General features: G+C 46.6%; 2 protein-coding genes and 1 long non-coding RNA gene across 4 annotated transcripts; all 3 read right to left on the reverse strand.

Moving 5' to 3' along the window:
• Positions 1-7,417: 7,417 nt before the first annotated feature.
• Positions 7,418-19,932, reverse strand: LOC122749593 (zinc finger protein OZF-like). Of its 2 annotated transcripts, none has more exons than XM_043996030.1 (6): positions 19,838-19,932; positions 19,000-19,123; positions 18,498-18,598; positions 16,642-16,768; positions 16,204-16,296; positions 7,418-13,879 (listed from the first exon to the last, which is right to left on the reverse strand). In XM_043996030.1, exons 2-6 carry the CDS (start codon positions 19,013-19,015, stop codon positions 12,630-12,632), a joined length of 1,587 nt encoding a protein of 528 aa, XP_043851965.1. In that variant the 5' UTR covers positions 19,016-19,123; positions 19,838-19,932; the 3' UTR covers positions 7,418-12,629. The 2 variants fall into 2 exon arrangements, with proteins under 2 accessions (XP_043851965.1, XP_043851966.1); XM_043996031.1 differs by having other exon boundaries at positions 19,834-19,907.
• Positions 19,933-20,588: 656 nt separating this feature from the next.
• LOC122748467 (zinc finger protein 260-like) lies at positions 20,589-47,494 on the reverse strand. Its single transcript, XM_043994097.1, has 4 exons — positions 46,326-47,494; positions 27,492-28,414; positions 20,814-20,920; positions 20,589-20,618 (listed from the first exon to the last, which is right to left on the reverse strand). Exons 1-4 carry the CDS (start codon positions 47,492-47,494, stop codon positions 20,589-20,591), a joined length of 2,229 nt encoding a protein of 742 aa, XP_043850032.1.
• Positions 30,092-41,030, reverse strand: LOC122749614. The gene is made up of 3 exons (XR_006355691.1): positions 40,915-41,030; positions 39,494-39,619; positions 30,092-30,364 (listed from the first exon to the last, which is right to left on the reverse strand). It is a non-coding gene; the product is annotated as an uncharacterized LOC122749614 (long non-coding RNA).
• Positions 47,495-60,651: the final 13,157 nt, after the last annotated feature.

Below are 60,651 nucleotides of genomic sequence, written 5' to 3' on the forward strand. Positions count from 1 at the left end.
CTTTCTTTATCAGCTCATGGTATGTGCTAGGCTCATGCCCTGACTGTTTATCATTCCCCTCTCCTTCCAGATTTTTCCAAACACAAGTACTCTTCCAAAGGCTACTTTGAATCCGTATATATTGTTCCTAAGATTTTTAAGCTTGATTCAAGAATATAGTTCACAAGTTGGTGCTGACCAGTTGTTTGGCAGCCTTCCACTCTCTATGACCATAGCATGGTTCCCTTCAATTACAGCATAACCATTATGTCTCCTTCCCTCTACCACCCTGGAGGACCCATCTATGAACAAGTGTTTCCCTTGAGTAAGTGAAGATTCTTGTAAGGTCCCCCCAAACTTTCATTGATAATCTCTAAGGTTCAGACAATCATGCTCCAATGGATCATTGTTATCACTAACACCATGGCATAGAAAAGATGTGGGGTTCAGACAGTTTTCCACAGTGAGTACTGTCATCTTTTTCTTTCTTTCTTTTTTTTTTTTTGTGTGTGAGGCAATTGGAGTTAAGTGACTTGCCCAGGGTCACACAGCTAGTAAGTGTCAAGTGTCTGAGGCTGGATATTTGAACTCAGATACTCCTGACTCCAGGGTCGGTGCTCTATCTACTGTGCCACCTAGCTGGCATATTTCAAAATTCTAGAATCTGTAAGCCATCTCCCTGCTTTCTGATTGAGAATTGTTCTAACTTGATGAGGAGTGCCCACCACTAGGGCTCCTCCAAATGTCAGTTTCCTACTCTCTTTTACTAATAGGGCAATTGCAACTACTGCCTGGATGCATTCAGGCCATCCCCTTGCTACTGGATCTAGTAATTTTGACAGGAAGGCTATTGGTCTTGTTTGTCCTCCCCAGATTTGTACCAGAACCCCTAAAGCTGTTCCCCTAGCTGCATTCATGAATAAGTGAAAAAGTTTCTGTAGAGACGGAAGGGCTAGCACTGGGGATTTAATCGATAATTGCTTTATTTCTTCTCTCTGCTCTTCTCTTTCTGTCCACCTTATGACATTTGGCTCCTCCAACAACTTGGAATATAGTGATTTAGTGAGTTGGGCATAGGAGTCAATCCATAGCCTACAATATCCTCTGAAGCCCAAGAACTTTTGTAATTCTCTTTTTGTTTTAGGCGGGGGAGGTGGGGGATCCCCATAATCCTTTCAGGGTCTAGTCTTCTTCTTCCTGCACTTATTAAATGTTCTAAATATTTGACTTCCTTCTCAGCATATTGTAACTTGGATTTGGACACTCTTTTTTTTTTTTTTTTAGTGAGGCAATTGGGGTTAAGTGACTTGCCCAGGGTCACACAGCTAGTAGGTGTTAAGTGTCTGAGACCGGATTTGAACTCAGGTACTCCTGACTCCAGGGCCGGTGCTCTATCCACTCCCCGGATTTGGATACTCTTAACCCCTTAGCTCCTAAAAAATTTAGTAAGTCAATTGGTTGCTTGTGCTACCTCCATCCTTTCCTTCCCGGCATCAACATATTGGAGATGAGTTATGCCTCTGGATAAATTCAACTCCTGGAGTAACTCTTCTAAAATCTGACCAAACAAGCTTGGGGACTCAGTATAACCTTGTGGGAGTATAGTCCACCTGAGCTGCTCCTTCCTCCCAGTCTGGGGATTTTCCCATTCAAATGCAAATAGATCCCTGCTTTCAGGATCTAGAGGGCAAGCCCAGAATGCATCCTTCAGGTCCAGAATATTAAACCATTCACTCTCTCTGTCTCTGTCTCTGTCTCTTTTTTTTTTTTAGTGAGGCAATTGGGGTTAAGTGACTTGCCCAGGGTCACACAGCTAGTAAGTGTTGTAATGATTGGAATGACGCCACCTGCTGGAGACTTACTGTAGAAAAGCTCCACCATGAAGTGAAGGTCTTTGAGGGCAAGACCAGGAGTCTTTTCTTTGGCGTCAGGAAGTGACGTTTGCTTGTGGGAGGAAGAAGGGGGGAGCCTGGCGCTCTGACTGGGGCTCTTTTTGGAGGATTCCCGGTGGAGAAGGGAGCTAGAAATGAGCTCTCCCTTTAATAGATAGATGAATGTAGGCCTTTTCTTCTCTCTTTACCAAATTCTCATTCTCCTTAATAAATGCTTAAAAGTCTAACTCTTGCTAAAGCTTATAATTTATTGGCAACCATTCATTAGATATTTTAGATGGACTAGCTAGAATTTTAGCCCTTAACAGTGTTAAGTGTCTGAGGCCAGATTTGAACTCAGGTCCTCCTGACACTGCGCCACCTAACTGCTCCCTGTCTCTCTCTCTCTCTTTTTTTTTTTTTAGTGAACCATTCACTCTCAAAGGGGATTTTACTCAGTAGCATATAGGGTCCATCCAGGACTACAGGGATGTTGGTTTCCACTATTTTATTTATAGCTCTTAAGTCTTGTACCATGTAGGAGCCATCTGATTTTTGAACAGGCAATATTGGGGTATTGAATGAGGACATACATGGCTCCAACAGGCCATCTCGTATGAGTCCCTCTATTACAGGGGTCAACCCCTTCCTTCCCTCAAGTGAGATTGGATATTGCCGGATCCTCACTACTGTGGAGGGATCCTTTAGATTAATCTTAATGGGGGTAATCTGCAGCTTCCCCCGGTTACCCTCACTTGACCAAACAGAAGGTTGAATATCCTTCTCGTCTTCCTCCCTCAAAGTTAATAGCCTAGTCACAATTTTGTTTCCCTGTACCTCAAGATTTACTCCCATCTCTACTGTCAAATCTTTCCCAAACAGATTCACCCCTGCTTCAGCGATGTACAGAAGTCTCCCGTTGGTTCAAAATAAGGCACAGGGAAGGTTTCCCCTTTTACTCCCACTATCATTAATTTCTCTTGTGTCAGAGTCATTCCAGGTGGAATGACTGCCAAAGAGGATTGGGTGGCCCCTGCACCTATCAGAAAAATCACCTCCTTCCCTCTTGGCCCCACCCTTATGTTTATCAAGGGCAGGGGCTCAGAATAAAGAACCTCTGACTTCCCTAGTCATCAAATTCCATCAAGGAGAACACTTTGGCCTCCTCTTCACTACTTAGGCAGATCCTCTGCATGTGCCCAATTTTTCCACACTTGAAGCAGGTGAGGGGTTTTCTCTCAGTGCCCCTCCTCCATGGGCTTCCCTGCCCTGCCTCTCTTGAACTATTTCTACCATACTGGTCACAGTTCCTTTGATATCTCCTGGGAGATCCCCCGGGGGATGGTTAGCTTCCCTACTATTGCTCATTCCCTGCTTTCCCATGATTTCGGTCATGGTAGACACCATAATCCTAGCTTTTTGCTTCTGTTTCTCCTCTTCCCTCCTTACAAACACCTTTTGTACTACCCTCATTAATTCCTCCAATAGTTTCTCACTCCACCCCTCAACTTTTTGTAATTTCTTATTAATATTTGGCCAGGACTTGGTTACAAAGTTTAATTTAAGCATTCCTTGTGCTAGCTGACTTTCAGGGTCCACACCTCCATACCTCTTATCTGATCTCTCAGTCTCTCTGAAAACACAGAAGTGGACTCATCCCTCTCTTGCTGTATTTCAAAGGCTCTATTGAGATTCTGACTCTTAGGGACTGATTCTTTTATTCCCTGTATTATCAATTCCCTTAAGTCCCACATATGATTCTGGTGATTCTCATTATTATTATCCCACCCTGGATCTACATTTGGGAATTTCTGATCAGCTGGGGCTACCCCCCAGGCCAGGTGTATGGCACCTTTCCCAATTTTCCATTGCCGCCCTTCTGATTTGCTGTCTTTATTCCCCAGAAAATAGAATGCCCATGATTGCCATTAACTCCTTCCAGGTATATTACTGGGACCTAGAAATTGATCAAACTGCTCTGCTAATTCAAGGGGGTCTTCCAATAAGGGTCTCAATTCTTTCTTAAAGTTTCTTATATCTAGGCTGGTTAATGGAGCATCTACATAACCTATTTCACCCCCTCCTGATGGAACTTCCCTTAATGGAAACAATCTTTTTTGTTTACTGACACTGGGTTCCTCTACTTTTGATCCCAGAAGGAGATTCTGGATATCCTTATGAAGTTGGCAGAGCTCTCTCTGGAGAGTTCCATGTGGTTTAGGAAGGGCTCCGGAGGATAAGGGGGCCATAGAACTCAAGACCCCTTCCCCCTCTTGTATTCCAGGTGCTCCCACAACTGGGGGTGGGAGAGCATGGGGGGAGGGGGCAAGTACTCTGATGGATCCCACTTTGAGCTATTCTCCATGTCCTTAGTTTCTTTATTCCATAGGGGAAACAGGCTAGTGTCAGATAACCATAATTTAGCATATTCCCCTTCTTGATTTGGGGGGGTGGGTATTATTCACATATACATTTAAGGCTTGACATACTCGATTTTCACTAGACCCAAATTTAGGCCAAAGCACTGAACCCCAGCCCATATTAGGCAACAATATTTTATCATTCTCTTTGTGCATTTTCCTCTATACCTCTCAAGTTTATCCCAGCTTTCTAATCCCAAAGGGCTGTCTTTGGGAATTTCAGGAGATGTACTTTCTTCTTTTTCTGTATCACTAGAGGTGGCATTCCTCATCTTACTTAGTTCCTTCAACACAGTCTCTAATGAACCCTTTGAATTCTTGGGAACCACCTTCCCTGGCACACCGTTTGGCATGCCTGATGCCTATGGACTCAAACCACCTGACACACCACTTGGCATGCCCAATGCCTTTTTCCCCCCAGGGCAACCACCCAAGGAGTACTCGACAGCCCTTTCCTCCCCTTTGGGACCTAATGTTCTCCCCTGTTCTGATAAATTCTTACCCCCTTGGTGAGTGTGCTCCACCCTGCGTTTGTGACATCTCTGCTGAGTTCCTTGGGCTCAGGAGTGGGGGGGGGGAACCCTTTGAGCTCCGACAATTGATCAACCTCTGATTCTGTTGAAGAGTGCTGGAACACAGAGGGTCCCCTGCAGCTCCTTAAATCTCTGTGGGACCTCCAAATTGTGAGGGAAAATAATCCTCTTCTCAATAATTCTGAGGAACTCAGCAGCAATGTGACAAAGGGTCTTTTATTTCCTTCTCATGAGGAGGCACCCTAGTGTGCAGCTAGTGGGTGCAAAGAAAGGGGGCTCGCAGGCCCTGTTTTAAACCCTAGTCCCTAACGTGAATAGACCCTCCCCTTTTTCATCATTGGTTCGATTACTCAAGGGTTACAATCTACAGCAAAAACTAGCTAACTTGAACACAGTATTCCCATCCCTAATCAGTTCTTCCTTATATGGGCATAGCTCAGGAGTGGACCTTATTCTTCCTTATATGAACACAATCTGGAGTGGACCTTATTGAGACCAGGGCTCCTTGAACCATGTGATTTTGTTAGGCCAGAGGGAAGGAGGGATCTGAGACCTCTTGTCCTAAAAACAGGTCAGGAGTATGATTGACTGTTATATCATCATTGAGAGAGACACTACCCATTTTCTCACATCATGAAAAGAGAAAAGGGGGAAAATTGTACAAAAAATATTTATAGCCACTCTTTGTGGTGGCTAAGAATTGGGAATCAAGGGAATGTCCATCCATTGGGAAATGACTAAAGAAGCTGTGGTATGTGATTGTAGTGGAATGGTATTGTGCTATAGGAAATGACAAACAGGATGATCCCAGAAAAACCTGGAAAGACTCATATGAACTGATGTCTAGTGAAGTGAGCAGAACTGGGAGGACATTGTGCATAGTGACAGCAGTATTGTTCTATGAGCAATTGTGAATGACTTAACTACTCTCAGCAGTGCAATGATCCAAGACAATCCCAAGGAACTAATGATGAAACATACTATCCATCCCCACAGAAAGAACTGATCAAAAGAGCATCTGTGGATTGTACATATATAACCTATATCAGATTGGTTGCTGTCTTGTGGAGGGGGGAGGAAAGGGAGGGAGAAAAAATTGGAACTCTAAATCTTATGAAAACCCTTACATGTAACCAGAAAAAATAAAATAAATGTTTGTTGCACTGAAAAAACAAAACAAAAACAAAAATACAGAAGATCCAGATCATTCTGAAAAAAATTATAGTTTAAACAAACAAAAATTCCCAAACTCCAAAACGGAACAGATCCAGCATTTTTATTATTTTCATTGGCATTGATTTTGTAAGCCCATCACATTTGGAATCTACCATTTTTAAAAAATGTGCTATGTAAGAAAGTGGCAAAGAACCTTAAGATACTGCAATTTGAAATGGGAATAGTACTTGGGCACCCGACCAGAAATACACAAAATAAATTTATGCTGGAAGTAATGAATTTTAAAGGCAAGATATCTCAGGGATTGGAGGTTGCAAATGGATTTTTAGGCTAGATTTCATTGAGGAAGTGAACTCCCAAGAAGGAAGCTCCCTTTTACCAATGTAGAAAGGTGCCTGGCAGGCACTGAGGAATTAAGCAACTTGCCGTGGCCATGTGGTCAGTGTGTTATCAAAGGCAGGACCTTATTCCAAGGCAGGCTTTCCATTTACATTATTATTATGCCTCTTGGAAATTTTATGAAAGAAGTCAAACAAAAATGAATGGTGTTTTTCTGTAAGAGGAAAAATTAATCAACTGAAAAGACCATCACCAACTCCCATCTCATAGCTCTTCTTTTATATATTCTGCCAAAGTTTCTCCAACCTATTTGGAGAGTCAGAGGACCTGGGTTCAGATTCCAACTCTGATGTGTGTGATCTTGGGCAAGTCACAACCTTTCTTTGGGCCTCAAATTCCTCATCCATACAAATGAGGGAGTTAGACTAGATGGTGTCTGAGCTCTCTGCCCAGCTCCAGGTATATGAAGAAGGGAGGATTTTGCAGGGATGGTTCTACGGCCAGCCCACACCTTGACAATTACCCAACTGAGTGAAAGGTACAGAGAATTTAAGATCCCATAGTGTGTATTTTTCTTTTTAAAGTATTTAACTTAATAAAGGAAAATTCCAGCCTTGAAGGCTCCCTTGTGGGGTGGGGGGACAACTATATAATGTTGTTATTGTTACTTCTCATTGACCCCATGACCTCTGCTGTCACAGTGTGTTTACTCATCTTGTCTCATGAATTTGGGGAGCGGAGGCCAATGAGTTCAGTACCAGCTCACAGCCTTTCCCTCCTCCCCCCACCCCCACCAGGGGACTTCAGCAGCCACACTGACCCTCCCTCAGATGCCCAAACCTCTCCACTCCTCATCTCCACCCACCTCGACCACACACAAGGATGGTCACACCCTGGATCTTGCCATCACCCACAAATGTAGCACCTCCAGTTCCTCACCTCCATGTTCTAAATGCCGAAATCCCCTTATCCCACTCTAATCTATTGGCATCCCCCCTCCCATAACTGTACTCTCCTTTCACCCCTCAGTCCCCTCCCAGGTCCTCTCTCCTGCACCAGCCCCTCCCCTCCATTTCCCCCATCTGGACCCCCTTAGTGAACCACTTCATCTCTACACTGTCCTCCTCTCATGAATCCTTAATCTTTTTGTCACATCCCCGATTAAGCCCTGTTCTCAGTCCCTGGGTCATTCCCCACCATTCCTTACCTTCTTACCTGCTGCTGATTGTAGGGAAAAAATCACGTTCTAACTGGTCCTTGATCTTTGTGTGACACAATCCACTGGGCCCTCACTGCTGCCAGCAATCCTATTCTAGTTCCCTTATCAACCCCTCTCTCACACTCCACAGCAGCTCTTCCAAACTCCTCAGTCCTCCTAAAGCCTACTATGGCTCCCTCTCCCCCCAATCTCTCAGCTGAGACCCTGCCTCGTACTTGACGTAAAAATTGAGGTATTCGCTTGTGAGCTTCCTCTCCTCCCCTCTTCCCAATATCCCATTGTTGTCTGTTGTTCTGATTAATCCAAATCAAAGAATTGTTTTCATTTTTTTTTATATTTCATAATCTCACTTCCTTTCCAATACTATTGCTCTTATAATCCTGTACCTCTCTGCTTCTAAAGCCTATTGCAACCACTTTCCTTGTAATCCTTCGGATGATCACCCCAGGAAGGGAAAGTGAAAGTGTGTATCCCAGAGGGCAGCTAGGTGGTGCAGTGGATAAAAGCACCAGTCCTGGATTCAGGAAGACCCGAGTTCAAATTCAAACTCAGACACTTGACACTTACTAGCTGTGTGACCCTGGACAAGTCATTTAACCCTTGATTGCCCTGCCAAAAAAAAAAAAAAAGTGTGTATCCCCAGAGCTGCCAGACTATATGTAATCATGGGTTCCCCTTCTGCAGCAGGAGAGGTTGAGAACCATGCCTATTTGTGGAGCAGGATAGAGGCTTCTGAAAAATGAAGGGCAACATCTCTCCTGGCTTCTTAGCTCAGTTGTCTTCCCCTACATAAGGCAGAGCCAGAAGCCCCAAGGAGTGGAAAGCCCAACTCTGCCCTCCCTGTGAAGGGATTAAAGGGTATTTGGGAGAGGTGCTATACTTATCCCCATTTTATAGTTCAGGAAACTAAGAGACAGCAGTTAAGTGACTTGCCCAGGTCACATAGCTAGGAAGTATCTGAGGCTGGATTTGAACTCGGTCTTCCCTGAGTGTTCTCCAGCCCCAATGCTCTGTCCAATGCACCACCCAGCTGCCTAAAAGGGAGATGGTACATATAGGCAGTCAGTCAATAATATATCTACTATGTGAACCAATCCTTGGATGGGAATATATAGAAAATTAGTAATTGAGGGATGGGGATAAGGATATTGGGATAGGGCAGCTTCTCCCTGTGAAGTTAGGGTTGGAGGTGAATCTCGGAGGGAGCCAATGGGGACACTGGGTACAGCTAATACAAACCCCATAGGAGTGGGAGCTTTTAATATCAGGTAATAGAAAGGCCAACTTGACCAGACCATGGTCTGTAAAGGTGAAAAGCTCAAGGCTGGAAAGGCTGGAGCCAGGACACAAAGGATTTCAGGAACCAAATCAAGACTCCCTATTTGATCCTGGATGCCACAGGGAGCCACTGGAGTTTGCGAGGTAGGGAAGTGAAGGGGCAGGACTTGTGTCCCAGGAAAACCATTTTGGCAGCCTAGTGCAAGATGGAAAGGAGGAGTCTAAAGAACTCTCCACCCCACCCCCACCCCCCCAAGCCGCTATAGCAATGATCTAGGTGTGAGGTCAATTTGGTGACTGAGTGGGCATGGGGGACGATGACCTTTGTTGAGGATGCAGCACAGTGGGGCACAGTTTAAAGATGGACAGATTTCCTCCCCATCTCTCCCTCCCCCTCCCCCGTGTGTCCTCCCTTTAGGTGCATTGAGGTACAGCAGTTGGGGAGCCAGAGGGGCTGGCTTTTCTTATCTGGTGGCTTAGACAAGTCCCTTTCTCTACTTGCCCCAGTGACTTGTCTCCAGGGCTTCCAAAGCTGCTTCTACTTGGAAGACTATCACCGGGTCAACTACTCTTTATCTTTTATTTTAGTCTTTCCATTGCATGCTAGTGACAGCCTTATTATGCAAATGATCAACAACAGGGCCTCTGGTTTGTTTAGAAATGAGGAAGCTAGGGGCAACTAGGTGGCACAGTGGATAAATCACTGGCCCTGGATTCAGGGAGACCTGAGTTCAAATCCGGCCCCAGACACTTGACACTAGCTGTGTGACCCTGGGTAAGTCACTTAACCCTCATTGCCCTGGGGGAAAAATAAAAAGCCGGACATTTGAGGGGGGTGTGCATCACTTCATAATCTATATGGTCCCCCCTTATCCCCTCAACCTCCACTCCCTGCCCCAGGCAGCCTCTTTCCCAACAGGAGATGGCCTGGCTGGAGGAATGTTCCTCATTCACCTCTCTGTACCTTCAGTGGGCTTGGAGTTACCAGGTCCCAGGGACACGGTTCAGCCATGTCGCTGACTGGCTGAGGGAGCTGCCCAGCTCTCCCATTCGGGGCTCTCCAAGGGCCCACAGAATCCTAGATTTGGAGCTGGGAGACACCTTGGGGTCCAGTCCAGCAGCTCCGATGTCCTTCTGGCTTCAGCCTCTACCTCTTGAGAAAGACAGCAACACCTCCAGCCCACCCACTGCCCAGAGGACACTCCACAAAGATCCCTGGGGCTCAGTGAGCAGAAACAGGAAGCCAAGAATGGGAACTTCAGATGAAGCACATTTTGGAGCCATTTATGAACCCAGGTCCCCTGACTCCAAATGCTCTGCTCTTTCCACACTTCCACAGCAGCTTCCAAGGATCATGAACCTTCCTTTTACAGAAGAAACTGAGGTCCAGGGAGGTCCCAGACACTTCTAGTTTGTTCTAGAGGCAAAAGGGAGCTCCTGCAGACTCTTGAGCAGAGGAACAGCTGGGTAATATCCGTCTTAGAAATATTATGTTGGCCGTTGTGAGATTGTGAATGAATTGGGGGTGGGGAGCCAGAGTAGAGAGATCAAAGGAGAGGCCACTGCAATAGTCCAACTACGCTAAGGACAACCTCAGGAGTCTAGGTCAGTATTAGGCATGGAAGTAGAATGTTCCAAACTGGGAGATAAGGGAAAGTGAGGGGTCCCAGCGGATCCAAGGGTTCAAACTTGGGACTGAAGAATGGCGGTGTCAAGAGAAAGCCAGTCTTTGAGAAGGAGTGAGGGGTGGGTGTGGGGAAGGGTGGACGATGTCTGTGTTGGGCCCATCCTCCTGGGGTTATGATGTAGAATTCACCCAGAAGAAGACCATCTTCTTGTCACTCCCACTGCTTCCCAATCAAAAATTCTTCCCCTGGCAGAGGCTCAACAGCAGCATCCCGTTGACTCTTCTAAGATGAAAGAATGGGGCTGTTTCCCCAAATAAAGATACGTAGTGGGCATTAACCCAGAGGTGGGTCCTTAGAGATGACCCAGTCCAAATCATGCCACTGACAGAGGGTTAGACAAGCAAATGGACCAGTCAAGGGGCATGGTTGATGAGGGGCAGGGCCAGGACTCAGACCCAGGCAGCACATTTAACACCAGAACTATCATATTCTCCTTGGGATGCACTGGGAAGCTAGAGTCCTCAGTTACAAGGTTAAGTAGGTTTTGCTTCTAGCAAGGGGGCAGTTAGATGGCACAGTGGATAGAGCCTGGGGCTTGGAGAATCAGAAAGGCTCATCTGTATGAGTTTGAATCCAGCCTCAGACACTTAGTATACATGTGAGCCTAGGCAAGTCACTTAACCCTGTCTGCCTCAGTTCCTCACCTGTCAAATGAGCTGGACAAGGAAATGGCAAACCACTCCAGTATCTCTGCCAAGAAAACCCCATATGACATCATGAAGAGTTGGCCACAACTAAAAAACGACTGAACGAGGTTTTGCTACTAGCTAGTGGAGTAGATGACGTGGGCTAAATACTGCCTCTGCCCCTTTCTTCATAAGGAACTTGAACTGTGTGACCTTGGGCAAGCACTTTCATTTTCTCCTCTGAAAAATGACAGGGCTGGGTCGATGATCTCAGGTCCCTCCTGGTTTGATATCTGATTATGAATAGGAAAGCTATTCACGTTTGGGTCTGCTGTGAGGTAGGTGAACCACTTCACCGAGTCTCTGTTCTGCCACCCCAACACTTCGCACACAGGTTGAGAGGACACTGGCATGCGATATGCTCACCACCCCAGCCCAGCTAAGGCCGGGAATGAAATCTAGTCTTTGTGAATCTGATTCTATTGGAGGGGATGAGGGCGTGTTAGGCCTGATGGTCAGGAAAAGCTTCTCACTTCCAAAATTCTTTGCCATTACCCGGTGGCAGCCTGGGAACCTCAAAATGGCAGAAAGGACACCTTAGTAATGACAGCTACATAAAATGAAGGGACAAGTATTTATTGACTTTCCTTAGTGCACACAGCAGTGTGTGTGTGTATCAGAGGGCAGAAGCCCTCCCCGAGGATTCCCAGGAATGTCAGGGGGTAGGTGGGACAGAGGGGATTTTGACTCTCTGTCCAGGTGCAAGCCAGTCAGCTGTCTGTACTCTCATTTCCCACCTCACTCGCCAACCACAGATTATATATGGAAGACAAAGCCCACCAAAGGTAACAGAGAATCACTATCCCATCACAGCAATGGTGATGTCAACATGGTGACTAACTCCCACAAAAGGGGAAAACATCTTCCATAAAGGTCCCAACCATTCTCTGTGACCTGCTGCTCCACTCCTGCCCCACTCACACCTTCTAATTCTCTCTCCAGTGATGTGAGGGGAGAGTAGAAAGCAAGGTGAGAAAGAAAAAAGGAAATATAGAATGGAGATAAATGAGAATGCTGTTACCTGGGGGAATCATCACTCCTGGATCTCCAGCACCCAAGCCCACAGAGGCTAAGCAAAAAGCCCCTGTGGCTACTTCACCCACCTGTTCATGGAACAAGTCAGTGGCAATGTCTTTCCATTACTCCCATCTGGTCTAAAACTTCTCCATTCTCCGACTAGCTCTGGAGAAGAAATTTGGTATCAATATGGTCTAAGGAATTCTCTGGTTGGCCTGGGGAAATGAAAAGCTTCACTTCCAATGAACATGGCAGCAAGACCCTTCCCAAAGGGGAAACCCAAGGGCAACAATTTGTGGACAACTCCAAACACTTCCTGTCAAACCACCATACCAATGGACAGACTGAGGGACCCTTCTTTGCATCAGCCCAAGGGTAAACTCAGTAGGTAACCACAGCAGACTTCAAGTACCCAAGGGACGTTCACAGGTATGTGTTGGTTACAGGATCATAGAAAATCTCTCCAGTGTGAATTCTCTGGTGTTGAATGAGGTGGGTACTCTGGTTGAAGGTTTTCCCACATTCACTGCATATGTAGGGTTTCTCTCCAGTGTGAATTCTTTGATGCCGAGTAAGGTTTGGGCTCTTGTTGAAGGCTTTCCCACACTGGCTACATTCATAGGGTTTCTCTCCAGTGTGAATCCTTTGGTGCTGAGTAAGAAGTTTACTACAGTTGAAGGCCTTCCCACATTCATTACATTCATAGGGCTTCTCTCCAGTGTGAATTCTCCGATGTTCAGTGAGGGATGAGCTCACTCGGAAGGCCTTCCCACATTCATCACATTCATAGGGTTTCTTTCCAGTGTGAATTCTTTGATGCTGAGTAAGGAGTGTGCTCCGGTTGAAGGCCTTCCCACATTCATTACAGGCAAAGGGCTTCTCTCCAGTATGAATCCTCTGGTGCTGTGTAAGGTGGGTACTCCGGTTGAAAGCTTTACCACATTCATTGCACTGATAGGGTTTTTCCCCAGTATGAGTCCTCCAATGCTCAGTAAGGGATGAGCTCACCCTGAAAGCTTTCCCACATTCATTGCATTCAAAGGGTTTTTCTTCATTATGAATTCTCCGATGCTGCCTCAAGTGTGAAGTCTGGTTGAAGGCTTTGCCACAATCACTACATTCATAGGGCTTGTCTCCAGTGTGAACTCTCAGGTGTTTGGTAAGAAGTGCGTTTTGGCTAAAGGCTTTCCCACATTCTTTACATTTGTAGGGCTTCCCTCTAGGATGGCTTCTGGGGGGTGAGCCAAGCAGAAGGTCTTCCCTACTTTCATTGTACATATCAGGTTTCGTCTGTGCACAGATGATTGGATGGTTCATCAAGTGAGTAAGCTGCTTGAAGCTTTTCCCACTCACCTCGTGTTTACAGGCCCTCTCTCCAGCCCAGGAGATATTCTGGTGTACAATCAGCCATGGTCTCAGACTGATGCTTTTCTCACATTCATCCCATTCGGAGCCTGTGTCCCCGGATTGCATTTGCTCATTGGTGACAAACATATGCTTGCAATGTCTCTCCTGCTGCTCTTTTAACTGCCCATCACACGTCCAAGCTTCCCTCATACTGGGCTTCCCAGGACCATCCTGGACAAATCTTCCCATCATCCCATGGGATATTCCTCCTTCAGAAATATCCCAACCTTGGCTTGACTCTTTGGTTTCAGGTCTAGTCTTTGGGTCTGAAAGCAATTTAAAACAAAATTCATGGGCCCAGATCTGACCACATCTGCCCCTTACCCACCAAACCTGTATGGCTATCTGCTACCACCAGGGCCAAATGTAACCTCTACTATCCAGCACGTAAGGCCCTTGGCCTCTCCAGTCTCTCTCTTCCTGTCTCTAGCTCCTTCCCAATCCATGGTCCAGTCATCCCTTGACCTCTGCATCTTACTGATGTCTGGAATGCTCTCCCTCCTCACCTGAGCATCTTATAATCCCTGACTTCACTCAGGACTCGGCCCAAGGGCCCTCCCAGAGTCTATAAGGGCTCTCGATCCTCCCACCCAAAGCTATCAAGGGTCGTATGGAGATAGAAACATATTTTCTGATGGAATGGAAACATCTTGAAAGTAGAGTTGGATTCATTTTTGTCTTGGTATCCCAAGTGACTAGCACACAGTAGGCCCTTACTAAATGATTGACCCCTGGGGTCGACTGGCCCCTGGGCTGCTAATTACTGTAGTGGAGATCAGAGATAGGAACTGGTAGTAAAATCTACAAGGAATGACTGACTGTGTCCATGTGTCATCACTCCGGTAGAACCTAGGCCCCCTGTAGGCAAGGACTATCTGAATGGGCCTAGGACATATAGTAACTGCTTAATCAATGATGGCTGAATATGGCTCTGAAAAATACTCAATAGGAACTTGGGATGTATGAAAAAAAGTGGAACACAACATCAGAGAACAAAGTGAAGATCGGGGTGGGGTGAGAGTCTAATGATACAGACTCTGGGTCTCCTTGGATACAAGTCCCTCAATTCACAACTGACCTAGCTGAGGCACAGGGAGGGGACCCCCCAATGTCACACAAGAGGTAGAGAAGGGATTCAAATGGAGGCCTGCTGGTCCACATCCAGGGTGGGGTAGCTGAATAGGGATGGAGAAGGGGGATCCAGAAGTGTCTCATGGGACAGCATGCCCCCAGCCCAGAATACTGCAGCATACCCCGAACAAGGGCTCCCAACCTGTAGCCTCTTTCCTCCTTTCTGGGCTCTTAGGGTAAGAAATCCAACTCTGTATCTAAGGAATTCCAAGGTGATCTTAGTGTCAGCACAGGGCCCAGACTGGACCCAATGATCCCTACTGCCGTGTCAAGTCTGAAGCCAGGACACAAGTGACTGGGACTGCCCTGCTCCAGATCCTTCCCAGGGGGTTCCCTGGCTTTAGTATTTGGGGAGACTGTTATGGTGGAATGATGGGAATTCCAGAGGGAGGTGATGCCCTCCCCGCCCCCCCATTTTGGGATAAAAGATGAGATGAAACCTGTGCATCCCCTGACATGCCTTGGTGGAATGTGGAAAGTGAGGAAATACAAGACACCCCCCAGGAAGAGGAGAAAGGGGAGCTGCCCCAGAGGGGCAGCTCAGATTGAAAATGACACCAAGGACATCTGTACAGGCAGTGGGAAAGAAGGAAAAGGTGGCCCAGCCAACGTGGAGAGCAGCACCAGGAAATGAGCCCAGGGGAGTGTGTGTGTGGGGGGGGCGGGAAAGCCAGAGAAAAGCCAGCACCCTCTGGGTTTGTGTTGTCGTTTGAAGCCCTTCTCCACCTGGGGACAGGAGCCGATCCCAGCAAGGCCAGCACCAGACGGGAGGGCGAAGATGGGCAGAAACCTGAGCTCCTGCTCACTGGCCCTCTCGTGCTGGCTATCTGTGTGCGTGCCTCATCTGGAGAGGGAAGGAAGGGGCAGGACCTCTGAGGTCCGACTCAACTCCGATTTCTTCTGCTGAGAAAAAGAGCTTGGGCTACCAAAGCAAAAAGGAAACTGGGGCTGGGGAGCTGAGACCAAGCGAAGGCGGAGATGTCCGAGCTCATGGAGAGCAGGAATGAACAGAGAGCCCCAAGGGGCCTCACACCAGCCCAGGGAGGGGCCAAAGTAGCCACTGCAGCCCCATTCCACCAAGGAGGAAGAGAAGAAGCCAGAACACGGAAACCACTTGTTCCAGAATCCTGGAGGAGAATCCCGGACAACCCCCCACACCCCCAGGTTTCAAGGAAAGGCAGGTGCCCTCTGCAGGTGGGAGCTCCAGCCCTGCCTGGGGGATCCCGGCCAAGTCCCTTCCCCCCTGTGCCCCAGTCTTCTCATCTGTACAAGGATGACTGGACTTGGGGCCTCGAAGGCCAAACAAACATCAGAGCCTGAAGGGGCACTGGTTCTCTGAGTCCTGAGGCCAGCCAGGAGCAGACTCTAGGCCACAGAGGGGTGAGCCAGAGAGTGGGAGGGCTATTGGGAAGTGAGTGAGAGCCTGGGCTGTCCAGAGAGCCCTCCTCCCGGCACATACCTGGATGGGGGCCACTTGGGGCCTCCCCCTCAGCCATCCATGGCTCTTCTTGCTCGAGGTGGGAGACGGCAGCCAGTGTGGGAATGGAAAGCCCTATTCACAGGAAGAGAGAGAAGCGGTGATATGCGCTGGAGACCAGGAGCTGCCCCAAACTCAGGCCCAGCCCCTCACTGGGGCACTGCCCCAGGACAAACGGGGGCTAGGGAGCCCTGTTAGAGGTCGCCAAGCTCCCCGTGCTGTGGATGAAGAAACTAAGACCCAGAGAAGGGAATGAGGGCTGCTTAGGAGCCCTCGGATTGTCAGGAGCCCACAGGGGCTTGACTGACCCGTCCTAGGCCTTTGACCTTCCAGTCCCCAGAGACCCGTCTCCCCCCTCCCCCACCCAAGCAGAGACTGAATCATGGGCCTGGGGGGAATGGGTGGGGGGGCCCTCCTTACCCAGGGAGACCAGGTTCCGGTAGGTCTCCAGCATCACGTCCCGGTACAGCTGCCTCTGAGCCGGGCCCAGACGCCCCCACTCCTCAGGGGTAAAGTCCACGGCCACATCCCTGAAGGTCACGGGCTCCTGAAACACGGGGCACATGCCTGCTAGCCCTGGGACAGACAGAGCTCCCCAGGGGGCCCTGGCACACCCAGGAGGGGCCTAGGCTGGGCTGGGGGGGAATGGGGGTGCAGATGCAGGAGATATCACACTCTCTGCCTTGAGGGGCTGACAGTCTTCTTGGTGAAGGGGAGACTCAGCTGTGGAAAAGGCCAGACCCGGCTGGATACAGAGACACACGGAGGGCTGTCGACCAGAAGCCCCGGCTACATCCCCCATCTGAGTGACCCAGGGCGCAATCCACTGGCCCTCTCGTTGCCTCAGGCAGGGCCCTCCAAAGCCCTAGTGCTCCTGGCTGGGCCCAGGAGGCCGGTGTTCCCGGCTGTGTGACCGCAGACAGGTCCCCTGCCCACCCCAGAGCTCTGCCACCCTCCCTCTTCTGCCCCTGTGCACTGGGAGGACAGCGGTGTGGCCAATGTAAGTGACCCGACTGCAGAGAAGGAAGAAAAGGGACGAGAAGGTGAAGGCACCACAGCCGACGGCCTCTTTGAGGAGTTTAGCCCCAAAGGGCAGAAGGGATATCAGATAATGGTTAGCGGGGAGGGGCCGGTGGGGTGGTGTCCCCATAAACTTGTGGTGGACCCACCACAGCGTGATTTTTTCCACTTTCATTCACCATCATGTGTGGATGTGTGAAGGTGACAGATGGCTGGGAAGTGAACCCAAGGCCTCAGGCTTGGGGGTCATGATTGGGGATGTGATAAGGGGTCGAGGCATTCACAGGAGGAGGACAGTGTAGAGATGAAGTGGTTCCCCAAGGGGTCCAGATGGGGGGAAGAGGAGGGAGGGGCTGGTGGGAGGGGAGTGAGGGGTCAAGGGGTCAGGGGTCACAGTGAGGATGAGAGGATTATGTGAGGGGAGCCAGAGGGAGGGGGGGGACGCCATAGATTAGGTTTGGGATAAGGGAACTTCAGGGATTGAAGACCACGGAGGGTGAGGAACTGAGGTGCTATGTTTGTGGGTGACGGCAAGATCCAGGGTGTGACCAACCTTGTGTGTGGCCGAGGTGGGTGGAGGTGAGCAGGCTGGAGGAAGGGAGAGGTCGGGGGTCTGAGGGAGAGGTCATGTGGCTGTTAAAGTCCTTTGGTGGGAGGGGGGATTTGGGGAGGAGGGAAGGGGTGTGTCCTGGGCAGGGGTGGTGGGTGTGACCGATGTGGACCTCAGAGGAGAGGTCACTGAGTGATGGAAGAAGGGGGAGAAAGGGGGAGCACGGAGGGTTCCGGCTCCCCCAGCTCGGGCAGCGAGGAACTGAGGAGAGCAAGTGGAGGAGCACCAGGGAAGATAGCCCGGTCTCCAGGGGCAGTGGGGCTTAAGGGACAGGAGCAGGGCAGGCTCTCCCTTGTGCCTGATGACCCCCCTCTGCACCTTTATCTCGCTGGTCTACCTGTCCAGTGTGCCCCCAAGGCCCCTGGGAAGCGCCAAACCCTCCCCAGCTATCAGGCCTCCTCCGGGGAGCCTGCCCAGGCTCCCTGCCTCATGGACGGCCACAGGCTCTCGCCCCTGGGCTTCTAGTCTCCCCAAGAGAACCACAGACCCCTGAGGGCAAAGGCCATGCCCCCCCATATTAATAGCCCAGGAAGCGGAGAGGGGAGGCCCATCCCCCAAGGGAGCAGGAGGGGCAGCAATGTGAGCACAAAGAGGGGGCTCCGAGACCTAACCCGATTCAGAAAGGAAGGAGGAAAGCCCAGCTCACCTTCACCTTGGAAGTGTCCGATGGGGCACAGGGGGGGGCCTTGCCTTCATCCACCTCCTCCCCTGGGCTTTGGTGTGGGCTGGCGCCCTCAGAGGGCAGACCTGGGGGAGGACAAAGGGGTCAGGACCCACCTGGCACCCCCACCACCCACCAGCCCTCTGGAGCCCCTCCAAGGGCCTGGGCAGGGGGAGGGAGGGACCCTGGGGCCCCCAGATCCAGACAGAGGGGTGATCAGGAGGGTAACACCGTGGAGGCCAACAAGTGGGGAAACTGAGGCTGAGAGTGAGCCAATGACAGCCCTGGGTGACTCTGAGACCAAGGCCTGGCCCTTCTTGGTGGGGGTCAGGAAGGGATGGGGTCAGGGGAGGGGTCACTCCTACTGCACCAGGAGTGAGGGAGTTCCCTGCCCCCCCCCCCTGCCCCTGGGGCCTCAGGTGGCTCCTGAGCGAGGAGGCAGAGTCAGAACTCGAACACGGGGCCCCTGACTCCAAATCCTTCTTACCTCCCTGCTCCAGCATCTGGGCCCCCAGGGCCCCCAGGCTGGGGCCTCGGGCTTCCTCACAGGGATGCTGTCAGGCCTGCAGACTTCTGGGGGTCCACAGGAAGTCACCCTCCAGGGACAGGGGCTGTGGACAGGAGGGAGCGGTCAGCAAAGAGTGGTCAGCAGGGAGCTCGGCACCAGGCCCCACAAGGTCTCCCCCATGAGACTATTTCATGGGACCCCTCCCGGCCCCCTGCCCCCAAAGCACTGGGAGGGGCCTCCATCACACAGGGACCCCCCCACAACACCCCACGTGGGTCCCTCCAGGACACCGGAAGGAGGGGGAGGCCCTGCTGGGCTCCAGGCGTCACAGGGCTGCCGTCGCTTCCTGCCGGGCCTCAGTTTCCCCACCTGTCCATGGGAGGTCCCGCCCAGCCCCAGCACCCCGGGGCCCACATCTGTCTCCCACAAACACGTCTCGGCAGAGGAGGAGCCTGGGGGTCCGAGAGGTCCTCACGAGGCCCCTCTAGGTCAAGAGCACAGAAAACCTGGGGAGGGGTCAAGTCTCCTTGGTAAGGCCGGACACCTACAGTCATCCGGCTCCGCCCCTTCTTCGGCCCGCCCACCCAGGCCCCTCAAACGGGCAGATGTCATTTATCAGGCCCCGCCCCTTCCCTGGCCCGAGGGCCAGGCAACAGATGACGTCACAGGCCCCGCCTCTTCTTCTTCCCTTCGACATTTCCCTCCTCCGCCCTTCCGTCCCCCCGGGACCCCGCCCCTTCCCGTGTCCGGACGCATAACGGCTCAGCTCGCCGGGAGGAGTCGGGGGACTCGGACGCTGGGGTCCGCACGTACAGACCTCGGTGACACTCCCCCAGGGCGCGGGTAAGAGGCTGCGAAAACTCCTCCGTCTAGCGGGCCGACTCGGCCTGCAATGGTGGACGCGGCTGCGCGCGCATGTCTAGCCTCGGGGTGCTCAGTGCGCCTGCGCACCTTCTGTCATCGGACTACATATCCCAGAAAGCCTGGGAAACACCTCTTCTGACACCCACAAACACCTACTCTTCACCCCCCCTTCAGGCTCCATTGCGCATGCCCGTGGTCTCCAGCCAGTCCTCAGCCAATCAGTGGCCATCTTTCCCGCCCTTCGCTTTGACTCCCCCCTGTTGAGGGAGGACCATCTTTATAGCAGCAGCCTGAGGGATCCTGACTCCGCCTTCCCAGACGGTCCAGGATTGGGAGAACTGGGCACGTGTTTACAAGTCCCGAGTCCGACCCCAGCGGATTACATAGAGGGAGGGAATGGCCTGGGAGTGGGTCCTGTGATGCAACTCAGTCACTGTGCATTTATTTAGCCCCTACTGTGCAAGAAACAGGGCCCAGAAAATGGAAAACCAGCCCTCGGAGAAGCGGGGGGGTGGAAGTCAGTGCGGGAGAGAAAGCCCCCTGGCACTGTCCGCCTCCTGGCACTGCCCCACTTCCTGGCACTGCCATGGCACCATCCCAGCTCATGGCACTGCCCCGCCCCCTGCTCCTCCTTCGTCCCACCTCCACGCCTTTGCCCAGGCGGTGCTCCCTGATCCTCCTGCTTACATGGTCCAGCTTTGATGCTAGCGCTGTGTGAGCTGACTGATGAGCAGCTGGGGGTGTGAGACGGTCAGTACACAGGGAGGTTAGGGGTCCGTGACTTTGTCCACCAGACCGGTTCAGCCTCTAGCCTGTGCGTGGCTGGCACTAAACCACAGCTAGAGGCGTGTGAGTCAGGAGCCAAATAAGTTTACTTCCAAAGCAAGGAAAGCCACTTACAAGCAAAGTGCCCTTCCTAAGAAGGGGACTCTCGGGCTCCTGGCAGGGGCAGGGTGGTCTGCAGGGTTGGTCGCCTTGTGCTTGCTCAGTGGGGTCGGGTTGGCATGGCCCCGGGCAGCCGCAGGGGCCCTAGGCTCTGTTCACAAGAAGGGGATGCCTGGTTAGCATGTCAGGGGATCTGATTGCAGCTTCCAAGTCAGGGCGCCCTGGACCACTCAGTCCCTACACATGTCCATTATATAGGTCTCACTCCTTTCAGAGAAAGAGAAGAAGGTTGATTCCCATGGGCACTGATGACATGAATGAAATGCAACAGTGTAGAAAAGAGTGGGTCCCAGGACAGAATCCTGTGTGACACCCACAGTTAATGGGCAGGACCTGAATGAAGCAGGAGAAAAAGCAGGAGAGAAGCTAAGAAAGAAGAAAGGAGCAGGTGAAAGGGAGTGTAAACTGAGGCAGATGGGCTCTCTAGGGAATTTAGATCCCCCCAAAGTGGGAAGACTCCCTGAGAAGGCAACGGTCAGTTCTGCAAGATGCAGATCCCCTTTTTCCCTAAAGGGAAGAAAACCGGAGGGAGGTGATGCTTCTGAAATTAAAGCAAATCTTTGTTAAGCAGGGAATAAGACATACATGTGGGAGCAGTTAGCCTGATGTTGAATAGCTCAACTAAGCAGGGGATGAGGGAGGGATGTATCTCTTTCAAGTAAAGGAGGCAGGGGATTGGGAGAAAAGGCGGCAATTAAGCTGCTCCCAGGAAGTAATGGGGCAGAGAAGCCTATTCCCAAGGGGAGGGGGCAATCCGAGAAAGGGGGGGGGGGACAGTTGAGGAATTCCAGGCATCAGAGCAGTGACCTTGAAATCCTGACAGTTCTAGGATAGAGCATAAACAATAAAATAAGGAATTGTCTCCAAAACCCACCGACAGGATGTTTTCAAGAGCCCCCATTCACAGCAGTTAGGGGTCTTTTCAAGGCCCATAAACCAGCAAATGGCTCAAGGCCTGCTTCAAGGCTGGTGTGATCTTGATTGCATTCAGAGTTGCAGATTTTCTGCACGTCCAGTTGGGTTTACTCTCGGTCACTACAAAGGATTGTTGGTATGTCAAGCCACTCTATCCTAATTAATACTCACTCCTCATAAAGCTCTTCTCAGTTACCTGGATCATTGGGGAGCTCAAGCAAATTGAGGTAGTATATCAATTTACAAATTCACTCGTGCAAGGGTGATCAACTGTTCAAGTGAGGCTTGAGATGTCAGTAGACTTTCCAATGAAGAAATCGTTGGTAACTTTGGGCAGAGGCATTTCAGCTGAATGATGAGCAAAGGAAGAAGACTGGTGGTGCTAAGTGTGGACAGCTGTGTTTCCCCAAAATTTGGCAGATAAAGGGAGATTTCAGATGACAGCCTCAGGGATGGCAGAGGTGGTATGTGCTTGGTGTGCCATGGTCACACTTGTGCTTTAGAAATAGAAGTTTGGCAGCTTCGTGGCACATGGATTGCTAAGCAGAGTAGAGGCAGGGACACCAGGTATAAGGTGGTTTTTCAGGAGAGTCATGTTTGTGTAAGTGGAAGGGGGTGGACCTGAGATGTGAAGGTGGGCAGAAAAGATTTGGAAACTCAATACTGGGCGGGGGGGGGGGGGGCAAGATTCAAGGACTCTAAGGCAAAAAATAGTTCCTGTCCTCAAGGAGCTTACAATCTAATTGGAGAAAACAGGCCAGCTAATTAGGCTAATAATCAATGGCTAGTGGAGAAGCCAAGAGAGCCTGAAACACCTTAAATCAGGTGTGTTCCTTCTGATAGGCACCTAACTCCCCTGAAAAGTGAAACTCAATCTTGACTGGGGCACATTTAATGAGGTGGTGGCCTAAAAGTCTTCACCTCCTCCTGCTGAGAATGTGCTTTGATCATGAGACCCTGCAGTATCAGGTCATCTGGGCAGGGGAAGCCATTCCCATCTAGACTCTCTCTGGCTAGTTTTTTTCCCCCTTCATCATCTAGGTTACCCTAAACTCTAATGGAGGGGATCAAGGACAGAGGGTTCCCCCCCCCCAAGCAAAGGCTTGCCCAGACTGGATTCTGTTTATACTCTAAATAGAAATTAGGGCTCCCAGTTGGGTGGGGTCCAGTCCCATCTATTTAAGTAGCATGTGCCATGGGGGATAGGCATAATCCTATCACTCAACCTTGCCCTTCAGAGACTGACTGGCCTTTTCAGGAGCTGGGTCTTAAAAGAATTATCAGGAGAGGGTGAATCACAAGTTAATAATTGTCAATACGATATCACTTCACTCTGCTTGCCTCAGTTTCCTCATCTGTAAAATGAGCTGGAGAAACCATGCCAGTATCTTTGCCAAGAAGACCCCAAATGGGTTCATGAAAAGTAGGTCATGACTGAAATGACTGAACACCCCATGCTAGGTACTGTGAGATTAAAATTGGATATTAGATCATAAATCTACCCTACTTAACCTTTCCCTTAATTTATCTCCCAGACTAGTAAATGGAAGAAGCTTCTGGTTTTCTAGATAGACCTTCTATTGTATGGTAGTCACAAGGTGATGTTGATTAGAAGGATAGGAAAGTAGAAATACAATACAAATTGTCTTAAGTCTAGGCTTAGTCTATATTCTGTATAAAACTCACCAAAACCCAAGGCCACCTTTGGGGAGAGAGACCGAGTCAAGCGCGTGCTGTTAACCGAGAGCTGGGCCGAGTCAAACTCCAGTCCGCGTCTGCCTGTGCAGCGCAGCCAGGAGACCAGCAGAGCAGGAAAAAAGGCCCCACTTCCGTTCTCTCCTTGCCTTTTCAGCTCGCACCCCGGAAGTCGAGTGCTCAGCAGGCAATCTGGCCTGCGTCCCAGGCGGACTGGTGTGCGTAGCTCATGCTGTTGGTCTCCTCCCCAAAAGGGGTGGTCCTAAAAAACACTGGCATCTCTCCATTATCTAACCGACTGTTAAAACTTTTTACCACAGTACTGAGCTAAGCATGAAGGAAGAAAGAGTACCCAGTCCTCTGGCATCCTGGAGGTGTGCAGCTGAGCAGGAAACGAGGAGCTGGTTCCTGGGCACCTCTCTTAAATGGAGGGTCTGAGAGGAGCTCTCCATCCCCTCCAATCAGAGGGAGGGGTGAGGCCTTAGAAGCAGAGGTTGTAAGCATGGGTGGCTAACTGGAAAGATGGAGATGGGAGTTCTCATTTGGACATGTTGAATTTGAGATGACCCGGGGACATGTAGGTGGAGATGTCCAGCAGGTAATGAGAAATGCAGGACTGGAACTGAGCAGATATATGAAGGCTAGCTGTGTGGGGGTGGGTCGTACCTGCTTGGAGATGATACTTGAATGCAGGGGAACTGATGAGAAATAGTGAGAAGAGGACAAAACCCCAAGGACATGACAAGGAGGTGGCACCAGGAAGGACGGAAATAAGAATTAAGGGTCTCCTGTGTGAGCTATTTTACAAATATTCAGTCTTCACCATTTGCTATTATCATCTCCATTTTACAGCTGAGGAAACTGAGGGAGATAGGAGGTAAGTGAATTGCCCAAGGTCACACAGCTAGTGTCTCAGGTGGCATTTGAATTCAGGTCTTCCTGACTTCAGGTACAGTGTCCTAGTTATTGTAATTAAGAGATAACTTGTGTTCTTGGGTAGAGCAGTTTTAGTGATGGAGATGGAAGCCAGACTAAGAATTTAAGAATGAAGAGAGAAGGGAAAGGAACAATCTAAACCCTATTCACAGAGCTGCCCAAATGCTAGGGCTTAAGTGCTTGTCTAACCACATCCTTTCCTCAAGTAGCCATCATGGCTTCCTATTGTCCCCCGGATAAAAGGTGAATTCTTCTACTCAGCCTTAAAGGCTCTTCACAACCTAAATCCACCCAATCCTGGGCCACTTTTTATCCATTACTCCATGTATAGTAGGTTAAGATGAATCAGCTTCTCACACATTTCATTCTATTTCCAATCTTCCAGGAATGCTCGTCCTCAGAATTCTTAAAATCCCCTTGTTTCCTTTAAACTCAACTTAAGTACTTCTCACTTGAGGCCATCTCTAATTTTCCCATTTGCAACTGCTATCCTCCTCTATAAAGTTGTTGTTTGTCCTTCATTCTAGAAGAGGACCATGACATCTGGAGGTGATGTCATGACTTGCAGTGAATTGGAGGGAGGGCTGTGCAAGGTCACCAACCTCTCTCCTCCAGAGCCAGCTAGGTACAGGGGCAACACACACACACACACCCCAGGATGACTGAAGATGGCGGTGGATATTTAAGGTGTTGGGGCTAAGTGACTTGCCCAGAGTTATACAGCTAGTGTCTGAGGTGAGATTCAAACTCAGGTCCTTCCAACTTCAGGGCCAGTGCTCCTATCCACTGTGCCACTTAGCTGCCTCTATAAAGTATAAACTTTGTGAAGACTAGGGTGGCCTCATTTTGGTCTGCTTAGGACAAGGCTTTCACATAGTACATGATTACTAAGTGCTTGGTGAGTGAATGAATGTAGAGAACTTTTTCAAGTTTCTGAGTTTGGCAGAAGAGATATAATGTAATGGCTTGAGAGGATGATCAGGTCAAGTAATGGGAGGGATCTTGATGTATTTGTAGATAGCAGGGATGGGGCCAGTAATGAAGAAGAGAAGGGGAACTTTGTCACTGAAGGATCATTAACAAGCTGGAAGATGTTTAGATAAGATTGACCAGGAGATAAATGGAGCTGGAAAACCATGCCATTCCTCAGTCACTTGACAAACTGGAGATACTGAAGCAATGTCAATATTATAACTACTATGTATAAAAAAGGATTAACATTAGGAAAGTATAAGAATTGCCTAAAAGAAAAAAAAACCTGAAACAACTTTTTTATTACCCAGAATTAATAGTTGGAAGCAATAAAAATGAACATTTCACCCTTTCCAGGAAATATGAACAAAAAGAAAATGACAGAAGGCAAAATTCATCATTTATAATAAATGTAAATGGTCTGAATTTCCCCTTTAAATGAATGGAATCAAGAAGCAAAACATGTCATTATGTTGCTTACTGGAAATACATTTAATGCAAAATAATAAACTCTACACATGTGCCAATGGATCTGGTCCATATTCTTCAAAAGTTTTCCCAGCAGGTGGGGAGGGTACAATGAACACGCCTCTGGGGGCTTATATTTCTCCCTGTTTTATGGCTTCTTTGATATTAATGGTCACAAGGTCATTGATCATGGTTATCTCTACTATTTCATCATATGCCTCAAAGATACATTGGAGAAAAGCCTTTAAGGTACTGTTTTGCTCTCCTTAGCCAAATGCTTCTCTGTAGTCATAAAAAGTGGATGTAGAGAACCTTGTATTTGCTCATCTTTTAGTCACCTGTGTGATGGTAAAGATATGGTCTATTGTGGAATATAACATATGACAGCTTGCCTTCTCCATTCTAATAAACTTACAAAGAACAGCCATACTGACTGCATGGATCATTCTTGTATTTCTTTTTTACATGATAGGAAAGTAGGTATGATGGGATAGTAGTGAATTTTGGGGGAATAATTAAGTTTTTGAGTCTTTCGGTGACTTTGATTTTTCTGATGTATAAGCCTGAGGATTCTGTGTAGTCCACACAGTTTTAGCTTCTCTCATTCTTAACCCCTGAACCATATTTCTCACCATTTTTCTTCATCCTTGCCCATCTCTGCTTTTGTGCTCAAAGCACTAGGTACCTAAAGTACATGCTAACTTAATTTGGAGGGTCTTACTGAGATCTTGTAGAATTTTTCTACTACTTCATCCTCTGCAATTGATGTTGGTACCTAAACTGAAATTAATTTCATGGTGGTCTTTTTTTGAAAATACTTATCATTAACACAGGAATATGAAAAATCCAAATACCTCATGAAGTAATATTTCTTGGTGCTTTCAGGTACATGGTAAAACCAATTCTGTTGGGCAGCTAGGTGGCGCAGTGGATAAAGCACCAGCCCTGGATTCAGAAGGACCTCAATTCAAATGTGGCCTCAGACACTTGACACTTACTAGCTGTGTGACCCTGGGGAAGTCACTTAACTCTCATTGCCCTGAAAAAAAAAAAAAACAAACCCAAAACAAAAAAATCCAATTCTGTTAACTTCAACATTTACTTCTCTAAAGAGAACCTATAAGCCATCCTTCTACTTAGCTGCAACTTCCTCTTGTCTTTTGGTTTCATATCTATATAGTAAGAATGTCAAAACTGACACTATTAAGTTCTTCCAGTGGTGTGTCCACTTCTTGGTCACTGGACAAAGGTCTCACATTAGAGTGAAATTAAAATGTAAAGACAGCCTCAAAACTGTGATTCTTAGGAACTTCTCTTTTTTGGGTCACTATCACCTCAGAATTCAGAGCCATACAGGTCCAGGGACCAATTTGTATTTTGCTTTACTAGGTCTGTATCGGTTCCCATGGCCAAAGAAATCACCACCATGTGGCCAGCTTAAGTGTGACAAGCCTCTAGATGCTTATGCTGATTCTTGGACAATATTCAAAGCCTTTACAGCATGGTAGAACCTTTCCAAACTTGTGTTCTTATGCCATAGAAATCAAGAACCTGTGGTCACCTCCACATTAAGTTGAGGCCTCAGATTAGGACTTCAGAAACACAGCTCAATTAAATTAGAAATAGCTAAGTTTTTGACCCAGTATAAATCCTTTGGTATTGAATAAGGTGTGTACTCTGATGTTTAATAAGATATGGATGGGGATTGATAGCTTTCCCACATTCATGATATTTATAAGGTTTCTCTCTAGTATGAATCCTCTGGTGTTTAATAAGGTTTGAACATTGACTGAAGGCTATCCCACATTCATTACATTGATAAGACTTCTTTCCAGTATGAATCCTTTCATGTACAATAAGGTGTGAGCAATGACTGAAGGCTTTTCCACATTCATTACATTGATACAATTTCTCTCCAGTATGAACTCTCTGATGTTGAATAAGGTGTGAGCGATTACTGAAGGCCTTGGCACATTCTTTACATTGATAGGGCTTCTCTCCAGTCTGAATTCTCTGGTGTTGAGTAAGCTGTGAGTGTCGATTAAAAGCTTTTCCACATTCATCACACTTAAAAGGCTTCTCTCCAGTATGAATCTTCTGGGGTTGAATAAGTTTTGAGAACTGAGTGAAGGCTTTTCCACATTCATTACATTTATAAGGTTTCTCCCCTGTATTAATCCTTTCATGAACAATAAGGTGTGAATAATGACTAAAGCCTTTCTCACATTCATTACTTTGATAACGCTTCTCTCCAGTATGAGTGTTCTGATGTTTAAGAAAATCTGAGTGGTAACCTAAGGCCTTTCCACATTCATTACAATGATAAGGCATATCTCCAGTATGCATCCTCTGATGCTTAATAAGTTGTGAGTGGTTGCTAAAGGCTTTCTCACATTCATTACATTGATAAGGCGTCTCTCTAGTATGAACCCTCTGGTGTTTAATAAGGTGTGAACATTGACTGAAAGCTTTCCCACATTTGTCACACTGATAAGGCTTTTCTCCTGTGTGAATCCTCTGATGCTGCATAAGGTATGAATGACGACTAAAACTTTTGCCACATTCAGTGCATTTATAAGACTTCTCTCCAGTATGAACTCTCTGATTCTGAGTAATATGAGAACTCTGTGACAAGGCTTTCATACATGAATTACATGTATAAATTCTCTCTCCAATATCAATGCTCTGAACAGCAATAACATTTCTGTGGCTATTGAAGTCTTTCCCACATTCATAACATTCATGTTTCTCCTTAGGCTTTGTCTTTGGATGCAAAGGGACTGGCCTCACAAGTCTCTCCTGGCTTCCTTGCCTTTTTAACTGGTTCTCACATTCTCTGTTTTCCCCCAACATGGTACAGCAAAGATTAACTCTTCTGAGTCTTTCTATTATCAGGTCCTGGAATGGTTCATTCTCTGCAATGGCTTGATTTATCTCTGTCCTTGAATATGAGTCTCAAAGAGATTAAAGTAAGCTGTCAATATCCACATTTCCATGTGATTGGCGAAAGGAAACTGCTATAGTGAAAATGTGGCAATGCAACTAAAAATGATACCCAAAGGAAAGAGGCAATCAGTGGTGAACACCATTGAATCAAGAAACAAATTAAGCCAAGAAACAAATGAAGAAGCCAAAAAGTCAAGGAGGGTGGGGGATGATTCACATGCAAGGTGAATACAGAAGGTTGGGGGAACCCTGTAGGAGGAACAAAATGTGGAGATTTGGAGATAAACCATGATAGAACTGGGTTTCTAGGATCAAAAGGCTGAAAGCTAACAATAATTTGAAGAGAATGGAGGGGATAAGGAGAATAGGAGAAGAAGTACAAGGATCAGAAAGGAGTCAGGCCTTCATCAATTCTGTGATGATTAACAACAAGAGGCATAGTTTCTGGGTAATATGATAACTAAAATCTAATGTGTGATCACCTTGCCTGCCCCCCCCCCCAGCCTTTGGGGGGTGGGGCGGGGGGGAGGGGAAAACTAGCTAAGATTTACTTATAAATTCAGCAACAGTTTAGGCTTTTAAGCATTTATTAAAGTATATTATAACTTAGTAAAGAGGAAGAAAGAGAACATGTCTCTGAAAGAATGGAAAAACCCTATCTCAAATCTACATGAGAGAGAGAGAGGGAGAGAGACACCTTCACCTAGCAGGTCACCCTTCCCAAAGAGAGTGCCTCTCAGTCTGTTCCCCTGGAAGCCCTCTGTGGAACAGGAAGCAGGGAGGTCCCCACACACAGCTCCAAGCTAATTGTCTGGTAGCATTCAAGTCCATTGATTGATATGACTTACAGGCAGTCCATGAACTTCCAGGATGCCAGGATGACCTTAGAAACCTTAGAAAGGTCATCTCATGCTTTCTTGGCAAGGGGCAGGGCCCCTGGTTCTCACAATAATTTAATTATTTTATGAATAAGGCTGGCAGGTTATCAATAAAATGAGGTCTATGGCCATCTCTCTCAGGTCAAAGACCCTTAATGGTGGCGGGGTCACAGATTATATGCCCTCTGATTGGTCAACCAACTGTTTGAGAATGTAAATAAAGGAAATGCACAATGTTCAGAGATGTCCCTGCCTGTGCACGCGCGCACATACACACATGCACACGCACATACACACACGCACGCACACATACACACACTCACACGTGCACACACACGTGCACACACATGCACGCGCACATACACACATGCACGCGCACATACACACACGCACGCACACATACACACACTCGCACGTGCACACACACGTGCACACATATGCACCCAGAAGCCTACAAAAGTGCATCGCTGTGTTGTATATAAAAGAAACAATGTTCAGAGCTATCTGGTTCTATTTCCTCTTGTTTAAACCAGTACAATCTGTTTGGCTTAATGATGGGCCTTGGTAGAGAGGGAGTTCATCACAGACAAAGAGTTGGTGACATCCAACAAGCTAGAGGCAGGGGTGCTGATCCTGGTGAGGGAGGCTGCTTTCAAAGACACCCCAGCCTGGCAGCAGCACTGGCACGTCCTACCGAGCTGCAAAGTGTATCTTCTGGGACCAACCTAGAGAATTATGCAGAGGAGCATCATTTGGGGATGGGTAAATAGGGAAAAACAGAAATGGTGCTCGGATCCCCTTCCTTCTGTAAGGTGCTGACTGAGGGGCAGGAAATGGGGCAGGTGGGGCTTAAGACTCTCTTGACCAAACCTGAACAAGATCCTGGCCTGTGAGCGGGCGTGCTGCTGGAGAAGCTGAGGCAGCATTGGGCACAGATACACAGGGACATTCTTGCGCTACAAGAAGCTGAGAAGTGCAAGGATGGCCCACAGGAAGAGACCAAGAGCATTATATGCCCAGGGACCACTAACCACGTGGGCTACTGGCACTGAGCATTGCAACACTGACAGCAGGTTCATCACAGCAGCTTCCACCGGGATCCATGGTGGTTACTGGGTGATGACAAAATCTACCGATGACCTACTAAGGCCTGACAGATCAAGCCAGCATCCACTGAGAGCCTGTGACGACGTGCAAAGGTGGGGATGAGTGAGGACGGGGAGGAAGAAATGGGAAGTTTGGTTCAAAAGAGACTTGCAGGTAACACTGAAGCCTCACGCCCCTCTACAAACTAGAGCCGGGAGGTTGAAGCACAGAGAGGGGCACGGAGTTGCCCATGGCCACCCAGCTAGTGTTTGAAATAGCATTTGAACCCAGGCCACTGCGTCACACTGCCTCATCTAATCAATAGTTGTTTGGACAAACTCTCCAAACACTGCTAAGTGCTGGACACAGTGAACACCAAATGAGGGGAAGAGACAAGGGACCTGTAAAAAAATTAATTATTAATAACTATAACTAACCTGGAAAATTATATATAATTGGATTTATTAAAATATGATTATGTGAAAAATTATAAATTTAGAAAAATTATAATTGGGCCATAAGTCCCTTCATGATCGCCATTCAAATGTTAGAATATTTTTAAATTGACTAGCCTAATTTGGGGGGAACTGATCTATGGATGACTAGAGGACTAATCTTTCTGAGTGGAGGACTAAACTGGGGATTTATGACTATTTGGCTATCTGACTTCGTTAATTTAATATGGGCCGTTTATAAAGTTCCACCACACTGCTCCCAAACTGATAGACTAAAGATTAAGAAGGCTCTTAACTAAATAATCAAAACAGAGTTTATTTATGAGATACTATTTCAAATTAGGAATACAGGGAAATAAAATGTACAACCTGACTGCTTTCCTGTGGTCTCTTTCCACTGGGTCTCTTTCGCACCTGCTGCTTCCGAACTTCTTGAATACAATAAGGGCCTCAGCCGCCTCCGGCCTCAGGGCACGTTACGCTTTCCCTGGTTTGTATTAAGGCTTGTAACCTTCTGTCTGTCTGCTCTGTCAGTTTGCCCTTCGGCCTCTCTTTTGCCTGCTCCTAGTCCTTCTCGTCTTCTCCTGCGTCCTTGTAGCCCCGTCTCTAGTCTCCGATCTTTGCTGTCTCCTCAGTCGCCTCTTGACCTCTTCTTGTCTATCTAGGCCGTCCTCGGCCCGTCCTCTAGTCTGTCTCCCTCCCAGGTCTATATATACCTTTTCTTCTCTCCACTCAAATCTCGCGGCTTCCTTCACCCCCACAGACCAAGCTAATCCTCCAGCCAGAGCTGCAGCCGGGTGGGGGGGGGGGGTGTGCTCTCGAGCCTCATGCCTCAGCACAGGCTATCCTTCAGATAGCTCCGCTCAGGTCGGAGGGAGCTGGGGGCTTTTTTTTTCCCCCCAGCTATCTGACCTGGCATCTTGTATAGCCCACGGGGCTTCTGAGGAGGAGGGGGAGAGACCATGAGGGCCTAACTTTCTAATCTCAGCCTAAAGGTAGGGTCCCCAAATCAAAATAAATTTCCAGACCCCTGAATAAAGGCCAGTAGAGTCAGGTCATTGACCATCTGAACTCAGACCAGAATGAACAGAAAACAGCAACAAAGATGAGAAAAGTGTGGTGGCATCAAGGCAAACACTGGACCCTGAATTAAAACTTAAAAACAGGATGCAGATGAAGGAAAGGACATCAGCCACATAAACTCTGACCCGACAAGGCTGTGACTGGGCCTCTGTTGCAGAGACCCCGGGGGAAAACCTATGCACAAACATCGGTAGTGTAACGATGGGAATGACGCCACCTGCTGGATACTTACTGTAGAAGAGTTCTGCCTATGAAGCAAAGGTCTTTGAGGGCAAGACCAGGCTTCAGGAAGTGACGCGGACGAGTGGGAGGAGGAAGGAAGAGACTGGTGCTCGGTCTCACTCTTTTTCCTCTGGACTCTGGCGGAGAAGGGAGCTAGAAATGCGCTCTCCCTTTAATAGATAGGAATCTAGACCTTTCTCTCTCTCTTTACCAAATTCTTATTCTCCTTAATAAATGCTTAAAAGTCTAACTCTTGCTAAAGCTTATAATTTATTGGCGACCACTCATTAGATATTTTAGACAGTTTAGCTAGAATTTTAGCCCTTAACAGATGGCTGACCACGAAGAGGAAAGCTAACCCTCAGTCTTCTGATCTTCTGGTTGGGTAAGAAATTTCCCCTCCCTCTCCCTTTAACTGCTAAGTACTGGTGTACTGGCTGTGTTTTCCTTTAAATTTTTTCGAATGGACCTTTTAAACTCCCTAATTACCCTATTTTTGATTTTAGTCTGTTTAACCAGACAAATGGGAGATAAGATCATGTTAATGCTTTGTTTTTCTGGATTTTCTATTTTTCTTTTTCTTTTTGTTAAAAGAGCCAGCAACTTACTCACACAAGGAAATATCTCCCCCTCTCCCAACCATGCTTTTTCAGAGAAACCTGAAGAGATTCCTGCAGCTTTTCCCAGTTCTAACACTAATTGTTGCTTTAATTTTGCATGCCTGGAGGCAATGACCCACCCTCTAGAAGCTTTTAATCCCCTAGCACCTGGAGGCAAAGTGGGGGAAGAGGAATCCAGGCCTGAGTTCAAAATCAAGTCTGATTCAAATTGCTCTGGTCCCTCCCCTCCTCTCCAGACCCCACCCTCTACTCCTCCTATGGCCAAGCCCATAGCTTCCCCTGCCTGGGAAGTCCAGAGATCTGATGCGCATGCTCAACTTTTTCTACCTGCATTTGCAGCTTCAGGCTCAGCCCTTCCCCGGCCTGGCTGTGCTTTTGAGACAATCTTAGAAAACTCTTTAAATTCCAGATATGCTCGTTTTGTTCATAATTTTGCTAACCTGCTTTTGTCTTTAATTAGTAATCTTATAAAGCATTTGTATGGTGAAAAGCCCGACAGACAATATAGAGGGGTTAAAGAAGAAAAACTTAAGCTGAATAAGAATGACAATCAACATAGTTCAAGACTCTGCTTCTTTTGCCATGGAAGGGTATATATTTTACAGAAATGTAGAAGTAAGCAGCAAGGTATTGATATGAGTATTGGGGATTTTAGATATCGGAATCAAAGGTGTTCTGAATTCACTCAGAGTATTAATATCAGTTCAGAGGTTACATAGGATTTCTATGCTATTACATATACATTTTGAAATTAATGGTATGGGTTTATTTTCATAGAGATTTTCATGCTTTTGAGATTGTGTTTTATATTTAGTTTTTAAAACAAGGAGAATATTTGTAAAAGCTTTTTATAGTCATGTGATCAAGTTTATATTTTATAATACTCTTATTAATATTAAGTTCACATTCATTTAGACTTCCTTAGTTTGAATTTCATTGTCTTTTATTGTTCCATGTGTATTTTCTTCTATTCATTTGTCTATCTAATTTTGAAACATTGCAAGATGGTTTTGATTTTATTATACAATGTTAATTCTAGGAGTATTGTGCTCCCATATTCTGAGTTGTTTGTTTTTGTTATTTTTTCTCAACTGATTATTTGATCAAACTCTTTAAAGCATTTCCCTGGCAAATTGGTTGCCATGGCAAGTGTAAATTGATTCTAGAAGTATCATTTTTGATAAGCATATTCCCAAAAAAAAAAAAAAGAGGGGAACATTTGTAAAAGTTTTCTATTTTCAAAAAAAAAAAAAGTTCTTTGAGATTCTGTTGTGCTTTAACTTGTATTTAAGTATGTTCTGATTTTTCACAAAAGTAATTGTATACTAAGTAAAAAAAAGGGTATTATTTGAAATTGTTGCATAATTATATATTATATTTTGAGTCAAGATGTATTCACATTTTTTGCAATCATTTATTATCCTCAATTTTAAATCCATATGAGACTTGGATTATGGGAACTTATCATTTAAGACATTAATTGCCTTTATTCTGAGTTATCAGATGCCAGTTGGCCAAGATGCCATCCAATCAAAAGAGGAATACATGCAAGAGCAGACACTGAACTGTCACATGAGGGGAGACATGCATGAAGTCAAGGTATGGCCGAGGGAACGGCTTTTGACAAATGTTGAGGTTGGATTCTCTTGGTTTAATATTTTATTCTCTTTTTCCCCACAATATTGTACAGATGGCTGGAAGTATTCATCCCACCCATCTCACTTCTACACCTGGCTTCTATGCTCCCTCCTATATGCCTGATGCCATGGACATCTCAATCCCATGCATCTGATTAAGTCTGACTCAGTTTCTTCCAATATGTTCGGTGGCATGGACATATATTCCATCCACCTATTTTAAGCCTGGCATACTGTATGGGCAGTACATATTGCTCAAGTGTGGGAATGCTCATATCCCATCATTTCTCTGTTCTTTTATGGTAACCCCCATAATTATCTCAGGTGTCATGATAAATAACAGTGTTGAATTTGGCCTTGACACCTGTTACCAATTATATTAGATTTTCTAATTTCTCATAATGGCATGAGGATAATTAGGCAGATGATGCAAAAAGTGATGAAACAAAGATAAAAATTATTTTTAAAAATTAATATCGCAGCAATTGTCTTCTCAATTACTCTCCATAAGGGGGGACTATAATAATAATGTAATTTTAAAGAATGGTTCAATTTTTGTTTTATTGTATGTTTCATGTGTAACAACTAAGATTCTGTATTCCCTTAGACATGTTTTTGAGAACTTTCATTGTTTGATTTTATTATTGACAAAGCTATTTTAAAGTTGTGTTAAGCTCAATTTTGTAGGAAATTTCCTGGCTGATTACCAGCATCCACACATCAACCCCTGAAAAGACTTCCATTCCACGACTACACCTAGAGGACATCTGAGAAAAGACTTTCAGAGACTTTAAATGAACAGTTTTGATTTGTTTTTGTTGTTTTTTTTTCTCTTTCTGTTATAATATACACCATCTGTAACATGTATTCTCTGCAGAGGCCCTCCCTTTGCAAGACCAATGTCAAAGCGTCGGTTCATGAGGACAAAAAAAAAAAAAATCGCCCCTCTGGACAAAACTTTCCTCTCTTCCTTTTCTATATTGTTGTTCACATATTATTAGTTAGCAATAGTTATTATATTGTTTTTACTGTTCCGTCAAGGAAACATTTTGTTTCTTGAGGAACAACAGGGGGGACTGTAACGATGGGAATGACGCCACCTGCTGGATACTTACTGTAGAAGAGTTCTGCCTATGAAGCAAAGGTCTTTGAGGGCAAGACCAGGCTTCAGGAAGTGACGCGGACTAGTGGGAGGAGGAAGGAAGAGACTGGCGCTCGGTCTCACTCTTTTTCCTCTGGACTCTGGCGGAGAAGGGAGCTAGAAATGCGCTCTCCCTTTAATAGATAGGAATCTAGACCTTTCTCTCTCTCTTTACCAAATTCTTATTCTCCTTAATAAATGCTTAAAAGTCTAACTCTTGCTAAAGCTTATAATTTATTGGCGACCACTCATTAGATATTTTAGACAGTTTAGCTAGAATTTTAGCCCTTAACAGTAGCAACCCTTTTTGTGATAACCACAGTTTGGAAATGAAGGGGCTGCTCTCCTCCTGGGGGACAGTGAAACAACCGGTGGTATGTGACTGACAAAATGGGACATTAGGGTCAGAACAGCCCATCAACACGAGCAACACCAATGGGCACTGGGGCCTTGGCTGATGGAAGAATGAAGAGGAAACCCTGCTCACCTGCTGAGGGGGGAGGCCTGAGAAGACAAAGGACCCCCGTGCTCAGACACAGCCCGCGCAGGGCTCTGTTGTCCCAAACTCTGTACCGAGATGTATGGAGGGATTTGCTTTTCAGGTCTGGTTTGCTTTTCTTAATTTGCTGGGGGTAGGTGGGGGGTTAGATGAATGTGAGCCTATGTGTTATTGGAAAGAAGTGACGCTGACCCCCCACTATCATTACTTAGACTACAGGCTTAGCTCATGCAAAATAATAACTGCAAGGAGATCCAAGCAGCCCAGAAAGCCCTCGATCAGGGAACTTCTGACGTATGAGAGGAGATAAGTGTCTGTAACACCTTCCCCAGGACCCTCTTCTGAAGCAGAGGGGATCAGCGGAGGGGGCGTCCCTTTACAGGAAGGGAAGCATGGAAACACGAGTGTCGGCTGCAGAAAAGTGGAACTTCTCAGTTCAGGATGCGGGGAGGAGGAAGGCGCAGACCCTGGGAGGCTGGACTCCACCCAGTCCTCTTGCCCCATCCTCCACCGGACAGGGGTGCCGCCCCTTCTCTGGTCCTTATCGGTCCTCCAGATGGCTGACTCCCAAGCCCCCAGTCACAGCTCTGTGTGTGCTCGGGAAGAGCAATGAGCATCCGTGCCCAGGCCTCCTCTGCCAAGGAAATGGAACTTTCCGGGGGGGGGGGGCGTCTGCACACAGATCCCAGGTCCGCTGAGGGAGGGCATCAGGAGGAACAAGCGAGCACTCATGGCACATTCAACAAGGAGCCAGTGTCTTTGCCATCTGATCACTGACTGAAGAGGGTGGCCAAGGGAGCCCTCCCTTGCCCATTCAGAGCAGCGTCCCTCACCCAGACGCTGGCCTTCTCCAAGGTTTCTGGAAGACCGAACAAGCCGCCAACTCGGGCAGTGCCTAGGGAGCTGCGGGCTGGCTCTCTTACATAGCAGAGACCCCTGTGTGGGGCTGAGCCCGGGGAGAGACCCGGCTCGCTCAGAGGAACGTGGACTGCTCATCCATGCAAGAAAGACACGTCTGTGGTCTGGAGTCCAAATGCCTCTGGATACACTCGTTCCTGGGGAGCCCACGTGCCTGGGCCAGAGAGGACAGATGGACGATGAGCTGGGCCCACTGACGTGAAGGAGGAGAAAGGCTGGACGGACTTCAGGAACCGCCCAGCCCCAGCCCCCCTTGAAAGCAAAGGCCCATCTTTTCCACACTAACCACTTGGGCCAACTGTCTCCAAAGAACCAAAGAGAAGCTCACACTAGGGGAAGTGGAGATGCACATGTTGGCATCAAGGAAGGCATCAAAGAAGTGCTGGCTAGGAAGAAGAGGGGGCCGGTGGCGTGGCCAGGGATGACAGGTGGGCAGTCAGGACAAGCAATGCCTCTAGCACAGTGGGTGGACACAGGGTAAGAGGCGCACACGCTCCTATTCAGTGCTCCAGCTGATGACGTCAGCCATCTGGAGGCCAGATGAGGACCAGAGAAGGGGCGGCTCTCCTGCCTGGCGGAGGATGGGACGAGGGGGATTGGGCGGAGTCGAGCCTCCCCAGGCCCACGCCTTTCTCTTCCCCGCATCCCTACAGCCGGCCAGGGCACCTCCATCCTTCTGTCCCCATCTCCACATCTCACACTGGGCCAACAGCCTTTCTTTTCTTCTCAACCTCACAGGATGGATAGTGGCCCTCTCCCTGGGTGTGAGAGGCCCTGCCCTGCCCTTGGACTCTCCCACTGCCTCCTCTTCAGATGGAGCCAGTAACTGGCTCTCGGGATGCAGGGAAAGGCTTAGGGTTAGGGTTAGGGTCTGTTGGGCCAGATCTTTCCCCGTCCCCAGGGCAGGCGCTGCCCAGGGGCCCGAGCTTCCTCCCCCTAGCGGCCAGCACAGCCCTCCCAAGTCTTCTCAGGCTAAGCATCCCTCCTCCCATGAGAAATAATGATTAATAAGCAGAATTGTGGGGAGAGCCAGGTCCCCCCTTCCCCTTCCTGTTAGATGACAGATGGAGACCAGGTGCTCAGTCAGCTTGGGCGGGGTCTGCGTTCTTTCTCTGAGTGACCTAAGTCCCTTATCTGGAGACCTCATCTTAATACACCCCACCTCTGACCCTGTCACCCTGCTGGATGTGACTTCAATGGGCCGGCCGCCTCTTGTCTGAAAAGCCAAAAGGCCTCTGTGAACTGTAACAGGTTAAGGAGCCGTTTCTATCGATCTCTTACTGCTCGTGATGATAAAATGGACCGCTGACGTAGACTTTTGTCACTTGTCATTACTCTATTCATTATAGACTCAAGGTTCCTCTCCATCCTTGCCACCCTTCTTTGGACACCCCCAGAGTTATCAATGTTCTTCTTAAATCATGGGCCCAAAACTGATCCCAACCCTCCGGGGAAGGTGGTCCAGAGCACAGTGGGTGGGGCTCTCCCCTTCTCCACCCCATTCACTATTTCAGCCACTACGTTCCACTGGTGACCCCCATGGGGCTTGTGGCTCACTTAGGTTCTCAGATTCTTTTCAGAATGATGGCTACCAATGGCTTCCTCCCCTGTCTTAGAATGGTGAAGCTGATGTGTGCCCAAGTGTGAGACTTGGCATTGGTCCCCAATAACTGACCCGATTAGATGCACCCCGATGCTCCCTCATCCTGGCTGTCATTCCCCTCAGCTTAGCAAGAGACAGGAAGTCTCAGTAGTCCATTTTATAGACGTGACCCTGCCCATGGCCTCTGACATCATCTTCTCTGACCTCCCCATCTGACAGCTGAGGACACTAAGGGCCAGAGAAGGGAATGAGGTGGGACCTTGGACAGCGACCAGGCCCACTGCCTGGGAGCTCACTCTGATGGTCTAGGGCATGGTGGGCACAGGGGCAGCCCTGGGGGGTCAGAGGCCCAAAGGTTATGGACCCCAGGCCCTGCTGCTCCCAGAAGCTGATGGGCAAAGACTGAAACATGGGCCTGGAGGGAATGGGGGGCCTCCATACCCAGGGAGACCAGGTTCTGGTAGGTCTCCAGCATCATGTCCGGTACGGCTGCCTCTGAGATCATGGAGGCCCAGGCAAGGGAAAGGACATGTGCGCGGAGGCAGAGTCAGAACTCGAACACGGGGCCCCTGACTCCAAATCCTACTTACCTCCTTGCTCCGGCATCTGGGCCCCCAGGGCTCCTGGGCCAGGGTCTTGGGGCTTCCTTGTGTGGATGGCTGTCAGGCCTGCTGCCTTCTGGGGGTCCACAGGAAGTCACCCTCCAGGGGCAGCTGCTGTGGGCAGGAGGGAGCCGTCAGCAGGGAGCAGTCAGCAGGGGGGAGCTGGGGGCCCGAGGGGGCATACACAAGGATATCCCTGGCTGAGAAGCCCATTTCATGGGACCTCCGTAGGTCCCGGGGGAGTCCCACAGAGCCCACCTTCCCCTTTACCATGGGGTGGGGGCCCCAGAGCATCTCAAGAACCTGGTGGACCTGATCCCTGGGAGGCCCACACAAGGACCCCTAGAGGAACAGAAAAGGAGGATGGGGCTCTCTGCCCGGGATCCCCACTGGGCCCAGGGAGGCAGGGAGGGGCAGGAGTCCTGTCTTCTCATTCAGAAGAAGAGCATGAGGTTCAGAGGTGTCCTGCCCCTTGCCTGGGGAGGAGCCCCTGGCTCCTCTGAGCCTCCTAAGAGTAGGGGAGGTGAGTGAAGACTACAGACATCATGTCGCCATTTTGCAGATGAGATGAGTGAAGCAAGTGAAGTTCAAAGGGGCCACGGGGGGGGGGGGGGGGGTGGGCTCACGTCCAGGGCTCTTTTCGAGTCCGGCTCTCTCCCGCCCTGACCCCTCTTCTCTCTGCTGCGTCTGGAGCCCCCGTTTGCCCACGTGTGACCCTTCGGGAAGGGCCAGAGCAGGAGACACAGAGGAGGACCGCAGACCCTCCCCAAGAAAGTGGGCCCGGGGGCAGAGTCCGGCCCGGGTTAGGTCACCGCATCAGTCTCGGCCCTTCACGGACAGGCGGGCACGGGGAGCATTGACGGGGAGGTGCAGTGGTCAGCGGAGCCTGAACAGGCAGCGGCGGACCCTTGGACCAGGTGGCGGCCTGAGTCTGACACCTCAGGCTGGCCCAGTGTCCTTCCCAGGTCCCTGGCCAGGCTGGAGGAGGACGGGGAGGGCCAGCCTGGGGCTTCCCCCACAGGGCTAGGAAGGAGCAAGGAAGGGCCAGAGCCTTGGGGCATGAGGGTCTGATGGAGCGAGCGACCAGCGTCAACTAGAGTCAATAGATCCATCTTGGGGTTGAGGGAAGAATCTCAGCTCAGCAGGGAGATGGTACCAAACCGCCCCCAGCAACCGGTGATGTCACCAGCCCCAGCCCTACATTCTGACACACTTGTAACCGATGACGTCGCCAGCTCCGCTTTACACTCTGCCCTTCCAAGCCCCAGCAACCAGTGACGTCACCCAGCCCTGTCCTTTTGCTCCTCTCAAAACACTCCTTTATCCCTCCCCATCTCATGAGCCCAGCTCAAGAAGCTGCGAGGTTGGTTGGGGGCCAGAAGGCCAGGGACGTTAAAGTCCACACATACCGGACAGAAAAGCGCTTCTCTGAGTCGTGAGAAAAAAGCCACCGCAGGTAGACAGCCACTCAGATAAGGCCTGTAAAAAAGGAAGCGGAGGCGCGCCCGGCCTAGCTTCAGGAACCATAATGCGCCTGCGTCTAGAGACACCCTGAACTACAAATCCCAGGATCCTCGGGATTTCCATCCTTGCCTCTGGCCCAGAAGGCCAAGTCATGCTCTACTGCGCATGCCTATCGTGGAGAGCAGGCCTGGTGGAGGAGAGCTGCCTCTTAACGAATCAGATCCAGCCTGCCTCGCGGTTGCCTTACCCAGGATGGCTTTGCGTCTCCATGGCTACGGCTCCTCCTGGGGTTTTCTTACTCAACCTGAGACTTTGCACAGGGATGCAAGCTTGGAGAGACTGAGGATCCGGGCGGGACGCAGATCTCCTCTGAGGCGGGGGACTGGGCTCAGAGAGGTGCTATTATTTATCGCCATTTTACAGATGAGGAAACTGAGGCAAGCAGTGGTGAAGTGACTTGCCTGGTCTACACAGGGGACAAGTGTCTGAGTGTGTATTTGAACTCAGGTCGTGCGGACTCCAGGCCGACCATCCTGGGCACTGTCCCTGCGCTCCACCCTCCCCCAAGTCCAAGCAGTCGAACCGTTCCGAAAAGCGAGCCGACCCCTCCGCTGCCCATCGGCGGGCCATCGCCCCAGAGCGGACAGAGGTCGTGGACTTTGGCGTCCGAATGACACGAGATCCCGCTCCGGGGACACGACCCCATGAGCTGGCTCAGAAAACCTCAGGCTCTTGTTAGCCGAGGGACCCTGGGCAGGTCACTTCACCTGCGTCTGCCTCGGTTTCTCCATCTGTAAAATGAGATCATAACAGCGCCTCCATCAAAGGGTTGTTGTATATTTTAATTTTCCCAGTCGCATGTAAAAGCAATTCTTAATATTCGTTTTTTAAAATCTGAGTTCCAAATTCTCTCTGTCCTTCCCTTCCCTCCCCAGAAGGCAAACTCTTTCACATAGGTTATATATGTATAATCATGCAAAACATAGGTCCAGATTAGTCATGTTGTGAAAGGAAAGAGGACCCTCGTTCACCTCCCCCCCAAAAAAAACCCCAAAAAACTAAAGTGAAAATCGTCTGCTTTGATCTGCATTCAGAATGCACCGGTTCTTTCTCTGGATGTATAGCATCTTTCATTCACTGTTTTATTGCTGTAAGCCTTGAAAGCTATACATTTTCCCTTAAGTACTGCTTTGGCTGCATCTCACAAATTTTAGTAAGTTGTCTCAATGTTGTCATTCTCTTCAATGAAATTATTGCTTCTTTCTACGATTTGTTCTTTGACACACTAATACTTTAGGCTTAGATTATTGAGTTTCCAATTAATTTTTAATCTATCTTTCCATGGTCCTTTATTCAACCTAATTTTTATTGCATTATGATCTGAAAAGGATGCATATGATATTTCTGCTCTTCTGCAGTTGTGAAATTTTTGTGTGTTAATACTTGGTCAATTTTTGTGTAGGTGTCATGTACTGCTGAGAAAATTATAATTTTAAAATAAATTTAAAGTGATCAAACTTATGTGCTTCAAATGCCTAAGCATGTAAAACCATTTTTAAAAAAAGCCCATCAAATGAGCTACAAGAATGCATAGACAATAACACAATAGTGATAGGAGGCTTCACTATTTATCTTTCAGTTTTGCATAAGTCTAGCAGGAAGATAAAATAAAGGGAACTGGACAAATTGCTGGAGAAACCAGAGCTAAAAAGAACATACACACCTCTCAGAAACAAATGAAAATTTTACAAAAACTGATGACAGACCATCACAAACAAATGTAAAAAAGCGTAATGATAAATATATCCTTTATAAACCATAATGCAATAAAAAGGTAATTGTTTCAGAAATCACAAACAAAAGACATGGATGCAACTGGATATTTAGCAATGAAATCCTAAGTAACAAGAAGGTCAAAGAACAAACAATGGAAACAATAATTTATGTAAAAGAAAATAATGATGAAACAACATAGCAAAATTTTTGGGTCGCAGCTAAAACGATAGTAAGGAGAAAAAGTAGAAAAAAGGATAATTAATTAACTGAATATGTAATTTTAAAAATTAGAAAGTTGGGGCAACTAGGTGGCACCAGCCCTGGAGTCAGGAGTACCTGAGTTCAAATCCGGCCTCAGACACTTAACACTTACTAGCAGTGTGACCCTGGGCAAGTCACTTAACCCCAATTGCCTCACTAAAAAAAAAATTAGAAAGTCCACAAATAAACCAAAAAAAAGTTCAAAGGAGGAACCATTCAAAACTAAATGATTGGGGCAGCTAGGTGGCACAGTGGATAAAGCACTGGCTCTGGATTCAAGAGTACCTGAGTTCAAATTCGGCCTCAGACACTTGACACTGTGTCACTCTTGTCTTGTCTTGACACTTAGTGTGACTCTGGGCAAGTCCCTTCTGAACTTTCTGAACTCCACATGTTATCTCTTTACTAATATCTAATATACTTTAATAAATGCCCCCAAACTGGTGCTTAAGCTGCCTGGAGATAAGACATGGAGGGTGTTGTGTCAATGATCAACGAGTACTTTTTGGGGACTCAGGTGTGAGAAGAAAGAAAGGTGGGAGAGGACCGGGTGATGAAGGGCTTGTAAGGCCAAGGAGAGCATTGAGTGTTTGCTCCTGGAGGTCCCAGGGAACCACTGGAGAGCACCGGGTCCTGGGCTGAGTTCTACCCACAGACTGTAGAACTCAGCCCTCATGCCTTCCCTGCCTTTCCTCCAACATGATGCTGCTTAGCATCAGGTGCCAACCCATCTATCAAGGACAGCCTCCTCTGCTGGGTGGGCAGCCTTTGTTCCTAATCTCTCCTTCCTGGCTCTGTTGAAGTTGCAGCTAACATCATACTCTCATCCCCCTTATTGCTACTGTCTTCCCTTTGAGATTAACCCCAGTGTATCCTGTATATATCTTATGATCTCTCCTGTTAGACTGTGAGCATCTTGAGGGCAGGGATTGACATTTGCCTTACTTGGTATCCCTAATTTAAGCAGGGGCACCTAGGTGGTGCAGTGGACAGAGAACTGACCCTGAAGTTGGGAGCACCCAAGTTCAAATCTGACCCTAGACACATACTAACCGTGTGACCCTGGGCAAATCCCTTAACCTCAAATGCCTTAAAAACACCCAGAGCCATCTCCAGTCATCCTGATGTATATCTTGCCTCTGGAGCTAGATAGCTGTGGAGAAGAGAGTAAGGCTGGTGACCTTGCACAGCCCTCCCTCACTTAAATCCAATTCAGTGCAAGTCATGACATCACCCTGATGTCATGATCCTCTTCTATCGTTCTTTCCAGCAGCGACAAGTCTCATGCAAACCTTTCAAACATGGGCCTCAATCATGCAGAAAACAAAAAATTAGTTGTGGTTTCTCTGCAAGTGGTGTATTTGTTCTGCTTGGCCTCATAGGTCTGCAGGTTAATGAGCATCAGTTACAAGAAGGCAAATATAGGCTAAGTATATGACTCAGAAAGTCTTCCTGACAGTTCCAGTGACCCAGATGGCTATGGGCTGTCTCAAGTAGCAGTGATTTTCTCCTCATGGGCAATCTTCCAGCCAAGTCGAGATGAATGTGTGTGGGCCAGGCTGCAGAGAGAGATCTGTCGTTCATGTATGTTTTGGCCTAGATGACACTGAAGACTTTGTCTCCTTTTTGAGTTCTAATGGTTGAAATTATGATAGAATGTGGGTATACATACAGGAAAGTGATTATGGGGTAGCCACTTAAAATAAGCAGCAGAGTGGATTGTGATCCTCATGTATCCACTCATGACAGAGCTTTAGGAGAACTGATGACCAAACTGTCACCCAGCCCCTACTGGTGCTTTATGTGGGGATGAATGGTATCACAAGGCAAACTGAAATCAAATGGTGAGCCTTATAATGTTCTGGGAAATGAAAACAACAGAGAGACATTCTCTCCCCTCTCTTGGATTCCAGGGCCCAACCCACTATCTTCTCTAATGCCACCATGCCTCTCATTCTAGGGGACTGCAGTAAACATGGTACTGCCCTCTCCAACAGACTGACCTCCCATTTCTTTAGCCTCCTGCCTTCCAAGGTTCATTGCTCCTCATCTATCTCTTAGGCATGGCCACCCCCTAGACCTCAACAACATTCAAAAACTGTACAATCTCCAATACCTTGAAATCTATACTTTCCTTGAAAACCTTTTCCTCCCCATTCACAAACAATCTGTCACTGCTCCCAATGCTAGAGGTCCAAACTCATCTGTCTTCTCAGCCCTCTACAGAAAGTCCACCTAATGTACCCATGGGCTTTTTTGACATTGTGTGGATACAAACAGAGGCTCTATTCTTTCCAGCAATATCACCTTGTTCTTGCTACATCACTAGTCCCTTTACCTTGACAATTATACAGCTATACTGTAAATGGAGATAAACAAGAACAATAAGAAGGAAATTTTAGAAGATAAACAGAATTTTATTTACTAAAATACATATTGATGGTTTGAATATTATCATTAAACATTGTAGAAGGCTTAAAGAAACAAGAAACCTTGCTGATTTTGATTTTTAAGAATGACCGATGGTAAATCATACACAAGACAATGTTAAAGCAAGCAATTATTCTAAAAAAGCATCCTATTAGAAGACAGAAATTGCAAATGGTAGTATTTTAATAAAGCAACATTCCAACTGGAAAACATTACCTAGTTTAAAATTTAAAACATAAAGATTAAGATAAATATCAATCCTATATAAAATTTTTAAAAATGATAGAAGAAAAATTAAATATACTGGTGAAAACAATAAATGTTAATGGTTTAAATTATTTTATTAAATGAAAAATGAGTTTCTTATTTGAAATGGAGTTAATTCTCATCTTGCTTACAGGAAAGTCATTCAGTGCCAATCATAGTCAAATCAAACTAGGTGTAGCTAATCTTTTCTATCAGTATGAAATTTCTGATACTAGAAAAGGTTTATGTTTTCTTCTAAAACATCCCCCCACCCCAAACAGCATAGTAAAGTAAAGGCTTTTATCTAGCACAATCCTAATGCTGATCCACATCTAATGGTTGCTAACAAAATATTTTCCCACCTTCACATAAATTTGCAAGACTTCTCTCCAGTATGAATCTTCTGATGGAGCATAAAATTTGAGCTGTTCCTCAAGGCTTTCCTATAGTCACATCATTTATAAGGTTTCTCACCATTATGAGATCTATGATGTTGAAGAAGAATTGAAAGGAGAGTAAAAGCTTTCCCAGGCATCATATTTACAGGGCTCCTCACTGGTATGAATTCTCTTATGGATGAGGTATAAAGACTGACTGAAGGCTTTCCCATAACCATTTCATGTATGAGACTTCTCACCAGTACGAACTCTTATGCACAAGGAGGTGTGAATTCTGTCTAAAAGCTTTCCCACACTCATCACATTTGTAAGGTTTCTCACCAGTATGAATTCTCTGATGAATAAGGAGTTTTGTACTACGAATGAAGGTTTTCCCACATTCATCACATTTATAAGGTTTCTCACCAGTATGAATTCTCTGATGTAAATGGAGGTTTGACCTTTGACTGAAGGCTTTTCCACATTCATTACATTTATAAGGTTTCTCACCAGTATGAATCCTCTGATGTACATGGAGGCTTGACCTGTGACTGAAGGCTTTTCCACATTCATCACATTTGTAAGGTTTCTCACCAGTATGAATCCTCTGATGTACACGGAGGCTTGACCTGTGACTGAAGGCTTTTCCACATTCATCACATTTGTAAGGTTTCTCACCAGTATGAATCCTCTGATGTAAAAGGAGGTATGAACTCTGGATGAAGGCTTTTCCACATTCATCACATTTGTAAGGTTTCTCACCAGTATGAATTCTCTGATGTAAAAGGAGGTGTGAACTCTGGCTGGAGGATTTCCCACATTCATGACATTTATAAGGTTTCTCACCAGTATGAATTCTCTTATGCACAAGGAGGGATGAACTCTGGCTGAAGGCTTTTCCACATTCATCACATTTGTAAGGTTTCTCACCAGTATGAATTCTCTGATGCACAAGGAGGTATGAACTCTGGCTGAAGGCTTTTCCACATTCATCACATTTGTAAGGTTTCTCACCAGTATGAATTCTCTGATGAATAAGGAGTTTTGTCCTACTAATGAAGGTTTTCCCACATTCATCACATTTGTAAGGTTTTTCACCAATATGAATTCTCTGATGCATAAGGAGTTTTGTTCTACAAATAAAGGTTTTCCCACATTTATGACATTTATGAGGCCTCTCACCAATATGAATTCTCTGATGCACAAGGAGGTATGAACTCTGGCTGAAGGCTTTTCCACAGTCATCACATTTATAAGGTTTCTTACCAGTATGAATTCTCTCACATACCAGGAGATGTGAACTCTGGCTAAAGCCTTTCCTATATTCAGGACATTTGTAAGGTTTTTCTTCAGTGGGATGTCCCATGAGTTTTGAGCTTTGACCAAAAGCTTTTCCATTCTGGGGCCTCTTAGCCAGTTTCTCTCCAGGATACATTTTTGGTACTTTACTAAAGAGAGTGACCACAAAATGTGTCACTAAATATGACTCCTGGTTTCTATGATACCCCCACAACGTGTCCTCACATAGGTCTATTTCTCCACAAAGTGAGTCACAAAGAGAGATTGTTTCCTTTTTCTTCCTCAGAATTGTCCCAATTTAGAGTTGCCTGCTCAGTCTGAGGTCTAGATTCCCAGCCTGAAAGAGATGAAAGAAATGTGTTAGCTCCCTTGTGGCCCCTTCTAGGAGAATGGTAGCTATTGTAATGGGAATGAAGTCAGGCACCTAGCCATAGTGACAATAGACATAAAGGGAAAGGCCTGGAGTTCTCCCAAACATAGCCTTGAACTCAGGGGGGAAATTAGGGAAGGTCCACAGGGGTGGGAGGGAAGGCTGATGACAACACCAGGTGAAGACAGGGCTCAGAAGGCATTCTGTAGGGGCAGGGTAATGAGGAATAGGCTGGGGACCCCACAATCCTGTGTATGGGAACTTCCAAAAGAGTTCAAGGAGGATGCAGGAGGATGAGGGGAGAGGTGGGCTCAGGGAACATCTAAGATCAGAACCTGGGCCTGTCAATCAACCAATCAGTCTGTCTTAAACACCTTCAGTGCTCCAGATGCTTTGCTAGAGATTGGGATTCTGAGATACCAGAGAAAGCATCTGCCCTCAAGGGGCTTACATTCTTTGGGGAGAGACAGCAGGAATACAGCTAAGTTCACCCACATGTTCTCCACAATAGGTCACTTTGGGGGAGGAGAAGGTTCAGGTTGAGTAGAATTCTGGGGTACATTAGAGATTACTAGAGGCAGAGGTGAGCAGAGCCGGGGCAGAGCTTTGTAAACTGGGGGATTGGAGTGCTGTGGGGCGGGGGGGGGGGCAGCAGGAAGGGTTGTTGGGCAGGACCATGAATTTCGCAGAACAGTGTAACAAACACTGAGCCTGGCAAAGTAGGCTGGCACTAAGTAGAGAGAGTTTTAGATACTGAACAGAGGTGGGTGCATGAATTCTAGAGGCCAAAGGGCATCCCTGGAGTTTACTGAGCAGGAGAATGTCCTGTTCTGCTTGGGGTTGGAGACTCAAGTGCCACTCTCTCATCAGTAACAGAAGGCAGTGTTGTGTCCCAGAGAGCCCTGGGTTAGCACTCAGAAGATGTGGTGTCAAGTGTTAGACCAGCTCCTTTGTATGTGTACAATTGAACATTGGACCTCTCTGGGCTTACATTTATTTCCTTGTATCTGTTAAATGAAGATCATAGAGATCACTGGGGAAGAGTCAGGAAGACTTGAGTTCAAATCCAGCCTCAGACACTTCCTACCTGGGGGACCATGAGCAAGGCACTTCACCTCTGCCTGACTCAGTTTCCTCAACAGCATAAAGAGAACCTACCTCAAAGGGCTGTGCTGTGTGTCAAATGACATAATATGTATAAAGAGCTTAGTAATATTCCTGGCATATAATGGGCTCTCCATAAATGCTTGCTATCACTATTTTACTTGTTCATTCAGTCATTCATTTATCTACTTTTTAATTCCTGTTTTATTATTATCTCTTTTTGCTCTCTGAAACTGCCATATTCTCCACATGGGGATGTCATCTGTTTGATAAAACTCAAAGTCCTGGATAACATGAATAATCAATCAATGAACGGGTATCAGGTGCCTTCTATATGCCATGCTAAATGCTGGAGACACAAAGAAGATATAGAGAATAAAATTAAATGTGAAAGAGATCATTTTGATCATATAACATTAAAAAGCTTTTGCAAAAACCAAACTAATGCAACCAAGATTACAAGGCAAGTAGAAAACTGGGAAATAAGTTTTGAAACAAACATCTTGTAAAAAGGTCTCATTTCTCAAGTATATAAAGAACTGCATCAAAATTTTAAAAATACATGTCATGGGGCAGCTAGGTGGCGCAGTGGATAGAGCACCGGCCCTGGAGTCAGGAGTACCTGAGTTCAAATCTGGCCTCAGACACTTTACACACTTACTAGCTGTGTGACCCTGGGCAAGTCACTTAACCCCAATTGCCTCACCGAAAATAAATAAATAAAATAAAAAATACACGTCATTCCCCAACTTATAAATGGTCAAAGGATTTGAACAGGGAGTTTTCAGACAAAGACATCAAAGTTTTCAATAATCACAAGAAAAAATGCTCTCGATTTTTACTGATCAGTGAAATGCAAACTAAAACAACTTTAAGATATCACTTTATACCTATTAGGATGCTAAATATAACAAGAATGGAAAATATTGGTTGTTGGAGGGATTGTGGGACAAGTGGGATGCTAATCCACAGTTAGAATTGTGGAAAGATTCAACCATTCTGGAGAGCAATGTAGAACTCTACCCATAGGGATATAGAAGTGTGCATAGCCTTTGGTCCAGCAATACCAGTACTGGGTTTATATCCCAAAGACATTCCCCAAAAGAGCAAAGACCTATTTGTACAAAAATATTTATAGCAGCTCTTTCTGTGGTGGCTAAAAATAGGAAATCAAAGGAATGCCCATCAATTGGGGAATGGGTAAACAAACTGTGCTATGTGATAGTAATGGAATAGTCCTGTGCAGTGAGGAATGAAAAACAGGATGACTTCAAAAAAAGCTTGGAAAGACATGTATGAAATGATGTATTGGTATGTGAGCAGAACTAAGAGAATGCTGTACACAGAGACAGTGATACTGTTCAATGAAGAACTGTGACCGACTTGACTATCCTCAGCTACCTCCTCCTGGGGCCCTCTCTGGAGACTGGGGCTGGGGGCAGGGGGGGTGGGGGTGGTAAGATATCACCCGGGTGAAGATCCATGGGAGGAGGAGGGGAAGGAGGAAGAGGAGGAGGAGGAGAGATTGGGGCAGGCTGAGCCCCAGCAGGACAGACCCCACAGGGCCTCAGGCTCAATAGAGAAGCCCCAGGTTCAGATCAATGGGACCAGAGCAGGAGCCCCTCCCTGCAAGGACTCACCAGGGCCGAGGGCAGCTTGAGGATCCTCCATCAGAGATCGCAGGCCAGGTGCCTCCTCCTTCCTCTCCCAGTTCTGAAGCTCTGGGCCTCAGGCCCTGAAGCCTCTGCCTTTATCCCAGGCCTCAGCTCTGCCCACACCCTCCCTGAGCCCAACTGGTCCCAGCTCCAGGTGCTGAGACTTCCCCCAATTCAGGGCTGGTTCATGGCCTTTGAGGAAGGAGCCCTGGGGTGAAGGACACACATGCTTAGAAGGTTCTCCCAGATTTCTGGCCCAGTCTGGAACAGGTTTTGGGGGTTTTTCTATGGGTGACTCCTAACTGATGCAGGCAAAGCTGATGTGTGCCTGCAGGAGGGTCAGACTTGGTCAAAGAGTCTGTGCAGATGAGACCAATTCTCCATTCTTTCTTGGGGAGAGTCCCTCAGGGTGGTAGCCTCTCTGCCACTGACCCCAGGAAGGAGAGACAGCAGATCTCTTGCAGACCTTAGGGGAATCTGGCTCCTCAGCATAGCCCTGATGTCCACTGGTTTCCCTAAAGCCTTCTGGGAATATTCCCTGGATGACGTGGAAGGCCCAGCTCTTGGCTGAGCTCAGATCGCTTCCTCCCAGTTGGGAACCATGTTCTCTGGACTCTGATTGACTTCTCTGATTGTGGTTGGCTCTTGCTTGGGCAAATAGATTTCTTCAATATTTACTATTAGTGATAAACTTTTGTGTAGGCAGGGCACAAATGGTCAAGTGTAATTTAAGAAGAGTCCCTCCCCCTAAGTAGTCAGTGGCCAGAAACGAGGGGTTTTGGGTTGCGACCAATCTTGCTCTTAACCCAACACTATTTAGGGAGGCAAAATGTGCCTAGACATAGGCTGAAAATGTGTTGTTTAAAAATCTAAATGTGGGTTCCTATCTGTCCCCCTCCAGTTTGGGGGGAAACTGGCTAAAATCACCGATAAATTGACCAAGTGTTTAGGCTTTTAAGGGTTTATTAAAAGATATAAGATAGTAAAGAGAGAGAAAGATTGAGAACAGATTTCTCATAGCATGGAAATTGTAGCCTTCCTAACCTCCCAGTGATGTCTCAGACCCAAAGAGGAAGAAGCCCTCCCATAATACCCGCTTCCTACTGTGAGGCTCCTCACGTTGATTGGCTGTTAGCTTTGATAGACAGTACCCACGCCTAACCGATGCTTCCTGATGCCAAGGAAAAGCCTCATGGCTTGCCCTCAGATGCCTGCTCCTCATGGCAGAGCTCTCCTACAATAACTCTCCAGCAGGGGGCATCACTCCAATGTCAGCCAGACAGGGAGGAGACTTGATAGGCATCTACACCCATGAGACAAACAAACATCCACACCCAAAGACTGCAGGTGCTGAGCTTCTGTGAATCCCAGAATCAGGGAGGGAAGGGAGCTCCCCGCTAAAAAAAAAAAAATCTACAAACTTTATTTTGGGGATCCAATTAAACCTTGATTCACAAACTTTCAGTAGTCAAGATAATTTTCCAATTAAATCTTTAGTCTAAAAAGCAGAAAGAAAACTTAACCCTTCCATGCGCTTTCTTTTAGTTAAAACAAAATTTCAGCATTCAGCTTGTTATGGGGAAATAGGGTATGGGGTTTGGGACAGAGGAAGGGGTTGGGGTCCTTAGGAATTCCTCTTTAAAGAATTACATCCTCTTGGGGCAGCTAGGTGGCGCAGTGGATAAAGCACCGGCCCTGAATTCAGGAGTACCTGAGTTCAAATCCAGTCTCAGACACTTAACACTTACTAGCTGTGTGACCCTGGGCAAGTCACTTAACCCCAATTACCTCACTAAAAAAAAAAAAAAAAAAAGAATTACACCCTCTTGCACACAAATCCGATAGAATAACATAGTAGTTTATTTAAGGTCTGGGGAAAGGAAACCAAGAGAGAAATCCTTGGACTTCTCATGGGGAGAAGGCATGGCCCCGGCGTGGCCCTGAGATACCAATCTCCTCAAGCAGGAGACAGGCAGGTACTTTTATAGAGGACTAATGGGGATGATCATCTGACTGTGGAAAGTTCCCTTATTGAGGGAGAACCACCCCCCACTGGTGGTGGCTGGGGATCTCTTAAACCATCTCTCTCCTCCTCAGGATGACATTGATCAGGCCCAGGAAGGTTGCACCAGAGAAAGGGACCTCTGAAGTCTCTGAATCAGCTGCCGTGCGGGCACCTTCTGGAACTAAGCTCATGGTCTGGTGAGAGGGCTGAACAGTTGGCCAGGGAGAGGTTATAGCATTTATCTTTTGTTTATTTTTTTTTGTGGGGTGGTCGGGGTTGGGTGGCATAGCTGGGGTCACACAGTGGGTGAGTGTTTTGTGTCTGAGGCCAGATTTAGGCTTGGGTCCTCCTGGGTCCAGGGTGGGTTCTTTGTCCACTTTGTCAGCTAGCTGCCCCATGATCTATAGGGTAAAATTGAGGGGTTAGAGGATTGCACTGGGGGAGGGGGAAGAGGAGAGGAAGAATGGAGTGACCCACATGAAAGAAGCAGGAAAGGGCTTTTGGAGTGGGGGAGAGATAGGGGAGCAGTGGGGCAGTGAATGAGCCTTACACTCATCAGAATTGGCTCAAAGACCTGAATCTTGTCAGAGTTGGCTCAAGGAGGGAATAACATACACACTCAACTGGGTGGAGTAATCTATCTAACCCTGTAGGAAAGTAGGAGGGGAAGGGGACAAGGAGGGAGGGGTGAAAGAAGAAAGTACAGATTGGGGGAGGGGGCAGTCAGAAGTAAAACACTTTTGAGAAGGGATAAGGTGAAAGAAGATAGAAAACAGAGTAAATATCACGAGGGAGGGAAGAGGGTGGAGGGAAACAGCTAACAATATTAACTGTGGAAAAAAACTTTGATGCAGAGGCAAGAGGAATGTACGATAATGATGACTGATGATGATTGAATGAAGAGGAGAATTGATTGCTGAGGAGGAGGATTAATTGGTGAAAATGAGGATTGATTGGAGATGAGGAAGCACTGATGCTGATAATAAAATGTATGGTACTACTTTGCTGGGCTATTGTGAAGAAAATTCTTTGTCAGATATAAGGTATGATATAAATGTTAACTATTCCAGTTCTTGCAAGAATCAACCTCATGTGTTTATAGTAAGGAAGGCTCTCTTTAAAGTACTATATAAATGTAGCTTACTCTGAAAAAATGATGAGCAGGAGGCTATCAGAAAAACCTGGAAATACCTACGTGAGCTGATGTAGAGTGAAATGTACTGTATATAAAATAACTGCAATATTGTAAGATGATCTGCTGTGAAGAGCTTGGTTATTTTCAGCAATGCAATGATCCAAGACAACTCTGAAGGACTTAGGAAAAATGCAGTCGATCTACAGAGAGAGAACTGATGGTGTCTGAGTACAGATTGAAGCATAATTTTTTTTATTAGTTCCTTTATCTGAAGTTTTATTTTCATCTGTTTTCTTTCACAACCTGACTAATGTGGAAATGTTTTATAGGACTGCTCATGTATATCTTATATTGAATTGCTTGAGTTCAGGGTGGGGGGAGGGGAAGGGAGCTAGAGAATTTGGAACACAAAGTTTTAAAAACTTGATGTCACAATTTGTTTACATGTAATTTGGAAAAAATAAAATTCTAAATTAAAAACAAAACAATTAAAATCCCACCATGGCCTTTCAAAAGGAATTGTCTTTTGCCCCTTTTGTATCCTTACTGCTTAGCTTACTTTTTTTGGGAACATACTAGGAGCTTACTAACTGTTGATTGATTGATTGATTGGTTGGTAGTGTGACCCCTCCCTCCTGGGTGTTGGTGGCTGGGATAGAGAAGTTCTCACCTCCTGGTGTTAAGAACCTCAATGTCTGGGGGAGGAGCTGGGCTGGCTATAAATGGAGGAGTCTTTGGGCCACGTCCTCTCAGGCTCAGAAGGCAGAAGCCCAGGGAGAGGAGCTGAGCATCAGCAGCCCAAGCAGGCCAAGGCAGAATGCAGCAGCGCTGGCAGTGCTGGTGAGTCTCCTCCCTTCCAGGGGAGCCCCTCTCCCCATCTATCAGCTCTGTGCCTCCCTCAGCAGGTGCCCAATGCGTGTGTGTGTGTGTGTGTGTGTGTGTGTGTGTGTGTGTGTGTATGTATGTGTAGTCCAGAGTCACCTCACAAGGTTAGGGTGGGGGGAGAAGAGCAGAGAGGCTCTCCAGGGAGCAGTGGAAGCAGCTTGGACAGAGGAGAGGAGGACAGTGGGGGAGGGTTCTCCTAGGACAATGCTTCAGCAACCTGAACTCTGTGTGGGACCCTGAGCCTTTCTTTCATCATCTGTGAAGTGGGAATAAGAAGGCCCCTGGTCCCTACTTCACAGGGCTGGTTTGAGGAACATAGGATAGGATGTCTGGGAAAACTCTAAAAAAGAAGCAAATGAGCACATATTAAGCACCCACAGCAGGCCAGGCTCTGTGCCAGGCACTTTACAGGGATTACCTCACTGGTTCCTCATAAGAACCCTGGGAGGCCCATTTGATCACTGGGGAAACTGAGTCAGACAGGGACAAGTGACTTGCCCAGGATCACAGAGCAAGGCAGTGTCTCAGGCAGGTTTGGAATTCAGCACTGCCTGACTCCAGGCCCAGCCTCTGTGCCTCTAGGGACATAAAGCCCCATAAATAAGTCAGGTGCAACATTACCAAGCAACAGTAGGTGAGAGTGGCAGATGAAGGGATCTTCCAATCCAGGGATTCTTGACCTGGGGTCACTTCCCCCACCCCCAAGCCCAGGGTGGCCACCTATTAGTCCCCATCAATTTCCATGAAGGGGAAGAAAACGACATCTTTTTTCATTAAGAATAATCACAATATGTAATATATTACATGTTAACCTAAATAACATTTTCTAAATATAAAAGAACTATTTTCCAAAATGAACAAAGTTTTGAGAGAAGTGGCATCATTTCACACTTTTTTGCCAATCGTTTCAATGTCTGGATTGCATAATGGCTAGATGGTGATGTCTGGTTTTGCTGCTTTTAGCTGAAGTACATGAAGAAAACCTGGTTTCAGACAGAGCTCCAAAGGGAAAAGTATTTCAATAAGCAAATAACATCTTCACATTAGGAATTTGTTGTGAGCTCCTCAGACTGTGAGTTCCCTGAGGACAGAAATTATTTTCTGTCTCCTTTTTGTGTTCCTAGTGCTTAGCACAGTGTTTGGTCATGTAAGGGGCTAAAATTCTACCTAGTCTGTCTAAAATATCTAATGAGTGGTCACCAATAAATTATAAGGTTCAGCAAGAGTTAGACTTTTAATTATTTATTAAGGAGAATAAGAATTTGGTAAAGAGAAAGGCCTAGATTCATCTATCTATCTATCAAAGGGAGAGCGCATTTCTAGCTCTGCTCTCCACCAGAGTCCTGACAAAAGAGAGAGAGCCAGCCTCACCCCTCTTCCTCCCACTAGCAAACGTCACTTCCTGATGCTAAAGAAAACCCACATCTTGCCCTCATGGCAGAGCTTTCCTACAGTAGCTCTCCAGCAGGTGGCGTCCTTCCAATTGTTACAGTCACCATAGTAGGCACTTGACAAATGCTTCTCCTTCTCCTCCTCCTCCTCCTTCTCCTGCTTCTTCTTTTTGTGACCAATGCTTGTTGATTGACCTTGCCTGCTCCCTGAGAGGGTCTGAGGACTGCAGACCACCTTTTGAGCAAGTCTGCTGTAGGCTTTGTTTATGGGTGATAGGATGTTTTTTCTTGTGCCATTGTAGACATAGGCATAAATGTTTCACTGATGCAAAAATTTTTCTTTATCCTTTCTTGCCATGTAAGGCATCAGAAAAATAAATGATGCAAAAACTTCAGCACATAGAAAATGTATATGCCACTATCTTGGCTTTATTGCTTGTATGACCTTGGGCAAAGCTCTTAATCTCTCTGCTCTCAGTCTATAAAGTGAGGGGCTTGGGTTATAGTCTCAAGCTCCCTTAAATCTGTGATTCAGTAGTGCATTTATACTGCAATGTAATAATGTAACTTAAAATTGTGATGATAAAAGCAAAAATTTGGTAGGTAACAGCAATGACCTATAAATGATTATCCAAATAGGTGGATTTTTAAAATAATAAACATTTTTTTAGGTTTTGAATTCTCCTTTGCTCCCTCTCTCCCCTCCCTAGTCCCTGAGCCAGTAAGCAATGACAGGCAGGTTTGTCTGTTTATTTCCTACTTCATGTCCCCCTCCCAGAAATGGGAGGCTCCTCAAGTTGATTAGCTGGTAGCTTTGATAGTCAGTACCCTCCAGCAAACATCACTTCCTGATGCCAAGGAACTGACCACATGACTGGCCCTCAGAGGCCTTCTTCCCATGGCAGAGCCCTCCCACAGTAGCTCTCCAGCAAGGTGGAGTCATTCCAATCTTTACAAAAGAGAGAAACACAAAACATCAGATAAATGAACTAACAAAAAAAATTATGTTCGATCTGTATTCAGATACCACCAGTTTTTTCTCTGTAGATGGATTGTATTTTTCATAAGTCCTTCAGAGTTGTCTTGGATCATTGCTTTGCTGAAAATAACCATATCCTTCACAGCACATCATCTTACAATATCGCTGTTATTTTGTATACAGTACATTTTACTCTGCATCAGGTATTTCCAGGTTATTCTTTTTCTTTTCTTTTCTTTTTTGTTTTGTTTTGGTTTTTTGCGGGGCAATGGGGATTAAGTGACTTGCCCAGGGTCACACAGCTAGTAAGTGTCAAGTGTCTGAGGCCTGATTTGAACTCAGGTACTCCTGAATCCAGGGCCAGTGCTTTGTCCACTGTGACACCTAGCTGCCCCCTAGGTTTTTCTGATAGCCTCCTGCTCATCATTTCGTTTATAGTAAACTACATTTGATATAGTACTTTAAAGAGAGATTCCCTTACGATAAATCCATGAGGTTGATTCCTGCAAGAACAGTAACAGATAACTTTTATATAGTACCTTATACCTGACAGAGAATTTTCCTCACAATAGCCCAGCAAAGTAAGGACCATACATTTTATCATCATCATCCATCCATCCTCATCTATCAATCCTGCCCCTCATCCAATCATCATCCATCAATCAATTATTCCATCAATCATTCAATCAGTCCTCATCATCTTACCTTGCTCTTGCTACTGCTTCAGAATTTTGTCCCAGTTCCTATTGCTGTGTTTCCCTCCATGCTATTCCCTCCCCATGATCTTTACTCTATTTTCTATCTTAGTTTCACTCTATCCCTCCCCAAAAGTGTTTTACTTCTGACTGCCCCCTCCTCCCAGTCAGTCCTATTCTCTTTCACCTCTCTCCCCTTATCCCCTTCCCCTCCTCTTTCCTTCAGGGTTAGATAGGATTACTCTACCCAGGTGAGTGTGTATGTTATTCCCTATTTACTAGGCAGATTTTTAAAAGGCCATTACTAGCCATTTAATTAGTACCTGAGTCTTGAGAGAGAACAATGATAGGGGTTTGTGGGAACATTTGGGGACCTACTCAGCTCTGTCTGGGTGAGCCACGCTTTTTGGACATATTAGAGTTTTGTTAAATAATCTCTTCCTCCTGGACCTGAACAGGAAATCCCAGAATTCAAAGGGACCTCAGTGGCTATCTAGTTTAATATGTGAATAGACCATCTCTACTACTGTGGATTCACTTTTCCAAAATTAATAACGCTGCTCTGAAAATATTTGTGCATTTCTCTTCCCCTCTTTTAAAGACTGTCTCCTGATTTTGCCCACACTTGTGGGTGCAACCTCACCACTAATTGGCATGTGTGTGATTTAAAATCTAAATGTGTGGTCGCCTTAAATTAGAAGCTTTAGCACCAGTCTTCGGGCATTAAGCATTTATTAAAGCATACCAAGTATTCACGTGGGGTTTAGAAAGTTAAAACAAGGCCTATCTAGCCTAGAGTTCCAGCCTACTCAAGTTTTTCCTCAAGTCCTCCTTTATGAGCCATCTTCAACCATGAACTCCTGGAGCATAGGTGGTCCTTACACACTGCTTCAAGCTGATTCGTAGGTGTCGTTCAAATCCATTGGTTCACTGGACTTGAAGATGGTCTCAAGTTGAGTTAGCTTCTGAGACCAGTACCTTCCTAAGGGCTGGCCAGGTATGCTTATAATCTAGTTAAACTGAAGTAGGCTAATCAGCAGCCAATCACTCACTTCATTCAATCAGTTTAGATTAATCTCCAGGTGGGCCTTTGAGTATCTGCTAAATCCCATTATTTTATCACACATGGAAAGTTGGAGCTGCTCTCTTTTCAATGTGGGCTGGCTTGCCCCTCCTTTGGCAGCTTGATGCCTCCCTGCTCCTGGAGGTTTGCTATATTTGTGTGAGACTTAGTGGGGACACCAGATCTGCTTTAGGTCACTGTAGCTGAGAACTCTTGAGCTGAAGCAACCAAGCTCAGCCCAGCTAGGGCAGTGATTGTAAGTCTGTTCCACCATGTCTGTCATTGTGTCCTTATTGCATTTCATTAAGTACTTTGGGATATAGTCTCAAGTGTGGTGCTTAGGTCAAAAGGGTTGAATAATTAAGTAGTGTCCAAGTTCCAGTTCCCAGAACAAATTCACAACTAAAATGCTATTTCCCCCCCTGTGGTAGGCAGTGTGGAATGGGGCAAAGAGCCTCTTCCCCAGAATTTAGGAGATTGATTTGGATGGCAATGATAATGCCATTAGCAGTGTGATGAATGTTTGTTGAATTAGATAAAGCACAGTCAGGTCTCTATACCTTAACTTTGTCTTGGGCTAGGCACTTGGGTAAGCTTTGAGATAACTAGAATCCTGCTGAGAAATGGACGTTTGCATCTAAAGCCTTCATCTCTGTATTTCCTTTCACTTCCTCTGAGAAAGTAGACTACAACTTCTTGGATATCAGCACCATGGAAAGCACAACAATAAGGCTGTGTTTGCTGCTGAGGAATCACGCATTTAAAGTTTCATTGGTGGGGGCAGCCAGGTGGCAAAGTGGATAAAGCACGGGACCAGGATTCAGGAGGACCTGAGGCAAATTAGACACATGTGCCAGGGCCCCAATGCTAGTAGAGGAACCCACCTTAGCATGGCCAAACCTTGATTTATATAATTGTGGGTAGACAAAGAGTCAAACAGTGTAGTGTAGCAACAGTGGTGAGACACAACAGCAACAGTGAGGCAAGGTCATCTAGAGACCAAAAGGCTGTTCATAGCAGGGCTTCATGTCAGGATGTGTTGCTGCTTGCTGAACTCAGGCACCAGCAGTGAGCACAAAGGACTGTTGTTATGCCAAACTCGGGGCACAGCTTAGAATCATCCCATCATACACAGCTCAGCCTCAACCTTTGGTTCAAACTATCTTAGTGATGATGATAGCTGTAAGAATACTGATAACATTTTCTTATTGATAAAAAGTAAACAGTTTAACCTTAATGAACACCTTATAATTAGTCTCTTAATGTTTTCCTGATATGTCTTATGGATCTTTTATATCAAAATTTCATTTGAATTCTGGTATTTTTGTTACAAATACCTGAATGAATTTCAGTTAATCCAATGGCCATTTTTTTTTCATTCAAGATTATATTCAACTTTGTTGGGTAAGTTATTTTTGGACACAACCCCAGCTCTTTTGCTCTTTGAAATATAATGTTCCAACACCTATGGTCTTCTAGAGTAAAGAAGCTGCTAGGTTGTGTGAAATCCTATTTCCACAGTATTTAAATTGGTTTTCTCTTGTTACTTGCATTGTTTTCTCCTTAACCTAGGAGTTTTGCAATTTGACTATGTTATTCCTTTAAGTTTTCTTCCTGGGATCTCATTCAGATGGGTAAAATGTAGATTTTTTTCTGCTTCTACTTTACCTTCTTTTTCTAGAACTTCAGGGCAATTTTCCTTAACAATTTCTTATATTATTGTATCTAGATTACTTTTTCTTATCATAGTTTTCATGCAGTACAACAATTCTTATGTTATCTCTCCTTGATCTGTTCCTCAGATCAGTTGTTTTTTCAAATGAGATGTTTGAAATTCTCTTCTATTTTTTACAGTTTCATTATTTCTTGGTGTCTTATGTCATTAGATTCCTCTTGTCTAATTCTAGTTTTCAGGAGTTATTTTTTTCATTAAGTTTTTAGACCTTTTTTTCCAGTTGGTTAACTTTCTTTTCATAATTTGCTTGGATTGCTTTTATTGTTTTCCTACTTT

Source organism: Dromiciops gliroides, chromosome 3 (assembly GCF_019393635.1).
Source record: "Dromiciops gliroides isolate mDroGli1 chromosome 3, mDroGli1.pri, whole genome shotgun sequence".
Classification (NCBI taxonomy): Eukaryota; Metazoa; Chordata; class Mammalia; order Microbiotheria; family Microbiotheriidae; genus Dromiciops; species Dromiciops gliroides.

Coding starts and splice junctions, on each gene's coding strand:
- LOC122749593 (XM_043996030.1), bottom strand. Junction 16,297..16,641: donor CCGGAACCTGGTCTCCCTGG/GTAAGGAGGGCC, acceptor TCCTGTGAATAG/GGCTTTCCATTCCCACACTG. Junction 13,880..16,203: donor CCCAAGTGGCCCCCATCCAG/GTATGTGCCGGG, acceptor AATTGCTTTCAG/ACCCAAAGACTAGACCTGAA.
- LOC122748467 (XM_043994097.1), bottom strand. CDS start 47,494: ATGTATCCTGGAGAGAAACTGGCTAAGAGGCCCCAGAATGGAAAAGCT. Junction 28,415..46,325: donor CTCCTTGTGCATAAGAGTTC/GTACTGGTGAGA, acceptor TCAGAATCAGAG/AGTTCATACTGGAGAGAAGT. Junction 20,619..20,813: donor CCCCTGCCAGGAGCCCGAGA/GTCCCCTTCTTA, acceptor TCACACCCCCAG/CTGCTCATCAGTCAGCTCAC.